Source organism: Nelumbo lutea, chromosome 6, assembly GCF_056320005.1.
Source record: "Nelumbo lutea isolate HS-2025 chromosome 6, American lotus-T2T, whole genome shotgun sequence".
Lineage (NCBI taxonomy): Eukaryota > Viridiplantae > Streptophyta > Magnoliopsida > Proteales > Nelumbonaceae > Nelumbo > Nelumbo lutea.
This window is the reverse complement of record NC_142689.1, coordinates 5112911-5184817: the sequence shown is the minus strand read 5'-3', so window position 1 is coordinate 5184817 and position 71907 is coordinate 5112911. Positions and strand designations below refer to the sequence as shown.

At 38.5% G+C, this 71907-nt stretch overlaps 3 protein-coding genes and 1 long non-coding RNA gene across 10 annotated transcripts; 2 read left to right on the top strand and 2 right to left on the bottom strand.

Moving 5' to 3' along the window:
- Positions 1-18073: 18073 nt before the first annotated feature.
- On the top strand, positions 18074-25751 carry LOC148846983 (inactive protein kinase SELMODRAFT_444075-like). Its single transcript, XM_088950384.1, has 9 exons — positions 18074-19926; positions 20546-20700; positions 20791-20885; positions 20995-22037; positions 22853-23013; positions 24357-24433; positions 24511-24658; positions 24817-24966; positions 25319-25751. The coding sequence occupies exons 1-9, from the start codon at positions 19746-19748 to the stop codon at positions 25556-25558; spliced, it is 2250 nt and encodes a 749-aa protein (XP_088806510.1). The 5' UTR covers positions 18074-19745; the 3' UTR covers positions 25559-25751.
- Positions 25752-33591: 7840 nt separating this feature from the next.
- LOC148846982 (transcription factor MYBS3-like) lies at positions 33592-35881 on the top strand. 2 transcript variants are annotated; one of them, XM_088950478.1, is made up of 3 exons: positions 33592-34199; positions 34873-35069; positions 35196-35881. In XM_088950478.1, exons 1-3 carry the CDS (start codon positions 33890-33892, stop codon positions 35616-35618), a joined length of 930 nt encoding a protein of 309 aa, XP_088806604.1. In that variant the 5' UTR covers positions 33592-33889; the 3' UTR covers positions 35619-35881. The 2 variants fall into 2 exon arrangements, with proteins under 2 accessions (XP_088806604.1, XP_088806603.1); XM_088950477.1 differs by having other exon boundaries at positions 33761-34199; positions 34855-35069.
- Positions 35882-38773: 2892 nt separating this feature from the next.
- LOC148846981 (uncharacterized) lies at positions 38774-44534 on the bottom strand. 5 transcript variants are annotated; one of them, XR_016100898.1, is made up of 4 exons: positions 43613-44534; positions 43056-43093; positions 39875-40224; positions 38774-39792 (listed from the first exon to the last, which is right to left on the bottom strand). It is a non-coding gene; the product is annotated as an uncharacterized LOC148846981 (long non-coding RNA). The 5 variants fall into 5 exon arrangements; XR_016100899.1 differs by having other exon boundaries at positions 38774-40224; positions 43613-43762; positions 43883-44534; XR_016100897.1 differs by having other exon boundaries at positions 38774-40224.
- Positions 44535-46235: 1701 nt separating this feature from the next.
- KEA4 (K+ efflux antiporter 4) lies at positions 46236-61681 on the bottom strand. 2 transcript variants are annotated; one of them, XM_088951519.1, is made up of 21 exons: positions 60926-61456; positions 59989-60032; positions 57851-57909; positions 57612-57690; positions 57449-57510; positions 57283-57358; positions 57039-57113; positions 56869-56931; positions 56690-56761; positions 56498-56581; positions 54824-54892; positions 52483-52560; positions 51944-52032; positions 50401-50497; positions 50236-50289; positions 49143-49238; positions 48180-48368; positions 47985-48062; positions 47802-47846; positions 46992-47084; positions 46236-46839 (listed from the first exon to the last, which is right to left on the bottom strand). In XM_088951519.1, exons 1-21 carry the CDS (start codon positions 61152-61154, stop codon positions 46759-46761), a joined length of 1812 nt encoding a protein of 603 aa, XP_088807645.1. In that variant the 5' UTR covers positions 61155-61456; the 3' UTR covers positions 46236-46758. The 2 variants fall into 2 exon arrangements, with proteins under 2 accessions (XP_088807645.1, XP_088807647.1); XM_088951521.1 differs by lacking the exon at positions 56869-56931 and having other exon boundaries at positions 60926-61681.
- Between the last annotated feature and the right edge of the window lie 10226 nt (positions 61682-71907).

The following is a 71907-nucleotide window of genomic DNA, read 5'->3' as shown; positions in this document are numbered from 1 at the left end:
CTTTTCTGCCGATTGACGGCACAAATAATTTATTTACAAGCCTCTAAAAGGTTGCCCCTGCGTTTTTCAACCCGAAGGGCATAACCTTGTAACAGTATAGGCCGAACTCCGTGATGAAGGCAGTCTTTTCTTCATCTGCCAGGTCCATCTTGATCTAGTTATAGCCCGAATAGGCATCCAAGAAACTTATCAACTCTTGCCCTGAGGTTGCATCCACTAGACGGTCAATTCGAGGGAGCGGGAAGCAGTCTTTTGGGCAAGCCCGGTTCAGGTCGGTGTAGTCGACGCACATGCACCACTTGCCGTTGGCCTTCTTTACCAAGACGGGGTTGGCTACCCAGCTTGGGTATTGGACTTCTCTTATGAAGTCCGCTGCGAGGAGCTTCTCGACTTCCTCGTCGACCGCTTTCCACCGTTCCGGAGCTAGGTTGCGTTTCTTTTGTCTAACGGGCCTAACTACAGGATCAATGTTCAGCTTGTGAGTTATAAGTCTGAGGTCTATACCGGGCATTTCTGCCATGGACCATGCAAAAATATCTAAATTTTGAAGTAAAAAACTTACTAGATCGGATCGTAAGGGCTCCTGGACGGAAGTGCCTATCTGGAGCATCTGAGCTAGGTCTGCTGTTGAGGTCGGGACCGCGACCGTTTCTTCCATGGACGCGGCTCTCTCTTCGCCTTGCTCCGTGGGTCGCTCCAATTCAAGGTCATCGGCTACCTTGGTTTTCCCCTTTAGGGCGGCAACGTAGCACTTACGGGACTCAAGCTGGTCGCCCCGCACTACTCCCACCACGAAGTCTATTGGGAACTTCATAGCCAAATGGTAAGTGGAGACCATCGCCTGTAGGACATGGGTGATCGGTCGACCTATTATGGCATTGTAGGGCGAGGGGGTCGCTGCCACCAGGAAGTTGTGCTCGAATCTGACCACACAAGGCCACGTGCCGACCTTTACAGGTACTGTTATTTTCCCAAGGGGCCAGACTTCTTCTCCGCTGAAGCCTACCAAAGGAGTGTCTACGGACTTCAGGTTGCTTCTCTGCAACTGGAGCTAGTCAAACGCAGCTTTGAAAAGTATGTCTGCCGAGCTGCCTGAGTCGACGAGTATGCGCCTGACATCGAAGTCGTTGATTCTCAGCTTTATCACGAGCGCGTCGTCATGGGGGTAATGGACCCCTCGCGCATCGTCTTCCATGAAGAAAATTGACTCTTCTGTTCTTGGCCGCTTTGAGGGGTTCTGCTCCTTCTGGGTGACCTCACGAACCGATGTCCGAGCTGCCGCTGAAGTGCAACCCGCAACGATTGAACCTCCCACTATCATGTGGATGGTCCCTCGAATTGGCCTCTCCTCTAGAGGCTACCTCTACGGTTGTTCGGTCATCCTGCTGCTGGACTCGAGAGCGTCTTTACCGTGCTCCCCTTGCCAACATGCTCTATTATTATTATTATTGTTGTTGTTGTTGTTGTTGTTGTTGTTGTTGTTGTTGTTATTATTACTATTATTATTTTGTACAAAGTTTCTCAAATATCTGCGACGGATGAGCTCCTCTATCTCATCGCGGAGATTTTTACAACTCTCGGTACTGTGATCGTGGTCTTTGTGAAAGCTGCAAACAGATTCTTATTTCTATCATTGGGATTCCCCCTCAGACAGGGTGGCCACTTCACGTACGGGGCATCCTTGATCGCCATCAGAATTTTGGCCCGCTTCACATTCAGTGGAGTGTAATCAGCTCGGTCCGGAGCAAGAGCTCGGAACAGCTGACCCGGCTTTGCACCTCGAGTTGTTTCCTTTTTTCTTCGGGTGTCCTCTTGACTGGAAGGTTCTCCTTCTCTCTTTCTTTTTTCGAGTGCTCCCTCACCCTTCTGGTTGATTTCCTCTTTGGTGGCTATGAACTTTCAGAAACTCGGTTATGGTCGCGGGTTGGTTGACGACCATGTGCCACTTGAACTCTTTGTGCTTCATGCCCTTCTTGGTTGTTGCAAGGCGTACGGCGGGATCCAGGCACGATATCTGCATACAAGCGTCATTGAACCGCTTGATATAGCTCCTTATGGACTCTCCCTCCCATTGTGCAACATTGAATATGCTTTCTTCTGTTCACGAGCACCGCTTGCTAGTGACAAAGTGGGACGTGAAGGCTTGTGCGAACTACGCCCAACTTCTTATCGACCCGGGTGCCAAGTTCTGGTACCATGTGCGGGCTACTCCCCTGAACGTAGTGGAGAAGGCCACGCACATGCACGACTCACTGGCTCGCGCCAAGTGCATCTATGACTGAAAGGCATCTACATGATCACTAGGGTTGAATGACCCGTCATACTTGTCAAGAGGGGGGAGCTTGAAATCCTTGGGCATCGGGACCGCCAGGAGTTCGGAAGACAAGGGGGACGGAACTGAGAGGAGAGGAGCTTTGGCTTCGGCCGAGCCTACCTCTTCTTTTCCCATGAGCTCGGGCAAATCGCGGGTGACAGATCAACGAGCTCGGCATCGGTGCCTCTGCTTCCTGACAGGCTCGGCGTTCGTGCTGCTCACCTCCGCGCTATCCAGAACGATTTGCGTCGGGGGTAGCCTGGTCTACTGGTGATGGCTACAGACAAAAGGGGCTTGCTTGGAGTCTGTTGCCAGGATCTTGAACCGGTTCTCAAGAATCGGGGTTCCAAACTTTGACTGTCGAGGCGACGTTGACCTGCCGAACCGGGGTCCTCCCGACTTGTCCACCCGCGGCGAGATCGGGGTAGCCGGTCTCTCCCACCTGCCGTGGGGGGAGGCTTGGTTTTTTGGGAGATTTTGGGGGGCCTCTCCTCGGCCAGAGTGTTCACTCTGGCGGCAGGACTTGGCTTGCTGTGAGGCCAGTGTAGCACGTGCTGTTGATAGAGCTAAAGTTGTTGGAACTGTTGCATTTGGGCCTGCATGGCTCTCATGCACTGCATCAGGTCCTCCAACTGGTTCGGGCTGGCCACTGGGGGCACGACCGAAGGTTCGGAGAACGTCGTTCCGACTGTAGTAGGGAGTGAGGCGATGACAGGTGCCATTATGAGAGGCACGTTCAAGCTGGGGATTCCGTCTGCTGAGAGGGTGACGGTGAACTGCCCGATACAGACAGTAGGAAGCTGGGGTTATTCCCTGGAGTTATCCATTTTCGTGCTTCGTTCGACATTGCTAGAGGAAGCCATGAATGTTGGATTGTTTCAAGGAAGAAGAAGGAACTGAAAGAGTTTAGAGAGAAAGGCCTTTTGAAGCGTTTCCCACAAACGGTGCCAAATGATGTAGCGCGATCCAGGCATCCTAGACCTGAGATGAAAGGAAAGATTCCCGGGGATTTATCCGGTGGGAATATTCCAATGCTTAAGTTAGTACTGTGTATGGGAAGTAAAGGGAAAAACGAAGGCTAAGAGTGGAGGTCGTGCTTTTTTCCTATACTCGAGAGATTGGAGGTCTCAAGAAGAACTTTCTCCTATACCCTGAGGGCTTTTATAGGGGCGCTCTTTGTGAGATTGGGCATAACCGCCACTGGACCCCCTGCCACAGCCGTTACCTGCCAGGGCTGCGCAGGTGATCGTTGTGACGTAATCCTTACCCGGGCGAGTGACACGTCCCCAAAGTGACAGGCACGCCTCCGCCTACTGAGAGACGTGGGCGCAGACTGTTGAAAGGACAGGGACTGCGCTGCCAGTAAGGGATATGGCGCAGTCTGATTGGTACGGCCTATCAGATAGAAGCTTCCTGTGGAATGCTCGTACGGTCCACTCGCGAGCTACTTTGCAGCGAGCTCGGAATACTTCAGGAGTACCCTTAGTAGAATTAGTCATTGGGATGACTTGTCTGCTTGGGAGCTCGGGCGAGCTGATTTTCTTAGCTTGCGAGCTGAAATTGCCTCAGAATGCTGAGCTGCTTTATGACGAGCTGCTTTATGGGCCCGTTACTTAGCTGTACTGGGCCGCAATGCTGAGCTGTCGCTTACATCAGGTCAGTATCCACGTGTCACCGTTTCATAGATCGGGTCAAATCATCCTTCATCACAGCTGATTTAATTGGTCTGGGCAAGTGCTCCACCTTAAGAAGTCGTATTGACAGCGACGCCAATATAGACTCCACATTTTATGGATTCCTAAAATCCACCTGTGATAAGGAAGGTGCTGACTTCTTCCATAATCTTGACATCACAACTGATACAACGTTCGATAATGCGTATTTCACCAACTTGTTGAACAACAAGGGTCTGCAGCACTCAGACCAAGAGCTCCCTCCCCTGGTTGTCCCTCACCAACAAACTGTAAAATCTTGGTGTTGTATCATGATGGATCTCTTGACTTGTTCTTTCAAGTAGTTAACATCGATGGGGTTCTTTAAGCCCAGCAAGCATTTGATCACCTGATCCATTCCTCGCCGCAGGAAAAACTGCCAAGCTTTGCAAAGGCAGTCTTATAGCCGGCCGTCGATTTTGATATTGTACGTTGATTGTTCATTTTGAAAAGTTTTGGGATTCATTTGATAAAGAAAATTAGATGAAAATTAAAGGGCATTTGTATCTTTTCCCATAATATTTAACGGTATATTTACACTAGGTATTAGATTATTGCAAAATGAAAATTTGGGTACTAGATTATCGCATTTTAAAGTTCGGATATTAAATTAATACTCAACCTAAAGTACAGAATACCGATGGCAAGTGATAAGACCACCTCTACCTAGGCCCTTTTTGAGTAGAATTGACCCATTTGTTCATCCCTAATGATGATAATTTATTTTGGTAGGGACTCAAACAATGATTATGATGATTCAACAAGGGAAAAACGTTTATAAAAGGGGCAGCCTTCACCCCCACCTATCCTTTCACTGCCCATGTCTGTTTTTATCCCTTTCCCTTTCCCTTTCTTTTTTTTTTTTTTGAAATTTTTATGACTGTGAAAATGTTAATTAATTTTGTATAATGAAAGCAAAACTGAAGTATATTATATTTGAGTTTGAAAAATGCTCGGACGAAACTATGTACTACACATTGCACATTACAGAGTAGGGTGCACTAAGGCCCAATGGCCATTACATGGAAAGTAGGGCTCAATGGGTTGGGTCCAACCCGACAGACCCGACATGCGGAGGAATGTAGTAACTAATTATGTGCCATGCCTCTTTCCTTCTGAAAAAAGCTTTGTAAGTTATGATGAGGTGGTTATAACATCCACCATAAATTAGACAGTTTTTCAATAGGAAAAATTTATGATGCGGGAAATACATGGTGTTAGATGGGTTTTTTTAATCAAAAGTTTAAAACTCATCCATGAATTTTGATAAATAATATATGATTAATTATCACGTTTATGATACCAGTTGGTTAAAGATTTTTCATATATCATATCTTTATGATGTCATATTCGAAACCCTTTCTAATAATGATAGTGAAAATACAGTTTTTTTTTTCTTACAACTTTGAGGTGTTTTAAACTCTAATAAAACCCAATGCAAGAATACTTTCACAATTTTGGGAAGATTATCATATGAGGCTCAACCCATTATGGAAAATATTTTGGCTGTCCACATTTGGACAGCCTGGAGTGTCAATAGGGCTCCTCCCTGGATCCAACACCGATAGGTCCGATACTGTTAAAAAGAGTTTTGTGTGAACTAATAAAGGAGGGGATCATATTGACAGCCCAAGCTGTTGAATGTAGATAGCCATTTTTTTTTCTCCTTACGGGGGGTTTTTCGCCCAACGCCTATTATCTTTCCTGATGTAGCATGATGTCATATTTGTATTTGTTTTCAAAAATGAAAGGAAAATGCTAGCATGTGGGAGTAATTTCATCTTATATGATATGAGAATGAGAATGAACTATGACTCCCAGTCTCATTTTGTAATTGCAGCTCCTATGAAATGAGAGAGAGATGAACAGTGCTCCGACATACTAGTATAATCCTAAAAGCTTTGGTTCCAACCTCATGATCGAAAACAGTCAAAAGCTTTGTTTCCAATGTGCACCATTGCTTTAAAAAAAAGGATCAATAATTTTACCATGTGAGTTCTCCATCAATCTATTTGGGCCTACCATAAAAAATGGGGTTTATTGAGGAGTTCGGCTTCCGTCAGAGTAACATTCATTCGAGTAACCTTTATAACTTTACATTGGAAATATCTCCATACTTATGTATTTTATTTTATGAAAAAATATTCTCAATATAAGATTGCAAGAGACTGTTGAGACGGTATGAACACGGGCTTTCCCTGACCGAAGCTGATCTCGGTGTTGAGTCTTTTTTCTGGACAGAACCTCAAACAAAATGAAGAGCTGGCAAAAAATTACAACACCAGTTCTGGTGGGATTTGGGTTTTAAAGACACATGCTTTCAATAGTGCCCTACTTGGCCTAGTTAGCTTTGACAGTTTATATTCAATAAGAATACCTATGACCCAAAGTCATCATCATGTAATAAGCCTTATCCCCCACTATATGCGCTGGGCTACATGAATCATGTTTCGCCATTCTACTATATTTTTAGTGCTATAACCATAGCTAAATTATTGGTACCTGTGGGCTACATGGATCTTGGGGTGGACAGTTGGGACAAAGTGGACATTTGGATGGATGCAAGAATCCATGATGGGTTCCAGGTTATGGACTCAAGCCCACATCCCCCTCATGAGCCTAAATGGGTTAAGGAGGTGGCAAATCAAGTCAGAAGATGAAGATGAAATTCAGCCATGATTGATGATCTCTTGCCAAAAACAGCTAGCTAGGATATGATATTCTTGTTTGGATATCCTAATTCCCAAGGGTTTCTTCAGGAAGGGCAGTGGATACTGGATAGAGAGCTATTGTCCCTAGTTAATATTAGAGAATTTCCTTGGTCCATTCCTGTTGATCCCTAGCTCCATTTGGAAATGCCCTTGTAATGCCATTGTAGTAATGAAAATCTATACAAAAAAAAGGTCCAAACTTCAAAGTCTCTTCCAAATATTCCTCCTAAGAATCAGGGAAAATTTTCCTCTAGCTCATGACAAGAGTGAGAGAGGGAGATTTGTCCCCACCTTCCAAAGGCTAATTCAACATTTGTCCTTTTCTCCAACTCTACTCTTCTCTCCTCAATTTCATTTTTTTTTTTTCATTTTTGAATGGTGGGGACAATGTTGTAGTGGACGGAGGATGCTTCTGTTTATATAGATGGCTGCCACTCTCACAAAAGCACATGTATATAAAGTCATGAACGTGCCTTCAAAAATTTTTGGACACAGATTTGTAATGTCAGAAATGACACAAACAGTATTTCAGTTTTTTTTTTTCTTTTTTTTCGTGTTTATTGGGTTTATGGGGCTATGGGCCAAAGCCCATCCTTCATATCCATAACTCCCTTAACCCTGGTGGCAGCGAGATTAGATCCCAAGTCTCTGCTAGAACAAGCCAGGGGCCCAATTAACAACTGAACCACCATTATTTCATAATAATTCAGGGTGTGGGGGTATTGCACAGTTTGATTGCACGTCGGTCAGGTTTGAGCTTGACCATCACCAACAAAGGTTTGGTCTGAATTTTGAATTGGCCGAGTTTCAACGACTCAGGTCAGTCACCGACATCGGTTTCTATTTCTATTGGAAGATGAAACCCCCACCTGGTTTGAAAAAGACGAACTCAAACCTATGAAGGGTTTTAAGAGAGCTAAGTTGGTTAATCATGCTTTTGTAAATTGGCCTGACAAGTGACAATTCTTATCATAGGAACGACATTCTTTATGGGCCCTTGTGTTGAGGTCTAAATATGGTAGAATCCGTTCAGGCCCAGACCAAGCTTTCACTTGTTATAAGGGCTATAGCAGTATAGCTTATAAATTTCTTTTGTATCATATATATTATAGTTATGATATTATAAATACAAATACAGCCTCATTGTATATTGTATTTCTAAATCTTGCATTTACACAGTATATACTAAGCCTAATGAACATGTCAATAGAGTTCCTTGCTTTTGAGATGAAATGACGTTATGGTGGGGCCACACCTATATATCAACGTCCCTGATTGTTGGTTGTTGCATCAAAAGTGAACTCCCCCTTCCACTATTCTGGATTCAAGTCCTTTTGTTGCCAATTTGGACTGTTCCTTATTGGGTTCGCTTTGTCAGAAACATTAAACATATGGGCTCTCGTTGGGCTAATTTTTAACAAATAGAAAACGTGTAGTCATCACTGATGTTTTTTTTTTTTTTCTAAAAAAAACACCCTCTACTCTCTTCCACCCCTTTTTCTTAAACCCTTTTGATACTTATTACTGTTAGGTGGGACCTCACCAAACAATTTCAAGATACAAGTTAGTTGGTGTTTGGGTGATTCCTTTTAAGTAGGGTGGCCATGAGCCAAGTTTTTCATGAGCTAATTGAGCTCAGCTCGTGAAAAGCTTGGTTCGGTTCGGTTTCAACTGAGCTTCAAACCAAGCACAAGCTTAATAAAGTTTGGCTCATGAGGCTTGCGAGCTGGTCCAAATAACTTCATACATGCATAAATAATAGAAATTAAAATATATAATAAAAATATTATATATTTTTATATATAATAAATAACTAATTATTATAATTCTTAACTTTTTAAATATCAAATAAAAAATATTATATATATATATATATATATATATATTTTTTTTATTTTTATAAAATATTTTTTCAAGTCGAGTTTGAGCCAAGCCAAGCTCAAACTTACAAGCTTTTGACTCGAGCTCAAGGTTCTAGCTCAGACCTTGTACTACCTTGACGAGCCGAGTTCAAATAGCTATTCGATTCTGCTCGGCTCAAAACCACCCCTACTTTTAAAAAAGGGCCCGTTTGGTTTGTACAAATAGAGGTGTGGATTTATAATTGAAATGACCCATTCTGATTCAAGTCATTTGGTAGGGCAGAATGGCATTCTAGCCTTTCCTTAGAAAGTTAGAATGAGAATCTCTTACAACAACAAGTGACTAAAAAACCCCTAAACCATATTTCTCTTTATTTAATGTCAACCCTGCTTGGGAGTCGTGCATATTTTATGAAATCAGATTTTAATTTTACTCTGAACCAAATAAGCAAGGGGAATAGATAAATAGGTGATTCCAATTTAGATTTTAACTGCAAACCAAACGTACCTTAAGAAAACATCTCCATTTACTCTCATACCTCATAACACAGATTCGCGTTTCTATTATTTGGCCTTATTTTAGCTTTTAGGGGGGAAAAATTGTTTGGCCTTATTTAATTGCAAAGACAAAGCACCTGGGCTTGTCTTTATCATGAATAATTGGGTTCCTTTATAACGAATCCAACTTAAATGCCATCTTGCCACTATAAAGAGGATACGTCTCAGTAGAGTCTTCCATGATCTTATTCATTGTTGGGTTCAACTTTGGATCAAGGTGGACCCTAATCCAGCTAAAGTTTTCTGTCTTGAGCCCAACTTGAATACTGAATGGGGAGTCAACATAAGTTTAATCTTCCCCCGTAAATCAGATATAGCATTTAAATTCGTTCATTTTTTAAAAAATTACTACCCAAATAAATGCACTTACTGAGATGGAATGAAATTCCCATTACGGCATTACCCTGATTCAGGGTCAACCCTGGTAAGTAAGTGGGCTGGAATAGAGGGAATTAGAAAACCAGTGAAGTTGGATCTCATGGTCATGGATCAGATGGGTTCCACGCTGAAGCATGTCTGTCCAAGTCCAAACCATCTGGGCGCTGACTAACTGACACTATTTGTTAAATCAGGCTTCAACAAATCAAAACCTAACCTTGGAGAACCAGGCTTGAAGAGGTGGGCCTGGTCAATAATTGTCATCCATTAAATAATAATCCTTCACCATGTGCGCCCGTTGTTTGGGTCCTCGTGAACTTCTTTTTTGCTTTTTTTCGTTTTTTTTATCCTTTTGTATATAGGGATGAAACTGTCAACTTTTTCTTTTTAATCCATCCACCTTTTACATCCAAATAAGCCAAACGACACTCCTAAAGTGCAACCCTGGATGTCCGTGGACCGTAGTCATGTTTCTCTTTTTCCCTTCAGTTTCACCTAACGTTCAAAATCCCTCTTTTGGGCTGAGGAGTGAGGGGCACGGTAGATCCACTGGATTCTTAAAACATTAGGCCCATTTTACAATTTTCTTTCATATTGAACTGATATGTCCGACATGGTCTAGAATACAGACCGATATGGTAAATATGTATTTAAAAATAAACATTATCTCAAATTTTAAATATTAGAATATGATATAAAAGTTATATGTCAATACTTGCAAAAATGTGTAAAATTGACCTTCTATTAGTAAAATTTACATGATTTCCCTTTTCTTTTCTGGACTGATAAATTGATAATACGAATTTACAGGGTGCACATGAGGCCCACGGACCATACCATGGGAGAACTGTATATTGAATCATCGATCCTTAGCGCTTTGAATACATGTATATTCAATGAGAGGAGTGTCAATTGATACCTAGACTATATAATAGGGATGAGAATTTCAATTAATGTTTTAAAAATCACCTTGACTAGGAATCGTTTTAGCCACCAGTTTTTGAGTTGACGGTTCGATTGTCCAGTTTGAATGAATGACCCATTTTAATAAAAAATTAAAAAATTAAAAAATTAAAAAAAATAATTAAAATAAAAAAATGGGCAAAAACTATTGAATGGATCGAAGGTTTGACTGCTCAGATCAATGGGTCATTGATCAATTCAACGTTTTTTTGCCGATGACTGAGTTTGGGGTAAAACAGAATTGGTTTTTGGCCGATGACCGTCCGGGTCAATGGTGACTAGAAAACATTGGTTTCAATCCTACCCAGCCCTATACTAGCCACAACAGGGCAGGGTTTTTTTTGGGCAGCAGGTATGAGTTTTGGGATTTTACAACCGTACAGGTACAGGTAGAGTTATTAGGCTAAACCCGACCCTCCTGACCCGCATATTATTTGAAGGCATATAAACTTATGTATTAGATGTTAAATTTAATAATATTTTAAATTTTATATGAAAGATAATTGATAAATCATATGTTTTCTACATATTTTAATCAGAAATTATGATATTAATTCATGTTATTTTCCTTATAAACCAAGAAATAGTAGAAAATGAAATGCGGGTTCTATACCCAACCTGCCAACCTAAAAAGCAGGGAGTTCATGCATGAGGGTATAACCCAATCCGGCCATTGCCATCCCTACTACTGCTGATGCTGATATTCACAAGTGTTTTAACTTTTCCATTGTATCCTAACTTTTGTCAAGCATATCATATCAAAATTGTCTTATTGGCGCTATTCAGGGCACTGAAACTTTAGAATTTAGATTGCATCCCAAACTATAAAAATACAAAAACCACGCACTTTTATGAGATTCTTTTTAAGCCTTGGGAAGACTAAGACCCAGTCGCCCTCGCCCAGAAGGCCCAGCTAGTACCAACATACAAAGTCCTTGTTGGCATTTTGCATGGTGGGTGATTCATGAGTCATGACTTTGTGGGGTGCACCATTCAGCAACAATGCTCCATGTAGTCCACACTGTGCCATTGATTATATTGAAGTCATCACAGGAATGCATCCCAATTTCAAAGTTAAGTTAGTAGCGAAATCTCTTCACAGTTGACACACTTCATAAAATAAGTAGTGTCCCCCGATCAGAGAACATGGCATTGGATTCCGGCCAACAATGAATGACTTTGTTGCCAACAATTCAATATTTTACATCTCCATCACTACCAGTTTCTTGAATTCGACTTCTTTTCTGTTTTCTCATACCCACTTAAGCTGTAAAGCATCATAATTCCTAATTCTTAAACTATGTCTCTCCTCATGAGCCGGGATTAGTTGAACTTATGGCTGGGGCTGCTGTGTAATCAATGATTATGCCCCACACCTACCCTCCCTCTTCATGGCTGACAGCCAGAAATATCTGCTATGCCCATTGGCGTAGCCTTGGGATAAAACTGTTAATCATAGCCCTTTGATCCTACCTTGAATTGGATCAAGACGAAAGTGGATTCCCAAAATACATCCAAAGGTCATGATTTTAGGCTTTAGTCCAAGGCTATCCCATCGGGATATTAAGTTCAGCTAATCCATGCTTAGACTTTAGGCAGCTATCAAATTAGAATTCAGATTAGCTCAACGCGATGGCTATTCAGCAGGTTGTGAAATTAATGATGACATTTCATTTCAATATTTAAATACATGGATGCTGAAAAGCCATTCCGTTCAGCCAAACCTTAGTTCAATCCGGATCTCCTGTACATTGATCTTGTAGATCTTCCTGTATATCAAATGAGAGAGTGTCATATCAACATCTCAATATGGGCAAAACTTGCATGTAGAAGTAACAATAATGGATGTTTCAAAACGTCCTTTCATCCTATTTTTAATATATTAAAATTTACATTAAATTTTAAATTAAATAAAAACAGGAGATAAAGGTTTAAAGGCTTTCACACCAAAAATATTACTGTAAGGCTTTGACTTTAGACTGAGTTTATTCTACTCCCTTTATTCCTGTTCAGGATGTGGAAGTTATGAAGGGGAGTGATTTAGGTTTTGTAATATAACTGAATCAACTCAAAAAATTGAGAGTTACAGCGAGTATAAACCAATTATTGTTGAACACTTTGCTATCAAGGTTTGAAAATTGTTTATAATATCAAAAGTTAAATCTGGAAAAAAAAAATGATGGGAATCTTGATAACATTAACTTGAGGAGCGGAGCAGGGCCCTTGAACTCCTCAAAGAAGACTTGTCTTACATGAACAATGACTCGTTGCAGAAGGACAAGAAGCCTAAGCTTTATCATGTACACATTCGGAATTGTATATTTAGTTTCTCTCTATAAGTCCATTCAATCAAAGAGTTGCTACTAAATTTCAACAACGTCAGCCTATGTATTCAATAGAAGACAAGGGAGGTTGGATTGCAGGCACACACATTGATTTTGAAGATACATTGACATACAAGGTTCTATCTATGGTAGCCATAACGGGCCTCATCATTTGAACAAATATTAAGAGCAGCATTTTTTGCTTCACGCTTCCGTCGGTGGTACGCAATGCTCAAGTATGCAGTTTTTCCATTGGTTCGCTTCCGTCGGTGGTACGCAATGCTCAAGTATGCTTTGTATGAAAGAAGTTTATTGGTGTATATTTCATATATCTCAAACATTTCATTCTAGATCAATGGTATGCCATGTTCAGGCATGCTGTTTTCCATTGATTTGTCTGATGCCCATTCGTTGAGAAAAAAGGCTTTCAGCAAAAGAGGAAGAGAAAAAAGTGGAATTACAGTCCCGTTAATTCCACTCGCATATGCAAAGTTCCATTTTTTTTTTTCAGTAAAAAAAAATGGAATGGGAGGACGTTTGGAACCGTTAATTCCACTCGCATATGCAAAGTTCGTCCATGTTACACTCCCGACATGGCATCCTTTTATTTGATTTACAGGAAAATGTACAGGGATCAATGTATAGGAGATCCAGACTCCATCAAATTCACCACCCTAATTACAGCCCTCTGTATCGAATTAGGATTAATGCTTTAGCTGTGGAATTAATGTTGAGGTTTTACACCAGTATTATTAATTTTATCAATGATTTCACAGCCCGCTTAACAGCAAAAGCGTTCAGCTAAACTTTCCTCACTCAGGCAGCCTTCACTTTGATTTGAGTTCTATCAAAAAGGGCAACATGAGAAAATTGTGCAGACACATGTCCTGGAGAGAACGATCTGTGCTATTTGTAGAATGGGTTTCATTGGGGTTGATGGAGACCCACAAAACAAGCATTTATCAATCAGAAGAAGATGATGGCGAGTTGGTTCTGGGACTTTCTTTAACACATGAACTGGACTTTGATTTACAGCCCCAAAAGTGATAAAGATCAAACTAGGCGGTTGGGTTTTGGTTGTGATGATTCTATGAAATGGTGGGTCCTCATCCTCTAATTTGTGTGTACAAACTACAGGGACGGTCTGTGAATGTGAACTCCAAAACTTGCAATGCCCTTGCTTTATTTACTTTCACTAGTTACATTCTCTCTACCTTAGAGTTTAAAGCGGACTCTTTCAATGATTCAAAATATCCTATTTATGAAAGGATGGCTGTCAAAAATCAAAATTATGCTACATGGATTGTGACGGTGTCCAGGATTTGCTCTTTCCCTATAGGTCAGTTATCGAGTTTGTAAGAGTTAAAAGTTAAAACTGTTTGATTTAGAGCTAGAGGAATTAGAATGGGAATCGAATTGGAATCAAAATCTTTTGAAATAAGAATCACAACAGTATATTCTTATAGTCTGCTTGATTTAGACAGGAATCCAAATGGGAATTAAAATCAGATAGAATGAGATTTCATTCTTGAGGGAGAGGAGAGAATGACCATTCCCTCTTTTAGGCTATGTCAGAGAATATCAACCTATTTAAAAACTTCATCTAACGGCTTAAACTTTTACGTTGGATGGTTCTTTGAGATGGTATCAGAGCTACTTTAACAAAGTGGTCTAAAGTCCAATTCTCATTACCCTATTAAATTATTAAGCACAAGGTATGTGTGAGTTTGTATTTGCTCACATTTCAAACCCAAAAGATTTTTTGTGTGAAAAGACGTGTTACAGAATATTAACCTATTCAAAGACCTTATCTAACAACTTAAGCTTTTAGGTTGATCATTAAAATGAAAAAGCCTGAGAAATTCCTGACAGATTATGTTAATTTAAGGGTATATATTGTTCTGACCACTGCATTTATTCGACAAGTATAGGCATTCATGTATAAAGGTCTAATTCCTAATTGCTTGAAAGGCCCCACCCAGTTTTGAATTTCCAAAACCATATATCCTCTAGTGGTTTAGAAGGATATTAGCTTGCCCGCCCTCCTTTATTTTTTATACTTATAATTTCGGCTCAAACACATTTAAATGTGGGTTGGTATGATTCAAACAAACTTTAAAGCAATAGAATATTTTGGTTTATATACATACCAAATACCAAATAGACAAATACTACCTATAGTAGTCCTATGGCCAGAGTCCAGATCTGGTCCCAAAACTAGGGTTTTGGTTCCAACAACCATAGAAGCTATAAAAAATATCTCTCCATCAAGAACAAAGGAGATGTTGCGAATGTACGGCTGTAATGGCTGTTGGGAACGTGTGTTGAGACCTGTATTGAGACCAGATCCAAATTCTATAGCCAGTCAGGGAAAATATTTTCTAGCATCTTTCACTCTATATAGATTAGACTAAGAGTTTTTTTTTTTTTTTTTATGGATAATAATAGATTAGACCAAGAATTTAGACCCTGTATTGCTAATGTACAATTATAATGCCTCAATTGTAATGTAGGTTATAAAAGTTAAATTTGATTTTATAATGTGAAAATAATACATTATATGTGTCTTTTCACGAAGATTTTATATTTTTATTTACCAATTAAAATAGTAAATATAAGAATAAGCTTCTCTATTAATACTAAAACATCTAAAAAGTGTAATTCTTCGACCCATTAACTTGGTATATTGGATTTGATCTTTTATCTCGTGATTTTTCTTATTCTCCAAATAAGTGACTTTGTAGGTAGAATTAACCAAAACTCTCCACTGACGTGATGTTTGTGGAAAAAAAGGAGACGGGGTTATAAATGCCCCTCTTCCATCTCAGTCCTTAATTTGCTCCGATCTGCCTCTAACAGAATATTCCCTATATGGACTTCACAGCTACACCCCGCCATGTATGAAAAACATCTTCTATGAATAATAATATACAAATATAAAAGATAGTCTCAATGTGTGTGACTGAAACATGCTGTGAGGTACGTTTGATGGAAGAGATCCCAATTCCTTCCATCCATGTGTCCTCCACCCTCGTGATGGACTGCTCACTTTTGCCAGGAGATGCTCCTCATCAGTTTTTCTGCAAGCTCTTGCCATGCAGTGGACCCCTTGGCCAAGAGTTCACTTTTGCTCTCACACATATCTTAGGACAGGGCTAAAAGCCTAAAACCGAGAATCATAGCCTTAGATATATTGCTATGACCCCACCAATACATTACTTTATATTGGTAGGGCCATAACAATATGTGAAAACTTTGATTTTGTTGTTTTAACACAGTACTATATAACAATGTGTCTTAGGCTCCATTTGAAAGGAGTATAAATATAGAATGCAAAACTTTATATTTTGTATTATTTTATATGTATTTATATTATATATATATTTACATTTAATTTGTATTTTCTTCAAATTAAGTTTTATAGTTAATTTAAAAAATATATAAATACAAATATATCCAAAATAATACAAAATGTTAGGTTTTACACTCTGTGTACTTTTCCCAAACTGAGCCATACGGTAAAAACAAAGCAGTAGTGTGCAAACATATTGAAAACACATCGTGCAGCCATACATAAAGAATATCTCTCCATATTAAAAATTGACCGGGAGAGATTTTCTTTTCATTAAATTGAAGATCAACTTATGTCAACGGAATTTGAGGAGGGCCTAGGAAATTGTCTTTTTATTGCTGAATGACATCAGGTTGCCTCTGAGTTCTGAGACTGAGCTGCTGCGCGTGCGCCACACGACGCAGGATCTAGTTAGAGCAGGGCTCGGACAGTCGGACGGTATCAGAATTCATTAAAGCTAGCTAATACCATGCAGTGCTGCAGGTAGGATCAATTGGGGTTAATTTTCCTCCCCTTTCTTTGCTTGACGTTCTGATGTGATTTGTTACATCATCATCGTCATCATTATCCTTCTGGATTTATCTCCATCCACCCTTTATCAAACAAGTTGTTTTGATGGCTACTCTTCGAACAAAAAAAGTTTCCTACGCTGAGAAATTTGGGTAAAGAACAAGGACAATTCTCGGCCGGTTCTGCAACATAATCATGCTTTTGGCCGGTTCCTACTGTTACCCACATGCATAGATGCTTTAGGACCGGTCCATCATTACTCCTACAACCAAATTAACACTAAACTCCCAATTCCACATCATACTCATCAAATCCATCCCACATCATACTACTACCTACACGTGCAAATGCAATCAACATCATCCAGTGAGTTTGCACATGCAATGCAATCCCAGCCACTCCCTTCAACGATCGGGCCCACCCTCATTCAATAGTCCATACCATTAATGTTGATTAATTAACCCATAAAATTCCGGGTCGTTGGATTATTAATCTATTACTTATTCAAAGAAACAGACAAAACAGCCTTTTCCGCGTGCATATATTGCATACTAATTAATTAATTAATTAATACGTGATAGTAGGTCATCGATGATGACTTGATAGTCTTGATTTCTCGTTAACGTAAATTCAAAGAGAGACAATCAATGTGTCTCACGCTATCTTATTGCGCCTCGAGACACATAATCAATTCTTTCGGAGCTTCGAACTCTTTGGGAGTGGGGACACGATCCGCGGATGGCGCCAAAAACCGGAAAGTGGAAACCTCAGCCGTCAAAGCTTCGCCGTTGAGTCACCGTCGCCGAGGCAGACCCACGCAGCTCGGATCAGGTGAATTGATTATGTTTACGCAACTTTACACATGGGGGGAGTTGCTCAGCTCAGGCCCGTCTCAGGGTGACGTCGCCGTTAGTGAACAGTCCGAAGACGTCCGTTGTCGTCTGGCTCTGAATATATGATAGCTTTGGCCCTTACGCTTACGTCTTACGCACTGGCTGCTGCTTTCCGTGGTTGTCAGCCGGTCAGCTAACTCGACGGAGATAGATAACGGCGAGAGGGCCCCGCCCTGGGCCTGGGGCTATAGCGGAATACGAGAGAGAGAGATGATAGCAGTAACTGCGGTCCACGGCTTGGGGGGGGGGGGGGGGACTTTGAATTGAATGGCCCTGCTAACCTGAGCAGGTGGTTAATGTCACGATTTTTATGGCTGGCAGTTCAAAAATCGAACAGGGAGCCAGAACCCACGGGAATATTAGCCCTCGGATTTACTTCTTATTTACGATGCTGACCTCCATCTCATCTGGAATCTAGATACCATAATATGAAACCAGACCCACTGGATTGGAATCTACTCACACTTTAATAATTCCAACCTGACTGTATCTACTTACCAGAATCAACCACACGTGAGGTTGTTTTGAATACTCGCGATGGCTGTTTCCTGTTTGCAGTAAATCCTTCAAGTTTCAGGCTGAGGCACGCAGATGACTGAGATGAGTTTCGCAGTTGCAGAGTCCTTTTTGAGTGTGGAGGAGGGAAGAGATTTTTACTTGTTTTCATCTTTTCTTTGATTTTTGTTTTCATTATTTCGTTGTATTACTATTTACCAGTAGTTTACCGATAGGTGAGGTAGTTGAACTCTCTCTCTCTCTCGCTCGCTCGCGTTTTTTCCCTCCATTTATCTCCGTATCTGTTGGCGTATTTGTGCTGTTTGATGTGAAAGGAGCGAGGAAGAAATCTCGATCATAACAAGTCTGGACTGAGCTGGCTTTTGATTTCTTTTTTGGATCAATTTCGCTTGTCTTCAAAGGTCTTGAAATCCAAGGCTTCTAGTTCAGATGCTTGCAGAGAAATGTGGTCTACTTCCGACTGATCTGATTTTTCCGATGGTTGTAGCGGATAGATTTGACTGACGTGGTGCGGTGCTTTCATTGCGAGAATCGAGCTCCTGCGCTGTTAGAGTTTCAGATTCGGAGATTTCAGGGTCCTTTCACTGTTGGAAATTTCTCCATTCTGCCAATTGGAAGGTCTTTCGTGGTTCTGATTCGAATGGTAAACTAAATAAGATTCTCAATTCAAGCTTCTTGCTCTGTCCAGATGGTGATGTTCAATTTGGAGGTTCTCGAGTGAATCTGTTTAAGGTTCTCGGACTGAAACGAGTTGTTTAGTTTTATAGTTAATTGGTCGTGAATCGTGACACTTCAGACGTTAGGCGTGTAGAGCGGTTTTTTCTATTAGAATCGCGGCTTACAAGTAAGCATGTTGAGCAAAGTATTTACCGCGTCGTTTCGATGGTTTTATCGTCTTGATTAGACATGATGATGCCAAGTTGAAATCCTGTAGATGAATACTGTGATCGTCGTTTCCTTATTTTTCTTTTCTATCGGAAACCAGCTCTTTTCTTCTACCACGCTATTGAAGCTCTGTTTGTTTCACGGGTTGACTCTGTGATTGAAGGTTCGAATGAGACGTAGCTACTGTGGTAGACAGTGAGATCTGCTTTAGCTGGTGTCGTTTCCACGTCCAGTACACGGTACATTTTTATGAGAAACAGTTGTTCTACTTCTGACGTCTTTTCATTTAGAGCTTCTGAGCTATTTACTCCATTGAAGTTGAGCAGGGATGGTTTAGCTGCAACTCTCTTGTTTTTCTGTTCAAAATCTTTGGTTTTATAAGGTCCTCAAGGGAAGATCCACTTAAGATCGTTGTTTCCATATCTGGAATATGCATGCAAGATTTTCTGAGGATCAATAAGGGAAAGGGAAGAGAAGAAAATAAAGATTGATTTAAAGTTTAAACTTTAAAGAGTTCAATCTGCTGACCTTTTTAGGGTTTCACAAAAGGGGTTATCAAAGGGAAGACTAGGGTGGAGGTCTTTCAATTTAGAGCTCGTTTCTGTAAAAGCATCTTGAGGCGCCGTTCGTCATTGCTTTTCTTGCCATTTTATCTGCTTAAGTTCAAAGCCTCTAGTCACCCGTGATTGGTATTATTGGAAAAGACATTGTAGATTGGTCTGATGGAGTGCATCTGCTGAACACAAGGATTGAAATTGCAACTTAGGATGAGTATACAACAGAAACATGGGAAGCAAGACAAGGGATCGGATGTTGCTGAGAAGGTTGTCGTTGCCGTCAAGGCATCCAAGGAAATCCCAAGGGGTGCGCTCGTTTGGGCCTTGACCCATGTTGTTCAACCTGGAGACTGTATAACGCTACTGGTGGTCGGCCCTGGTCATAGCTCGGGTACCATTCCTTATCTCTTGTTTTTTTCTTCTTCTTTCTCGAATCGTTCTTTCATCCCGCAATCTCTCCTCCGGATTCATCTACTGAGCAATTTTTTTAAGTAAAGGCTCGTTGCTAAAATGGGTATTTGAACTGGCTGATCTGCCACGAGTTGTTTTATTAACATCTTTTGTTCTTATCAATAGCCACGGACTTACAACTGTAATGACAGAAATTTCCAGAGTTTGTGCTCTGTTTCTGCCTTGGCGATTCGGAGTTTAGTTCTTTTGGTCAACTTTGAAATTGACTTTATTATGGGAATGTCAAACACTTGATACTACGCCACATCTGTGTAGGCATGACGATGTCGTCTTGGGTAATTTTGAAATCTTGGGCTCGGCCAAGAAGGTAACTCAACCACGTTTGGCCGAATTTTGAGTGCCAAGTCCAAGATCCTGACTTTCTCATAATGGATCATGGAACTCAAAAAGATCAGTTGTTCAGGAGGGCCTTTTTTTAAGCCCATATCTGATTTTCTATTAAAATTTTAATCTTTCTTTTTCTTCTATGTGCCCAACTTTATTAATATTCCAGAAAATGAAACGGATGGGCAATAGTATGCTTATATTCTGTTTTTCAGGTAGAAGACTATGGGGTTTTCCAAGATTTTCTGGAGATTGTGCCAATGGTCACCGGAAATCTCACTCAGGGACAAGTTCAGAGCAGAAGTCTGATATTACTGATTCCTGCTCTCAAATGATGCTTCAGCTCCACGATGTTTATGATCCAAACAACGTGAGTACCCAACTTTGTTCTCCTACATTATATGCTTTGCATGTTCTCTCTTGACTGTTGATTTGATTCCATCCTTCTTTCCTCTGCCAGATCAATGTAAAGATAAAGATCGTTTCTGGATCGCCATGTGGGGCAGTGGCTGCTGAAGCAAAGAGAGTTCAAGCAAACTGGGTTGTACTGGACAAGTAATAAATAACAACATAGTGCAAAACGGTGTTATTTATTTGGGTACATTGGTTTATGATATGATATGATGTGGTTTTATTGCCTCTTATTCAACCTTTCCATGTGCAGACAGCTGAAACATGAGGAGAAACGCTGCATGGAAGAGCTGCAATGCAACATTGTGGTCATGAAACGATCCCAGCCAAAAGTTCTTCGATTGAATTTGGTTGGCTCACCTAAGGAAGAAACTGAAACGCCATCCATGCTACCCCCTGGTTTAGAAGAGGCATCCAAAAAACATCCAAAAAACAACAGTGATCCTTTGAGTTCCATCCGAGGCCCAGTTGTGACTCCAACTAGTAGTCCAGAGCTAGGGACACCATTTACTGCAACTGAAGCCGGAACATCTTCTGTGTCAAGCTCAGACCCAGGAACTTCTCCATTTTTCATATCTGGAATAAATGGTGATTTGAAAAAAGAAGAATCCTTAATTACAAAGGAGCACCGAAATCCAGAAGACTCTAATTCTGACACAGACAATGAAAACCCAAGCTCTCCTTCAACAAGTTTAGTCTTCCATCCATGGATGGATGTACTTCTTACTTCTGGGCGCCAGTCCTCAAAACATAGCGAGGAAAACTCACAAAGATTGAATGATAAAGCTCAGTCTTCCACAACCAAAGCCTTATTGGAGAAATTCTCTAAACTTGATCGAGAAGCTGGAATTGGAATGCTGAATTATAGGCATGAATTGGACTTCAGTGGAAATGTTAGAGAGGCCATTTCATTACCCAGAAGTGCACCTCCAGGTCCACCTCCATTGTGTTCAATATGTCAGCACAAAGCACCAGTATTTGGAAAACCTCCGAGGTGGTTCAGCTATGCTGAGCTGGAACTTGCTACAGGTGGATTTTCACAAGCAAATTTCTTGGCTGAAGGTGGGTTTGGATCGGTTCACAGGGGGGTTCTACCAGATGGCCAGGCAGTGGCAGTCAAACAACACAAACTTGCTAGTTCTCAGGGGGATCTTGAATTTTGCTCAGAAGTAGAGGTTCTTAGCTGTGCACAGCATCGTAATGTTGTGATGTTAATTGGGTTCTGTGTTGAGGACAGAAGAAGGTTGCTGGTCTATGAATACATCTGCAATGGGTCTTTGGATTCTCATCTTTATGGTAATTATTCCCATGTGTTTCATTCTAAAATATTTTAAAACTAAGGCACATCTGCAATGGGTCTTTGAATTTGAGATTCAACATAACCTAATCGCATTGACTATTTGAATGTTTAGTTGAATTTGAATTCAAATATTGCTTGATTTGATTTGAATTTGATCCATTTACACTCCTATTGGACCTATTCTGCTTCTTCTTCTTCTACTTCCAAACAGAGCCCATTATCTAGGGGAACTACAAATATCATAATTGGCAGAATTAACTCCTTTGGTAGAAAGCAGATGATGACAAGGTGCTTTATATTTTCATTATTATATGAAGTTTGATATATTTAAAACATTATCATAACCTAAGCTTTGGCATTTTGGCACAAAGTGGGTATTCTCAGACTCAAACCCATGTTCTCATTTTTGACAGCCCAAGGTTTAACCATCGCAGCAAACAATGACCCCTAATTTGCTTACCAGAAAAAGTGTCTCCTATATTTAATATTCAGGGAATTAACAAAAATGACTTCTGTTACTTTCATCTTCCTTCAAGTTGTTATTTATGGCATTGACATCATTATCCAGCCCCTATCTGAACCATGTAGGTAGTGGTATATGTAGTGCTGGTCCTATTCTGTGCTGCCATTCTGATGATCAAACCTCTCTGCTATCCTTTAACTTTAAAATTGAAACATATAAAATTACAAATCTCTTTCCCATAGAACCTGGTAAGTATGTTTATGTATTAAGGATATTTTTGCATTTAAAAAGCTGTGCTTTTTACTGTATTCTAGAAAGTCATCAACAAGAGTTTTTGCAAATTTGCAGGACGTAATCGAGATCCATTAGAATGGTCTGCACGACAAAAAATTGCTGTGGGAGCTGCACGAGGATTGCGATACCTTCATGAAGAATGTAGAGTAGGTTGTATTGTCCATCGTGATATGCGGCCAAATAATATCCTAATCACCCATGATTTTGAGCCACTGGTATGACACAACTTCTTCATTGACTTATTTCGATGCATGAGTGTTCCTTGCAATTCTTTTATCACCCATTCTAAACTAACACATTGTCTTTTGAAAAATGTACTTGCTATTGTAAGTTTCTAAGACTACCCTGGATGTTGGACTGTATAGGACATACTTTTCTAGTGTGGAATAGAAAGATATCAAGTGGAAAATAAGTCTTTCTAAACCCTTCTCTCCATTCTTTTTTATCGGTTCCCCCTTCTCACCTCCTTTAAGAAGCTTATTTGACAAGAAGCTGGCAGGGTCTGGACTCAATGACTAGTTCATTGTAAATTCCCATCCCTCTCTTTCTTTTTATTTCTTTCCTTCTTTCTTTTTTTGATAAGCAGTGTGAAAAGTATTGTATTAATGATCAAAAGGAGGGCAAGGCGCCTTGAACTCGTGTACAAAAAGAGCCTGAAACTACCCACAGATCAAAAGGAGGGCAAGACGCCCTCTCTTTCTTAATTTGCCCCTTCATAATCAAGGATCAACATATCAATATGATAAGCCTAAGCATTAGTAGCTTTTTCTGATTATTTGTCAAAGTATCGGGTGTATAATGTGTGTATCAGTGCACCCAGATACACATGGATACACCAGTACAAACATATTTTAAAACTTTTAAAACCTTGGGATGATATAAGGCATCCCTATAATTGTTATAAAATAAAAAACAGTAACAAAAATGGAGAGTTTCAGTCATATCCGTACACACCGATGCCCAACTTTGGGTATCAGGTGTTTTGATATTTTGATCCGTGCTCATAACTTTCCACAAGCCTTTACTCAGAGAATCTGGACCCATCATTGGATGGATCTCACTTCACTTTTTTGAGAAGTAATCAGAATAAGTTACTAATGCATAAACTTGTGTTGTGTATAGAAATGTACAAAAAGGTCCACAAATGCCCTTAAACCCAATCCATCAATAAATTATTTACAGTCACATTAATACTCCATTGACTAAGATCAAGGTTTCATCCTCTTAATCAATTGGAGGTACATGAGTTTGTAGGATGCTCTTGGATGGTAAATTGTAAATGAAAAATCATCCAAACAGCACTTGATCCATTTCTCTTGGTGATCAACTTGATTGGTTAGTAAGATCTAAATATCAGAAGCATAGAATATAAATACTTGCAGGGGAATGAAAGCATATAGAGGTATATCAAAGCACGTTTTATTCTCAATGTTTTCCCACATTTACATTTGTTAGAACACATTGTTTTTCTTTTCTATGTTTGCTGGTTCATGAGGTGTTTTTTCTTGTACACCTGTAACAGTAGGATTTGATGTGACACAATCTTTTGTTTGTTCAGGTTGGAGATTTTGGCCTGGCTAGATGGCAGCCTGATGGAGACATGGGTGTGGAAACAAGAGTAATTGGAACATTCGGGTAACTTAAGAGGGATCAAGTTCTAAATTTTGCTGTTGATATATGGAGAAACTGAGTCACCTATTTTGCCTGTCTAGGTATTTGGCTCCAGAATATGCTCAAAGTGGTCAAATTACAGAAAAAGCTGATGTATATTCCTTTGGAGTAGTATTGATAGAGCTTGTCACAGGACGGAAAGCAGTTGATATCAACCGGCCTAAGGGCCAGCAGTGCCTTACTGAATGGGTACGATGCAGATACATCTAGTTTAACATGCACATTGATGGACTAAGAATTAGGATGGACTCAAGTAAAATGCACATAAGAGAAAACTCCCATTTCATCTTGTCCCTTGATGCAAATGATGATTTTTTATTGCTGCTCATGTTAAAAATTTGGAGCAGGCACGACCTTTACTGGAAGAATATGCAATTGATGAGTTGGTGGACCCACGCTTGGGAAACCGCTATTCAGAACAGGAGGTCTTGTGCATGCTGCATGCTGCATCCTTGTGCATCCGACGGGATCCCCATTCAAGGCCCCGTATGTCTCAGGTAAAAAAAGAGCAACTGGCTGTCATGTCATCCTTCAATGAGTTGGTATTTGCTGCAAATTTCATAGAACAGTGTCATCAATAATTATGCCCATTCTGCTCCATATTAATTAATCAGACCTCATCCAACTTGGCTAGTTTATTAAAGTTGAGAAGATTAAACCTCGTCCTCCGAAAATGAATGTATTTTCACATGGAGAAAGGTTGCAGCCAACAATTTTGCGGTTTTTCCTTGGGATATTTGCAATGGATATACTAGATCCTCATACCTTATGCCTTAATGCCATTTCTTAGATTGCTATTAACTGCAATTTAGCCAAAGCTTATATTTTTCTTGTGTGTCCTTCAAAAAGGTCCTTCGCATCTTGGAGGGTGACATGGTCATGGACTCCAATTACATGTCTACACCTGGGTATGATGTGGGAAGCCGGAGTGGAAGAATTTGGACGGAGCAGCAGCAACTCCACCAATCTTATAGTGGTCCAATGTCGAATGATGTATCAGAAGTGTCAGGTAAATTCTCCTACGATGCACTAAGGTCTGCTTACTGGGAGAGGGACAAGACAAGAACCTCATGCGAGGATGATATATAAGGCACAATGCTTGTATTTTGGTTTTTCATCTTCCTTTTATTGGGTCTTACTGCTTTTTACCTTATCCAATGCCTGTATAGTAGTAGGGAAATTGTAGTTTGTAATTCATTTGAGGTATCAAGGGAACTGTCACTAAATGCCAATGTTGGTTAAGGTTGATGTCATGTAAATCAAGAGCCAGTTTTTAGAGGGATGTTGCCGATCTTATCCCCCCAATATTATCAGTAGATTCTAGTTCTGTTTTCTTTTATAAAAGTCCGGGAGGGGAAAGATAAACAAAACAGGGGACCGACATAACTAAAATGTACAAGATCAACGATTAAAAATGGTTGACTGGGTTCTGATAGTTTTTTTTTTTTTTTTTTTGCTAGAATAGGGGACCGACATAAGCCAAACTGGGAGTCTGGGGAAGAGAACCAAATGAACCCCATGTTCATACAAAGGCGCCACTTGATCTCTTTTATCTCTTCATGGCTTCATCTTCACAAAGACCAGCAATTAGGTAGATTGGATGAACAAACATCCCAAGGATATAAAATTTTCTTAGTAACCATTTGAGTTGAGCATGAGTCATGACTAATGGGCTCTGACTAATGATGCTGGCAATTAAGAATTATTCACAAACCAAACTCAACCGTAAGATCCCAATATCTGTACTGCATAAAGAATTGATCAGATGGGCTTCAAGCAACTGTTCCCAAATCCCTACCTACAAGACAATACAGCGTGCATTGGGAACAATTCGTTTCATTCATGGGGGTAGGAATGTGATAAAACCATGTGGGTAGGAGATAGGGAGTTTCAGATGGTTAGTTGGCGTCTTTCTACAATAGAAGATACGGAATCATTCTACAATAGTTTTATATTTCCTGTAAATCAAAAGAAAATTTTAACTACATTAAATCTTTGTTTTTTGAAAGACTACATTAAATCTTTGTGAAGGTATTAACTAGATAAAAATGCAAGTCTTTTAGTTTTAGGGGCTGTTCGCCACATGAACAACTATGGATCTCAGTGATTTCTAAGATCAGAATCATTCAAAATCAGCAAAAAATCCTTTCTCCAAATTGCGAATATTCTGCCCCTTTTGGAATTGGCAAATCAAATTCACTCTGGATGCCATTATCACTCTTTTTCTGCTGACCTTTTATTTCCAGTTGGCAAATGCCCCCTCAAAAGGTCGTTTTAGTTGACATCAGGATGATTATAACAAGTATCCAAAGTATTGATGTGTGATGAGAGATGATCTGATAACGAGGAACAGAACACCCAGAGTCCTAGAGAGAAGATACAGCAACGTATCTGAGTAGAAATAAAAATACCTCCATTAAGATGTGGGGAACCTACGTGGAATGGTTTTATTTTTGAAAAACAAACAGTAAAAAACAACTGCCATATCAACAAAAACAATATAATTTTGCCGATGTAGCAGCTGTCTTTGTTTTCAAAAACAAAACCAACCATGTTGTCCACCACCCCCAAAATCTTAACAGCCATTTAGGCTCATTTTGGAAAGAGTATAAATGCATACAAAATATAAGGTTTTGCATTCTACATATTTGCATTTGTACTCCTTCCAAACTGAGCCTTAAGTTGATCAAGTGCTTAGAACAATTTATATTCCCAACCCAACATGAGAAACTGTCCCAGATCTTCCAGAGATAGGACTTAGGAGCATGAAATGATCTTGTATGACCACATCCAAGTTTTCTGAATCTGGGTGAGTGGCTCACCAACTCTAGTTCCATACAACTTCAAGTGATCTGGAGTCTGGACACTGCTGTGTAAGACTGGAGAGAGAGAGAGAGAGAGACCTTAGAAAACCGTTATAAGAAATCGCCCAATCTAAAATCCACTCAAGAGTACAGGTTGAATGCACAGGCCCAGTTGAATAGGATCACATGCGGGGGTCATCATGGGCCGGGCTGTGTTTGAATGCGGTATAATGGCAATGTCCTGACTATCTTCATAGGTTCACCAGTCAATGAACCGGGCTGGCCCATCATAGGGACATTGGAATTCAAAGGGGCATTTTAACTTTTAAGAGCAAAAAGGAGACAAGTCTTTAAAGTAAGGAATGCTAAATGCAGCCTAAGATCTAACGTTACATATTTTAGTATAATATAATATAATATATTGCATATGTATACATACCAGGCTTGGTCTACTAGGCCTTGAGATTTTGAAGCCCAGATTTGGACCCTCCATCGTATGTGTGGGCCTAGTACAGGGGTGTGGGCTGGCTGCCCCGATAAAGACCTACGCCTTGAATTATAAGCCCAGATCTGTGATTCTAAATCAGATGGTTGAATCTGGGTCCAATTTATGATACCCAATAACGATTGCGTCAGTACCAAATCTATCCCGAACTAGAATTTGGATAATATATTGGGTTTTATATAACATTCAACATTCACTAGTATGAAATTCATCATATTAGGTTGTATTTGGATGAGCTTTAGGATTTCAGAATTTGTACTTTTTTTTTTAAAGCCCCAATTTTAGGTTTTGGGGGCTTAAAAATATTTTGACTTTAAATTGTTATGTTTTTAAAAGAAATTCTTACAAAACACTCAAAAGTCAGAACACTTTTGGTTCGTTTTTAATTTTCCACAGCCCAAAGCTCAAAAGGAAAATTTCATCCAAACAGAGGTCCTAATGAGTTGGAACTGATTAATAGTGGTGTTGGTTTTGGACCTATTACCCCCACACCCTATAGGATGTGGGTGAATACTAGGTCTGTATAGCTTCTTATCGCCAAGTAAAATTTCCTTAAAGCTACCCTTCATTTGAAAGAGATTAAAAAAAAAAAGAAAAAGAAATGGAACTGTCTTACTACATGATGATTACTATATTTTCTTTAGCAGTTCTCCATGGGACAAGCACATTACAAGAACCAATTTTGCAAACACAAGATGACCATGGAAGTTTTGGTTTCTCTGGAAACAGCTTCCCAGCTTTTGTTTCTGAATTTGTCTAAGTTTTGATTGACCCCATCAAACCCAGAAAACTCCATTCATAACCTACATTCCTTTACTTGCCCAACAGATGCATATTAGAGTTGTTAGGATATCAATTCAATAAAGTGTACTTGGGTGCATTATATTATCTCAACTAGATTAGGATTTATATTAGTAGTTTAGATTGGGATCTTATCTTGATCAGATATGGTTAGGATATCTCTTCATTTATATCTTTTAAATCTGTTTTGTAACCACTATTGAAGTAGTGCAATCTCTCTATTTTCTAAGCTCTAAGAAGAGTCACAATATTTGACCAGAACTAGCTGATTGTGTTAGCATCTTCTGATTGGAACAGACAACAAAAAAATACTTTTTTTATGGCTTCATATAAAGAAGCCATTATCTTTATTAGTTTTTTCTTCTGGAAGAACGATCCAACAATCATCCAATTATCTTTCTTTTGTTATTGTCTGTTATTGGGTGCCTTGTGATTAAGGGACTTAAAGCTGACAACACAGTATCTGCAATACACTATTGCAAATTGTGTAGTGGGATGAGATTCAGCTTTTCATCTTTCTCCAGAAGATGGATGCACCTCCGTATTTGTTAGAATCATGAATTGTCTCATTCACTAGCTTAGGAGCAAAATACTGGCTCTTATTCTAAAACCCTTGGATTGAAATCTCTTGATAATCATGAGGATTTGATAAGATGGACTGAGGAAGCTCTAGAGCAATAATATTGTAGCTACTCCTGTGGACAAGATGATTCGGATACAGATTGGCTTTATTTATATATTCTAACTGTGAAGTTCGATGTACCCATGAAAATTCCACAGCTCAAAGTCTCCAAGTCAACATTTTTTAGTATTAGGAAATCAATCTACATTCTCCCCCTCAGCTATTTTGGCCCTTTGTTTTACTACATTGAGAGAATTGTAGTAAGAGAATGTGTTCTATAGACTATACTTGATAGAGTTGACACTATGGGGGCTATACTATAAAGAGAGAGAGAGAGAGAGAGAGAGAGAGTGAGTCAGTCTTAACTAAGTTAAACAGAAACTATGGTCTCTTTTGCTTGTCTGCTGCACAAAAGGAGAGGCTAAAATAAAGAGATAAATAAAACATTAAAATAAAATAAAAAAATCAAGTTTCATATACATCAATAGATGATCTGCAACATTCTTCTACCACCAAAGTAACAAAATAGGTTATGATGTAACTCTACTTGCGTGCTTGGACTCAGCTCTGGTGACATAATAATGTGCAAATTTACTAGTGGTTGAGGTTGTGGTTGTGGCTTTGCAAGAACGAACTTAATTGTCTGCCAATTCTCAACTTTACTTTAGTCTCAAAACTTCTATTGGGTTTCTGCTACCATGTCCAGACTTCAGCCCTACTTTTTAATGATTAATGGCATCTTCGTATATAGAATAAAGAAAACGAGATCAACAAACACTTGGAATTCACTAGCTAATACTGATTGCAATCTTCTGCCTTTTTCTGTGGATGCATTCAGGCTTTGAAATTGGCAAATTAAAAACAACACACTTAAACGGCCGGGTGGGAGGGGAATTAGGTAAAGTTTATGCAACTCTTGGGTTTCCTTCGCTCCACAGACATGGTGGGACTCCTCAAAAAACCTTGTCCTATGCTTTCTTTTCACGGGTCTCAGTACGTACTACTGTCTGGACTCTGGAGGGGAGCACCTTCGTTCTTTTTCTTTTTTTATCAAGAAAACAGAAAGAAAGAGAATGTTATTGGCGTTTGCAGAATCATTTCTTGCTGCATTGCCTCAATATTATTAAACTAATTATTTATTGTGTGGAGGACAGGACAATATTATATATTAATATATACATAGAAGAAAAAATCTCTTGTCCTTCACAGTTCCAACTCTCTACCAAATGGGCTTATATATTGGTGTAAGTAATTGTGAATATTTGGTAATTCTCTCTCTCTCTCTTTATGCGTATAATCCATGGAAGACTTGGACGCTTTGTATAGTGGGTTCCACCTGGCCTACGAATTGGTGGTTTTCAACAGTTTAAGGCACGTACCTGGTAAGATTGTCGGTTTTAGCTAGAAGGATGAATGGATGATCCATCAAAATGTTTAGGTAGAGTAGTATTTATTGGTGACGTATACGCTTTACACGTGGCATATGGAGTGCTGATTTGGATTGTCCAAATGTTTGTGAATAATTAATGGATGCATGCTTTCAACTCTCATCTGGGTTCAATGCATGCTTTCAACTCTCATCTGGGTTCAGATTGTTTAATTGGTATGCAAAACTGCAAGCCACCAAGCCCCAGCAGCCTGGCCTGGTTAGGCCTACCCAACTCACAACTCACAAGCAGTGCCAACGCCATGGGTATACAGGGATGCTGCACCCAACAGTGATGATACACCATGCCCCAGTATAACGAGTAGAATTGTAGAAGATTCGAGATATTCACCATAAAAGAACTCTTTTATGCAACAGAAACATCTAACTATAATGGGTTCATATAAAGTGGATATTTGCTTTGATTGTGTTAAATCATATAATTAGTATCATAGATGTATTTACGCTAATACAATATAAAGTGGATATTGAGGGGTAGCTCGGCTGACATATTAGCTGGTTTGTTCCTGTTCCCTCAAAGATCGGGATTCCAGTCCCATTACCCTCTTATGGAGGCTTATATAAAGTGGATACTTGCCTTGATTTCTATCCCTGTAATAAAAGTTAAATCCAAATACCATGTCATATGTGTCAATAATAAATTGCACATGTGCATAGTAGATGCTTTTACTCAATACTTTACTAGTACAAAGTCGTTGTTGTACTTCAAAGAAGTTAGAACGAGACGTCGGATCAACCGGATCCCTCAAAGTATTAGTTTCCTCCTTGTAAGAGCACTGATGTAATGGAAGAAAAAGAAAAATCCCTAGTGGCCCTTACTTTTCCATCAAAGTTGAAGCCCCAAATCAGAGGGTAGGAAATGGGAAAACTTTCATTAACTTTAGAAAAGCCTTTTGTTGAGTTAATTCTGTGAAGGGTCATTAGATAATCTCTTAAATAATTCTCTTCAATATAATGAACATGAAGAGTAAACGGCCATTTGGGTAGAATCCATATTTTCTCTGATTTTGTTCCTGAAGATAGAGAATTGCATGGCTTGAAAAGGGAAACCCCAACTTGTGTTAATGATTGCTACCAAAAAAAAAAACTTTTAAGTAGTAGAAGGCACTTACATATGAAGTAATTAAAAATCAAGTCAAACAAGTGTAGAAGATCTCTTCAGATACCATGATCCTTTCTTTTTTTTTTCTTTGTTTAGGAAAGATTCCACTCCATAAAATTACCAAATAGGTAATGATGCAGTAGGCAAACAGTGTTTTCATATTATTTTTTATAGTACAAATAGTGAGTGGCAGTTGATAAAATATTCCCAACTTGTCTTTCAAATGCATTGGATTAGGAAATCACAAACTAATATTACTTAACAAGGTGGAGACAGCAGGTACAATGATATCATTAAGTAATCCAAAGCAAGTAGGGAAATTAAGATACACCTATCTGAAAAGGAATTTTTATTTATACTAATATTATTATATAAATATATAACTTTTTTAATAATCAGAAGGACTAAGGAAAGAAGTCTCAGACAGATCTTCTGCCCTCCTTGGATGGGTTATATATATTATATTGTATTGGGTTATTTCAATCACCATCTGTCTGTTGGTTTATATTATAAAAGCTTATTTTGATGGGAAAACAATATCCTTTCCTGCTCCCTAATTATTCTATCTCAGTATTAATTAATGATCATGGAAGTAAGCCAAGGTCATTGGCTTACATAAAGAGAAATAAAAGAAACGTCAAAATGTAACTTATTTGGTTGCATTGTCTCACACTCATTTCACAAGATTAAAAATGGAGGGGTGGATGGATAAGGTGATGAGGCTTTAATTAGCCTACTTTATTAATTAGTAGATGTTATAGTCAGCCATGAGCCATTATGCCACCATTTTAGAATGCTAAATTCACGGGTGGGCCCTAGCTAGATCCCAAGCTGCACCAATATTTCAATGAAAAATTTTCAAATCGAGATTCCATAGCTAGACCATTTTAGCCTAAGAGCTTTCAAACAAAAAGGGGACTGGGGATTTCTCTAACTACTGGTCAAAATCAAGCATTTCACGGTTTTCACCCGAAGGTCCAACGACTGTGCATTCACTAATATCATTGTTTAGATTTCACATTTCACAAGGTATATTATATTTGACATTAAAGACTTTAACAACATTAAAAGATGTTTGGCTGTGATTTATCGTTTCATCACTAAGTTTACATTTTTTGATTGATGCACCAATAAGTACTTTCACCTTAAATTAATTGGTTTGGATAGTAGTAGTAGTAGTTGGTGGTTTATGACAGTTTGGATTAAAGAAAGAAAGAGACGATAGGAATTTTGTGAAAGTTCAATAAGTTAATAGAATCATAGATGAGAATTCATCACTTGCTTACGACTTTGTCGCATAATGATCTAGAAACTTGGACAACTAGAAAATTACTAATAAGTTAGTCGGACTGTTTTAACAATTTTCTTATGTCAGTCCTGCAAATATTGACGTATTATTACAACATTTCCTATTAAAGTGGTGTTGGTTGATCAGCCTAGATCCCAGAAGTGTTTTCTTCCCCCCCCCCCCCCCTTTCTAAGTCATTCAGCTACCCACTTCCAATCTATTGGTGGATCTTCTCTTCTTCCAACAACTCTCTCACTTCCAAGTTATTGGTGGATCTTCTCCTCCAACATCTCTCTCTCTCTCTCTCTCTGTTCAGGGTATAAAACCTTTGAAATGCTCATCAATTGGGAAACCCAACTATTTGATTGGTCATCTCTTGTTTGATTAAAAGATACTCCCAAATCTAAATAAGGAAAGCACTCAAAGCACATAGTCTGATACTCATGATTCACCAATGAAGATAAATCACAACTTCACAAGGTCCCCACCTGCAACATTTAGTGGCCATCTATGGTAACCCGTATAGGATAAACTACTGATACACATACGCAGAGAGAGAGAGAGAGAGAGAGAATACGGTAGGTTGTAATTCGTTTAGTTACAAAAAGCCAAGATGGGAAAATATCCAACAGAAACTATGTCCATCCAATAAACTGCTTCCTTGGTTTGCGTTCTTACTCAACTCCACCCCACACACCATCATATATATCATCAGTAACTGACTAATTATTAATGCAGACCTCTCTTTCTCTCTACTGTATATATGTATGCGTGTATGTGTTTGGAGTTTGCGTTTTGAGGGTGTGTGTGTCGGTGGTTGGTCTTTGAAGTTGAATTCTGTCTGAGCGGAAATGGGCAGAAAATGTTCACATTGCGGAAACATGGGTCACAATTCAAGAACTTGCACCAATTACAGAGCAAGTGCCGTTGGTAGTGGTCTGAAACTCTTCGGTGTGCAACTTGACTTGTCTTCATCTTCTTCCCTTGCCTTGAAGAAAAGTTTTAGCATGGATTGCTTGCCATCGACTTCATCAGCATCATCTTCTTCTTCTTCTTCCTTGTCGTCTTCGTCTCGGGTTGTCGCAGATGAGAATTCAGATAAAATCTCCAATGGGTATCTGTCTGATGGTCTCATTGGTAGAACCCAAGAGAGAAAGAAGGGTGAGCACATTTTTGTTCTTCTTCTTTTCTCCTTCGTTCCTTTAATATCGATCTGTCATTATTATATAATTCTATCTAGGCGCTGTTTCACATTTTTGTTCAGTTAAAGTAGTTTTGGTTCTGGTAGAAGGATCCTTTACTGTTTCTTCTCTATATTTTTGCTTTCCATCCCCCAATTATGAGTTGATTTTCCTGCCTGAAAATTTTCCCTCCAAGTTTTTTTCTGTTTCTTTCCTGGTCATGCTTTAATTTTGGGCTTCATTCGTCTTTTCCCACAGGATTTCCTGTAAATTGTAAATGGGACTAGTGAATTTCTCGCTATTCAGTTTTTCTCTCATAACAGCCTTTTGGTGATGGTGTTGCTGGTGTGATGATGGTTTCTTAGCCAAGTTTTTAGAATTCGTCAAGAACTATAATTATTGCTCATGGATCCTCAGTAATAGTTGAGGATTCCCTTTTTTATTTTTACAGGCTTTTCTCATTGTATTTAAGTTCTTACTCAGAATCTCTCATCTTTATGACGTACTGTTCGAATTTAATTAGCTAGCTTCTGCTAACATTAGTAATCAAAGTTTTCTTTAAATTATCGATTTTTTTCCCTTCCTTAGTTGTTCGTTATTTTGGGTGAGATGAGATGTGATATGAGTGTTTATAGTTGTATGTGGATGGTTAGGAGTCCCATGGACAGAGGAAGAGCACAGGACATTTCTAGCTGGGCTCGAGAAGCTTGGAAAGGGTGACTGGAGAGGAATCTCTAGGAACTTCGTGACTACAAGAACTCCAACCCAGGTGGCCAGCCACGCCCAGAAGTACTTCCTCCGGCAGGCAAACCTCAATAAGAAGAAGCGTCGTTCCAGCCTTTTTGACATGGTCTATATATCCACCATTCCCCCACTCCTCTTCATTCTTACCATTCAATCCAATCCTCTGTCATAAATTAATGATGAAACAGACAGCTTAATTGCTCTGTCTCTCTTCTGCTTCTTCCTTTGGCAGGTCGGAAGCAGCAACGTAACGGATCAACACGTTAACTCTACCAGTTTTAAGTCCAGGGATCCATCGGTTGCATGTGGACTGTTGCCCGTTCTATCACCAGCTCTGAACATTGCAACTGCTTCTTACAGTGAAGTTCATCACCAGGACGCCACGCTGCCTCTGCTAGACCTTAATGCGTTAGAACAACGTACAGAAGTCGGTTGTGAAGACACCAATTTCTCCAAGTTACCTTCATGCTTTCATCTAACGCCAGTTGGTCCAAATGAATCGCTTGATTCCGAGCCTAGAGCTGCCACTGTAACGAACGCCGGTGTTCAAAATGCTTCACCCGATCTAGAGCTCACACTTGCTGTCCAAAGTCCAATGGATCAAAGTAAATCATCTCCAGCTCCAATCCTAATTGGACCCATTAGTGTGGTCTAGCGACTACCCTACCCGGAGTGGAGCCATATATCGTCATTGCCACTGTTAACCCCCCTTTTTTTTCTGAATTCAGACGGAGGAAGACTGGAAGAGATGATGATCAACTGGGTCCTAACACATTTTAGTGTCATTGCACTCAGAAGTGAGAAGGCGTAACTGTTTGTACTATGAGAATGCTCCAAAAGAAAATAGTTTTCTTGTCTGAATGAACAGAAATGTCTATGACACCATTAATGGAGGTAGCTTTTATCTTATCAAACAAATATGGGTATGGTATAATCTTGTTTGCATACCATAAGAACCAGGATTAATAATGATCTCTATCTCATTCACCTTATGGTTCTGGCCTTTGAGAGTTGAAGATACCACCTTGGTTATTGCTACAGTATCCTTCACCTTCTGACCTAATTAGTTTTCCTGCCCCAGAAAGAATAAACCCCCGATCAGTATGAGGTTGGCCATGTCTCAATAATGAGCTTGTTTTGATATCGTAGTTTCTTGAAGCCATATGCATGTCATTTATTCTTCCGGAGGTGATCCTCTGATCCTCTCTTTTTCTTGCTATCTTCATCGGCATTCTGTACCCTCCTACGAGTATGCCCTTTCTTCTGGCCATTTTCCTTCTAGCCATTAAGATTGGGTTTTTCTGCATTTTTGGGTCCAATTTAGCATTTGTTACTTATGAAAGGTGGCATCCTTCCGCTACAAATTAAAGAAACCAGCAGCAGAAGAGACGTACATGGATGGCAAAAGGGTTGGTTACAAACTGTAATTTGGCCCATTTCTCAATCTACTTGCAGAGTCGTCTCTTGATTATTTGGTGAGGAGGTAACCCAACAAATTAAGCTCAAGAAATGCTCCATCTTGGCTTAACAATACCCGTGGACTTGACCAAACCACCCAACTCACGGAAAGGAACCTGAAAAGAGAAATATATATTGATAAATGCACGTCTACCTCAATTTTGAATGATTCTATGTTCCTTTTTTTTTTATATTTAATACAACAAACTACAACTTGCCAACTTGGTTCAAGTGATAACATGGCTGTGTATGTACCATGCTAACAGATTGAACCACGGGTGGAGCCCATTTGAGGCATGAAACCAACCTCAACCTCAGAGTAAAACATTTATAGAACATATACCTAGGACATGCGAAAATTGGGGAAATGGGAAAGCTCATAAGCTTGTAAAAGTGGCTTAGAACCTTTTTTTTCCCTTCTAATTACTTTTGGGTTTAATTGCAGAAGCAAAAAATAAATAAATAAGTGAACAATTAATAACCAAACATTCAATGTGTCATTACAAGGCAAAAACAATGTTTCATTGGCCTTTAATAGGAAGACCTAGTGAAGTCTACTCTCTATATGAATTTAAATGATAAAATGAAAATGAAAAGTGAGAGAAAGACACTCACACATCACTCTGATCCAACATTTGTAACAAATATCATGTGGATAAGGAGAGAGAAAGAAGAAATTATGTCCACAAGTTGTCAAAGAGAATACACCATAACATTTTGGGCCCTTTCTGCCCAGTATTGTCACTCTGTTCCTTTTTTCTTTTACTTGCTTAGGAAAGCATTGAAGTTCAGGAGAGGGGGACCTCTTGTTAATTGGATTTCTTGGTGGGCACAAAACTTTTTTGTTTTTTTGGTGATGGGGAATCATAAAGTCCACATACTCTTTTTCCTCTTCCACTTGATTTTGATTTTTGACTATTGGGTTTAATTTGTAACTAACTTTAAAAACCAATGAAGGGTAAGAAGCATCTTTGTGCAGATTTGAAGTGATTAATTAAAGATCCTTCTTTATGTAAGACTAAAAACAAAAACAAATAAAGCATCAAAATTCCAAAGTAACTCACAGAGGAAAAAATAACTTGTTTCTCCGATGTATCTATCTTATTCACTCTCTCTCTCATGGGTTGATGGGTTCATGGGCACCAATTTGTCACATTCAATTATCACTTTTAAAAAATAGCGACGTGTGAACTACCAAGCATGTCTTCTTTATTACCCGTACCTGTCGGCTGTCACTGAGGTGTCAAATTTCACATATACCATTATCCTTTCTTATCGAATCCTCCCATTATTCCAAATTTTCATATTCACATGTTTCATTAGGATTAAATTTTGAAACCAAGCATGGAAAGACGATCACATCCACAACCAGACAAGATGGGGCGGCCTTGGTTGGTTCTACTGCTACATTGTACAAGTTGGAGCCAATGAATTTAACCGAAAGAAAGGGCGACCCCTCGGATTTGTTCAGAAGTCATCTCTGCTTCAGTGCTTGACATATCCAAGTGGTTTTTTCTTTTTTTTTTTTTATTTATGGATCGTTTAGTTGCCGAGAAGGGATGGGATGAAAAAGGAATTTTTTTTTTTATCAATTAGGGTGTCTGTGTTTGTTTGCCAAGACCTATTATCCCATAGAATTTGCCTTTCAGTGTTTGACTGATGTAAAAATTTTGCAGTCTTTGATTTAAGTGAAAATGATATCCAATTCCTATTTACAGGATGACATGGCCTAATATTGTTTGTGTCTTGCCATGTGACAAGCTGACATGGATGTATTAAAAACATGTGTATTTTTAATATAGCATACCCGTACTATCAAAAGTAACTCCCAAGATCATTTCAAAGCAAGCAAATACCTATGGCATCATTTAAGTACATATAAAACTGTCATAACCACCAAACTTACTATCAAAACAAAAGCAACTATTGATTGTGAATGGGGTTCTTTCAACGCCTCCACCTCCATGCCAGAATCCTCTACGTAGGTCCTAGAGGTGTTACCAATTGTAGGTTGTTTGGGTGGTAGATGCATACTACTTTGGTATCGCTGCAGTTGATATACGACCTATTCATATGTGATGTACGAACAAAACAATGCTCCATTAAATTTGTGTACTTGGGCATTGCACTCTACCCATGTGAAATAAATTCCTGGTTGGTGCCCTTTGAACACAACATAAGATTTTGCCATTTTAGACCTATAACCACGTAAGCTCATATTCCATCAAACCCTATATTATTAACCTGTAATTGAATGATTGATAATCATTCAATCAAATAGTCGAGCAACCTATTTAAGTTCATAAACTCAAGTAATAAACCTCTTTAATGTCATCAATTCAACGAAATCAATTATCTACATGGGAACCTCTAAATCCCTTTATTGAGTTAAAACCTATCAATCAAAGAGTCGGAATATACATTCATCTTAAGTTGGAAACCCTTGTACAAATTCATCAACCCAATTATGCCAAATCAACATTCCCATGGGATCTTGTGAATCCCATATATTGAGTGAAGACCTGTATTTAACAAATAGATTAACACATTCAAACTAAATATTCAACCATCAGTATCTTCATTTAATCATCCACTTGAGTAATGTTCAAGTCTTCCACAAAAAAAGGATTGTTTCTATCGACTGGTCAAGACAAAGCTAGTTAAGACATGTTTGAATCATATGTCAATCTAAATAATGTTCAAGTTTTCCAAAACATAAATATGTAGCCAAGAAACAACCCATAAAGCATAACAAAAAAAGTGGGGTGTTAGTAAACCATATTCATTAGTGTCTCCAAAAAAGGAGTATTACCAAAGTAACTTCAATTAAGTGGGTCCAACTTCAAATCTAATCACGCCTTCCTCAATTCCAGAGCCAAGGCATAAAATGCTATTGCCCGATTTTCAAACTTAGTCAGATAATCGACGGCCCTTATGAGGAAGGAGGGGTTGTAATCCCCTAAGCTCATCACATCATCATAAATCTTTTCCTTCTTCAGCAACCCGATTCCCTTCTCAACTGCATAAGCCAATGACTTAATGCTAGATACAATCTCATGTACTTGTTCAGCAACTGCAGCTGCATACGACTTTCTCTTCCCAAGGCCCCTTCACTCAGCTGAGCTGCCCTCCTCAGGTGGCCTAGCCTGAAGAATTGAGTCACCAACATTGTCTCCTTCAACCTCATAAAATACAAGCTCCTGCATTGTCGGCATGCTAGTGGTTTCATTCATTGATGCTGCCTCATGCCTGCTTAGTTCCCTAGCAATGAATGCACCAGTGCTAGTTACTTGATCATTTCCACATACTATAGCCAATTGGTCATAGTTGTGGATGGATTTTCCCCTAAATTGCTTTGCTTCTGGGTGTCCCTATTCAGTTGTAATGGATCAATTGCTACAAGTTTATCTTGTGTATTGTAATATTTAGGATGAATATCATATTGAAGTTTACCTAGATGTATTCATTCCACATATGGGGCTCTGCATCGGTGGTTTTAGTCATGTCATTCCAGGAAAAACCACAAGAATTGATGATGTTCGTTATCGTGGAGAAATTCTTCTTTATTGTCTTCATTCGATTCCTAATGTGGTTCTGTGTGCACTCCACTTCATATTTCAGACTTATGGCTCTTGCAACTGTAGTATATGCCAGAGCCTTAAAGCTCTTGTCAACCTTGTGTCCAAGGGTGACTTGCTCCACCAGAGTTTCAATCAGTGTGTTATCCATCTCACTTGTCCAGCTCATGTTCACCTCATTAGATCTACTATCGGTTTCGTTGGACTGAGTATCCATATCTAACTCTAACCAAGCAACAATAAGTCAAAGTTACACAGTGAACATAATAAAATTCATACATCTAGCATGCCACCCCAATTAATTCATATCAGTATTTCAACCAGTATCAACCAAATTTACACCAAGTTTCACCATTCCAATCATCCATAATAATAAAACACACACACACACACATGGTACAACTAAAAACAATAATGTCCAACACAAGATAGTTGTGTTCTTAACATAAACCAGTCAAAGGAAAGATAATAAAAAATGCTAATAGTTACATAAGAAGTACATGTACATTGTGAAGTCAAACAGAGAAATACATGTGAAGATTAATCAAAGAAATTTAACGTTGATGCCTGGACCGAGCCAACTGATAGTCTGCCCACATTTGATTTGCTATCTCCTTTCTAAGACGGTGTCCTCTGACAGACTAATTTCTACTAATGTGTTGAGATGGTTGAGATACTTGAGTATCATCAACCACATCATCTACCACTTCCCCGTCATCTGCATCAATCTCTGCACCTTCAGCAACATCGTGGTCGTATTCAGACATGATTCAGTCATATAGATCCACACCCATGACATGATTATGTAATATGCAACATGCAGAGACAATCTTGATTTGTGTTTTGAATGGGTAATGCTACTCAAAAACCAATAGTGGAAACCGCTTCTTGAGAACCCCATAAATTCGCTCAACTACATTTCGCAGTGAAGCATGACGGAGGTTGAATAACTCTTTAGGGTTCTCAGGTTGATGTGCACCCCATTCCTTCAAATGGTATCTTGTGCTCCGATACGGTGTTAAGAAGTCAGACTTTAGAGCAAACTTAGCATCTACCAAGTAATATTTACCTATTTTAACATACGAGAAAATGGTTAGATACCAAATTCCACATTTACACCTGATATGACCTATATGGATATGTATTAGCACCTTGTGGGACATGTAGTTTGTGTTCCCTTTCCATTGCACTACTTAACATGTGGGAGTCCGATGTAGCACACTCCTAACCAGGTAATACGTAGGTGAAAATCAAGTTGAAAGAACATGCAGCAAGGATATTTTGTGTTGGGAGGACTTATGACCGTGAAATCTAGCTACATCTGCTAGCGGAACCTTCACAGGTATGTGTGTCCCGTCAATTGCCCCAACACAATCATGCCAAGCAAAGCATATTGATTGTACTATGTGATTCACTGCCTAAATCAATATAGATAATTGACATATGTAATATTGACACTTTCCTTACTTGAAAATATGGCCAAAAGTCATGTCGGTTTCTAATCTCTGGTGATGTGTCAGGACTACTTGGTTGGATCAGGAATCTATCTTCTAAACTCAAAGCTGCATCTAAGTTGAAGTGGCGGTTAACAGTCTCTCCAGGTCTACTGAAATGAAATCTCATTGTCCTATTCCTAACATTATGTGCTAAAATGTGTAGGAATCTAGCAACTTGTTCTTCTACACTAGTTCTCAATGCATCATGGAGTCGTCCGGTCTCCCGTAGAATTTTACACAACCTGTAGAAGGATTCCTTCCCCATTCTTATCTAGTTGTAACAATCAACCCATCGTCCCTCATACAATCGAACCAATAGATCTTGTCTTTGTAAGTCTCGATTGACAGAAGGTTCCCTATCAACATAGTCCAACCATTCTCGTACAAGGGTCAATGCAACTGCAACTCCACTAGTTGCAGCTCCAGCAATTGCAATCAACATCTCATTGTCCATCTGTGTTTATATAGAATAATTTATCTAGCCTTGCTTTGTATTTATGTTTTAAATGAGAGAGCAGTTTAATCAAACGGGGGAAATTAACAATAATCAACTATCACAGAGTGTATTTGAGAAAATAGCAGTAACAAATATAATTTGAAGATTCAGTGGGTACTATGGCCCATCTAGCCTACTCTCTCTCTCTCTCACACACACACCACTTTATGTAGTACTCAAATATTTAGGTGCTACTTGTTGATGGCTGAAATGGCTTAAAAGAAAAACATTTTTCTGGTCATGGATTGACCAGGACCAAGCTGCTCAGAACTTCAGGTGGGTGAATTTGGTTCGGCTTGAACCAGAACCTAGCTTGACTATTGTGAAAGGATGAAAGCCTATGGTCTTATATTGGTTTTCCTAAATCTAGGTTGGCAATTTCTGTAAACATTCTTTACTTCTTATAAATTAACTTGCTTTCTTTTATATTTAGTTTGTTTGTATATTTGTTTTTGATAATAAATGTGATCTATAAGCAATAGTTCCATTTAAATTATCACACTATGGAAAGGAATGATAAATCTACTTTGGTTGATCAATTTCAGCATTAAACGGAACAACATCAATGTGTGCATATGAGACAAAAAGTGCAAATTTCATTTTACTTGTTATTGCAGGTTCAGCAGGTTCAGCATACTTACGCAATCTGTAGACTCTTTTTTCTACCTTGCTTGTTGCATGCAATGCAGAAAATAATTTGTGGAATATATGTGAAGCACGGAGAATGAAAAAAAAAAGAAAATTACAAAAATAGATAGAACAGAGAAAAAAATAAATAGAAACAAACCCTTTGCAACTTGGGTAGAAGGAAATTTGTAAATTTAGACTGAAAGAAGGCCTGATCAGGGCTGGTCCAACAAACAAATATATAAGAGTTTATAAGAAAAAGGGGTTGAAATTCAAGGGTTCAAATGAGGCAGTGGAGAAGAAGGGTGCTGAGTCTAAAATTTCAGTAGGGGCGGTGAAGCACTGAACATGGAAAAGCATGCGACTTCACAGATCCAAAATACATAGCCATCCATCGATCAACAATATATAGAAAAATGAAAGAGAGAATGTGTTACCTCAAGCCAAAATACAATATTTTGTTGTTTCAGATAACCTGAAGCAAAAAAAAAAAAAAAAAAAAATCAACAAAAAACAATAGATCTGAAATCAATAGAACAAAAAAATGGTTTGAGATGACCTGAAGCAAAAAATAAAAAATATCAACAAAAAAATAGTAGATCTGAGATCAATAGAACAAAAAGAACGACCTGAAGAAAATAAAAATAAAAAATATCAAAAAACAACAGTAGATCTGAGATCAATAGAACAAAAAAATGGTTTGAACATCATATCTGGGTTCGTGTTAATGTCCGGTGAACGAACAAATGCCAGATCTGAGTTCATATTCATGTTGATGTGCAGATCTGGAACAAATAAATGCCATATCTGAGCTATGGCGAATGAACTAGCAATGAGCAAGGAACTGGCAAACTCAAATACCAAAAGCTAGATAGACGACCAAGTATAGACGGAAATGGCGATAAGATTTGGAGGGGAACCCATCCAATGGAACAAGTCAAAAATGGTATAGAAATGAATTGAAATGACGAGAGAATGCCAGATCGAAACTTACCTTATGACGAAAATGCCGGAGACGGTGCCGGAGATGTTATCGTTGGCCGGCTAGAAGGAAGGAGACGAAGTCTGGTGGGTCCCTCTCGACAATATTTTTTCGCGTTTTGCCTTTCTCAGCGGGGTCTCCCCATCATTATTTTTCTAGTTTCTGTCGGGAAGAGGACATAATTAACTTAACCAAACTCCATTATTGTGATTTTCTTGGCTATTCCACTCCAAATAAGTGATAACTAATTTTAAATCTTAGTTGGGTGGGTCACTGACTCACTTCTACAGCAGTACATTGTGAAAGAGTCCGTTTCTTCTGTAACCATCAATTAATCCACAGAAGCTGAAGCCAATCCTTACCAAGCAAAAGTTTCACGTAAGGACAAGGTAGACACTACCAGGTTCAGGTAGCTGTTGATTCCTCAACATGCTTTCATGGAAAGGCGGGGTTAAATCAAGATGCTCGTTTATCGGGATGGGGCCTTCGGAGTTTGGACGTGGCTCTTCAGGAGTGTAGGTGGGGGAGGTGCCACCATGGCATCATTAGAGATGATAGTGATGGTCATTTGCTGGAGTTTGGCGGCTTCCGTCAGGCAACACCCGTCCCAACAGCCTTGAATTGGGAATGTTTCCCTACTAGAGATACTTTATTTAAGGTCGAAAGAGGCTGTTAGGATGGTATGAGCATGGATTTGCCCTGAGCAAAGCCGATCTCCCTTCTATCCTATGATTCATAAGTGCATCATAGAAGACAAAATGAGAGTGCCATGGATCGAGCAAAATGGGTAAATTAACTCCTCTTTATTTTATGTTTTTGATAAGTGAAAGGCTAGAGAGATTCAGGGAGAGACTTTTGTTCAATGGGTTTGTAAATTTCAATCTTATTGTTGACATTGATTAATAAAATTTTAAGGTTTCACCCCTCTACCTGGAATAAATTTTGGGCTAAAAAATAGATACTTGTTTAATTGGCTAAGGGTAGGATCAGAAGTCAGATCTAAATGTGGATGGCTGTATCATCTTAAACAAAATGTCTCTTCTATCACTTCATTTCTTCCTCATTTTCTAATTTGTAAGTTGGGCAAATCCAGAAATAATTGAGTTTTGTTCTTTATTTTATTTATTTCTGGTAACTGGTAAAGAGGGTTTAGAAGGAAATTTTCAAATCTCACCATTAATTTGTCTAGTAAAAGACAAATATTAGGAAGCATGGACCCCGTAGTCGTATGAACAGAGATAAAAGGATCAAGTGACCATATTATTATCATCATTGACTCAAAAACCATCTACTTACTTACTGCCTGGTCTCTGTCTGAGACTGTTCTCATTTAACACTGTTTTGTATCTTTCCCAAAGATAAAGCCATAAAGGTCTGGTGTTCACATTTGAAAATTCAAACACGAACTAATAAAAAAAGAGAAGAAGAAGAAGAAGAGAGAAAAAATTCATTAATCTATAATTAACATGTGAGGGGCTCAATTTTGGCATGGTAGGATGTGCCTGTGAGGTCAGTGTGAGGAGTAGATCCGGTCTCCCAGTTTTGTCGATTTGAATATGTTCTCAGAATCTCCAAACCCAACTTTTGTTTCCAGTAGTTGAATTCAAGGTTCTTGTAGATTCCTTGGTTGAAAACATTTTCTTCTTTTTTCTTTATTTCTCCTGAAGTGGATGGAGGAAGCGAAGTGGGTCAGAAGTTGTTGCAGCCCCACCAAGCGAAGTAGGTCAGAAGTTTTCCAGGGCCTTCAAAGGGATTGTTTGGTACTGTGGCTCAATGAAATGTGGAGTGTTTGAATCCACATTGTAGCAATCATACCACACCCTCTGAATGCATTTTATATTGTTCTGTGGATAGTAACAATGTTTTTGTCAAACAAATATTTTTTTATAAGATATATTGGTATTTATAGTAAGACCTTAGAAAAATAACTGCATCTACTATGGTGCAAATTGGTCCACGTAGAGGATAAATTGTAAGATGACCCAATTTAATCCAAACTGAACTACATCTTAAACAATTGCTTTTTTTTTTCATTGTGACATGAATCGAAATGAACCAAGGCACAATATTTTCAAATGAACCACATACCAAGTAACCCCTTGGGTTCCATTTTCAACAAGGCAAGGCTTCATAAGTCAGCTCATAAGCTGCAGGTAATAGAAAGCATGGTTCAAAATATGAAGACGCAGGATACATAAATAATTAAATACACGGCATATCGATCAATTCAAAGAAACAATACTGATGGTTACAAATTGTTTCAGGTTTTGAGATTTGAACCAGGCCATCTCTAGGAATTGAAAATGGCATTCCCTTGTAACCAGTAAGCCCTAATATTTGGCGTTTCGGTGGATTCACAAAACGATACATATCACTCGAAAAGCACCAATATGTGGTTACATTTTGAACCTTGATGGAAAGAATATATTTATTATACCATATCTTTGTAGCCCATTTCCTTTTTGAAGAGCTACTGGCAACGAGCTGATATCTGTCAACTGTCAACTCTTGAGCACTACCTAGCTATATTGACAAATTCTCGGTTCCCTCACCAAAACATTGTATTAGGTCTTGAGTTGAAATTGGAAGTTGTCGCCGTGTCCCATCAACGTACCAAAGAAACCAAAACAAGAACTTGAATTCAACATTTTCAACGATGATGGCATTTTCAACATTTCAGTTCCCTTACCAATTGGTAGTACCCACTTCGGCACTTCCTATTATCAAAGGAACCAAAACATCAACTGTTACATTCCACATTTTCAACGATGATGGCATTTTTCAATATTGAACAAGCCCATCAAATTAGGAAAAGAAATACAAAATCAATTGAATTACATTACACCAGTGGAAAATATTTTACACAAAATTGATCACATGGAATGGCTGTGTGACGACGACTCGAATGAACCAAGGTCCCAGGTTTGGACGCTCTCCGAGTTACTTGACATTGGGACTTCCTGTTAGTATTCCCACTTCTCCGATTCGGTTTGATTCACTTGGTCAGATACGTGATAGAGAACATCAAGAAGAGCTTTTTATATGACAGTACTTTGTGACTCACTCAGTCACTCTACCTTCTTTTGCACTCTGTCCTCCAGAGCATTAAGACCAACCAGGTAAGGCATGAAATTTCATTTCTGCTTTTCTTTCTAAAATCATGAATTTCGAGAGCCTTGGACCATCAGAGTAATACGTTTACTACTGTCTGAACGATGTCCATCTGCTTTAAACCCAATCTGGAAGTCCAAATCATATTCAAAATATCTTAAACCACATTATTCATCAAAAAAAAATATACATATCTTAAATCACATACTATGACAAGGATAAGACCACCAAACTGCAACCAAACCATGAGAGGTGACAGATGTCATGGCAGAAAAATTACCTCACTTTGACCACTATCGGGGGAGAACCACCGCAATAGCACTCCAAGATGTACAACGGCAGGTATCAACTTGAAAAGCAATGGAGTGGTCACCTGCATTACTGAAGTCTAAGTGATCCACACAAACTCTTAAAGTCAGAATAAACTAACTATAGGAAGAAATTGCTCTTGCAAAGACAAAAACTATGCCCAAGCAAATATATTGCTTCATGGATTCTAAGTCCGTTCAACCCATATTACACCAAATTGTCTAGTGACTCTAATCTGGCAGAGCAACCCTCATTAGCAAAAATATGATTTATTGAAATCTGCATGTGTGATCCCATGACCATATTCCTACCCCATAGTGGATGTGATATGTTTTACTGCCGCTACCTTTCTAATTCCAGAATTGCTTGGCAACTGTTTCAGTGGTATCATATTAATATGAATGATTGTTACCTTCTCTCTCTTTTTCAGGAGGTTAAGTCTCCCTCAAAGAGACTTCTGAGGTGATGGTTCCACCAATGATGCAGAACAAAGAACTTGTGAACCTTTTGCAGTAATTTCCTAATCAATTAAACAGATCAAGCCAACATGAAAAATCAATGATCCTGGCATGCTATTCAATTGGCTCATGGCAGAGATCATGTAGAAAACCGATTGGATGATCCTTGCCATACTACTGTGCCTTCTTTGTCATCCAAATATTTGTCTCTAAATTGGATTAGTTTAGGTTATATGTAAAATGTATATCCCCATGTGCTTCGATTCCCAAGAACTGAAATGCAAATATTAGTTGCAACATGATTCCAAAGCCACACCACATACCAGACTAAGAGCTGTTGTGCCAAGAAGCAGCAGGTACAGTTTTCCCTGTAAAGATGAATAAACTTGGAGTTGGCAAGAGGAGGCTTAATACTCTTATTGTGCACTTGTTAAACTCGAGCAAAGGGATATTAATCTGATATAAGACCACTCTGAAAAGTAATGAAAAAATGGGAAAATACCAACCTCAACCAAATGAAGATTTGATGCACGACTGAGGAGAACAAAAGCAAATTCCCCAATTTGTGCCAAAGACATCCCAACCTACAAATAAAGAAGAACCCAAGTTTCATCATCAAATGCAATATACATGGTTCAACGGTACAAAATATCTGATTTCAGAAGGCACAAAATATCCATGTAAGCCAAATAAAATCTTACAAGAATTGAAGTCTTGTTGTTGTAGCCAAATCCCTTAACGACTGTGGCTATCACAAATGTTTTTATAATGATCACCAAAATAACAGCTGCAAGTAAAATATCGACATGGTTCCAAAGGAAATGGACATGGATAAGCATTCCAATGCTGGCAAGAAAAAGAGCAGCAAAGAAGTTGCGAATGGGTTCGACCTGCAAAACAGAACAAACCAAGAATTAGCCCATGCATCAAGTCACTTTAACTGCTAAAGCCACTAAGTGTTGATATACAACTATATATCTGGCATGATGCTTAAGAATTTATTCAACTCCATTAAATTCATATAAATTTACCCACAACATCAGAGAAATGGTTAGCCCATCCCAGGAAACCACTTAACTGACTAAAATAGGTAAAGAAAATAAGTACAATCCTGGAACAGATGCCAAAGCCTGATAATTAAAATGTCAAGAAAATGTCTTGCCTCTACATAAATTATGTTTCAATTGTTCACAACTTACTTGTAATTATAAAGAAAAGTTCAATGATTCCTGTTATTCAGAAATTTGAAATGCAATGTACAGGAACAGTGTATTGCAGACCAATACCAGTTTCCTAGTTATACTTTTACAAGGTCCCCCCCTGCCTAGGTGATCCCCATAAAAGAAATTCTCTTGAAACCTGCAGTCGTGCTAAGAAATCTACAAGCTACTGCCTGGATGTGAATTACATTTTAGTCATCCCTATCAGAAGATTTTGCTCCATTTGTTTGAGGCATATAACACAAATCGCTTCCTTAGTTTGTAAGAAGAAAATAGTATAGTGTCGCATAAACTTCTTATCATTCATGAAATAAGAAAATAAACAAATAAAATCATCTAAAGAATAAAGAAGCCCCCACTCAAAATGCTGAAAATTACAGGCAGAAAATCAATAACTAAATTCAAGCACCTCTAATGAGAGAACAAAATAAAAAACAGACTTGCCTGTTCAAGTGTATGTTGTGCAAGATCAGTGGTTGATATCATCACACCCGCAGCGAAGGAACCTAATTCAAGGCTTAGACCAAGCTTATCACTACACTGAAATGGTAAAATTAAAAAAGAACAAAAAAGAGAGTTAGAAAACATGAAGATGAAATATAAGCATTCTAGTAACAAAGTTGTACAGGTACCATAGAGAAAGAAAGGGGACAAAGACCAATGTGAGAACCATGTTAGGAAGGACAAGAGGCTAACAATGTGCCCTAATTACTACAATGTGATCACCCTTTAATAGCATATCTATCATTTCTATTAATAGAATGAAAGTAAAAAAGCTACACCAATTTTGGAGGAAGAAAACTAACACAGTGAGTTCAAAAGCTCCAAAGGAAAAGAAAAGAACAAAGAATTTCCATCCTTGCTGTCTTTGTAGTCAAGAGGAGGTATCTGTATCACAAATGTTGGCTCACTGCAGTTTACTTGTAGCAGTTGGACACACTTTTACAGTTACTTGGAAAGCATTGGGTGATCCCAAGGGACATAAATACCCGTATCTCATCTTAGCCTTCAAATGGATTTATCACTTCTCTAATCAATGGAAATGGATCATATGGGACAACAGCAAACTGGCAAAGGAGGAAGCTCTTGAGAGAGTTTAAGAACTCCAACTGGCCTAAGACTGTGGCTGGCTGAGCAACCAAGGCCATGCACTAATAAGCACCATATGTATTTTATAGTAACAGACTGTCTGCACAATTACCAAATGAAGACTTAAGGTTATCTTTAAAGATTTAAGACTGTGGAGGGTACAAATAATTTCTACTTTCTAAGGTCTTAACTGCTATGGAGCCACGGAGGTTATTGCAACAATTATGATTACAAAGTGGTTCTTTGTATTTTTCCACCACTACTTATCATAGGTTATTTTGATTGGTTCATTGTAGTTTTCTACAATTTCCTTTCATTAATAAAGTTACAGTTATCTATTACCAATCAAATAAAAAGAAAATATGATCACAAAGTGAAGATAAAACAAACACATCAAAGCTAACACAAGAAATGCAAACAAGTCCAAGTCCTGAGAAGAGAGACAAACCCAAGCAACAAGTAAACAAAACGCAACTGAAGCCAGCTGATAAAGTTCATTTGTCTGCACGGATAAGACCAGTCAAAATCATGATAAGATGTAAGCACTTCAGCATAATAGAATATAAGACTGAAATCATTTTCTAGTAGCTCTGTCATTTAATAGAAGCCACACCTGCGATGATAGACTTATCATCAGCTTAAGGAACCAAGGTACACACGCACGAGACAATATTGACAAAATGGCCAAAAATGAAATCAACAGAACCAACCTGATAGAGGGAAAGTTCGGTATCAACTAATAGCCATTGTTCAACACAAAATAACACAATTAAGAATATCTCAAGAGTGAAGTTCATAATCACCTTGGAACAAAGATAATATATTCAAATTATTAATTCAATTCATAAAAAAAAAAAAAGAAGAAATATCAGTACATATGTTGGGGAGTTGGAATTGGGGATTTGCTTCAAATGTAACATTGATGTACCCATGGAAAGCTATTGAGGAAATCCTGCCTCTTTCCCTAAAGAACATCAGGTAATGACCCCCTTTTTTATAAATGGTAAATGGTATTGGAATTTATGTAAAATTAAGGAGGAAGAGGTTTCCTCAAAACTGTACAAGGAACTATATTCTATAGAGAGATAAATAAAAAGGGATAAGACAGTCAACTAGCATAGCTTATGGATACAAGTCATCAAAAAAAAAAAGAAATATCAGTACATATGTTGGGGAGTTGGAATTGGGGATTTGCTTCAAATGTAACATTGATGTACCCATGGAAAGCTATTGAGGACATCCTGCCTCTTTCCCCAAAGAACATCAGGTAACGACCCCCTTTTTTATAAATGGTAAATGGTATTTGAATTTATATAAAATAAAGGAGGAAGAGGTTTCCTCAAAACTGTACAAGGAGCTATATTCTATAGAGAGATAAATACAAAGGGATAAGACAGTCAACTGGCATAGCTTAGGTTGGATACAATTTGCACCCAATTGTCTGTAGCTTGAATGTAGGATGTGCCTCTCAATTCCTTTTAGAATAGAAGGCCATTGAATAAGGAGTCTCTCAGCATTGGCTATGATTTTGTCTCTTGGATTTATTTCCCTATCAAATATTCTGCCATTACCTCTCCACCCAAATAGACTAACAAAAAGGATACAATTTCCAGAGGATGTTACCCTTCCTGCTTAGCTTCAAGGTAGACCAAACTGAGACTAGCTTTGCTAAACTCCTGGGAATCACTCAAACTCTACAAAATAGCTGAAAAAAGTGCATCCAAATACTGATAACCAGAGGGCAGTGCAGGAAGAAGGATAAGAGAAAATGAGTTGCATTAGGCTGATATAGCTGATCAGAAGGAAATGATTCTCTGAAGGTAAGTATGGAAACTGTGTGAAACAGACTAGGGATGATGTCCTTTGCTTTTCTACTTTTTCTCTCCCATTGTATTATACATTCTTTCTCTTAACTTTTGAAGTACTAAGCCTGCTTGATCTGTTACCAATTTTTATTTGAAAAAATTAAGAATCACGTAAAGGCCATTCCCCCATTTTCTTGTTTTTCCTTTCAATACATTTTATTTCCATCCAAATCACTTCATACATAGAAATGAATTTCTATCCATCTGCAATACTAGTTAATAATTTCATCAAAAGTAAAAGGAAAAGGAACCACTAAAAAGGGGAAGGGAATTTGCAGGCTCTTTACTTACGACTTAGTCATGGATATTACTCCTTGAAGAACACCAGAAGTACCACCTAGAACGGGAAGCAGTGCAAACAGTAAACCCACAGCACAATCCTGGTACATGAAGAAAACTTAGAGTTCAACCACGAGTCTGCTTATATAAAGAAATCAGAGAATATTTAAAGAAAAAAGCAGTTCTGTGGAAGAAATCACTAGGAGAACAATTGGGTCTGTACATTAATGGGTGGCTGTGACAGATTTATTTAAGCACATCTCCCACCAAATTTTTTTTTGAGTCTACTACTTTCTTTTTGTGATACTTGCTAGAAAGTTTTGAGCCTACCTACATTTTTTGTATAGTTTCTCACTTTAGATGGTAACAGCTAAAAAAGTAATACAATACTTTTTCTCAAAAAATACACAAATGTTCAAATTGACTAATGTGGCAATAAAAAAATACTTTTGTTCAGTGGTTGAATTCCCAGTAAGTAGTCAGTTCATGATATGTATTAAAAGTTAATTAAAATGGCATTCATAAATGGAATATGAGAAGATGTTCCATACCTGGAGAATAAGGGTCCCAATTGTGACCTGGCCATGTAGAGCATTTATACTATTTCTTTCCATCAAAAACTTCAAAACCTAGGGTGCAGACAAGTTGAAACACGTATCAATATCTTTTTATTTTCTTTCCTTTTTTTATATTGGTAAAAGGGATTCCAACAACAAGATAAAAACACTACAAAGAGAACAGGAAAAGAATAGACTACATAATGTGATTAAGAGAAAATTCACAAGGCATGGAACCTCAGCACCCATTCTGAGCCTGTCTAGGCATCAAAGAGAAAGATACATCTAAAAAGTTAACTAATCACCTCTTCTTTCATGCATGTTTATGTGGTCATGTAGTGTAGGACCCCTTGCTTGAGTCAGCCAATAAACCAAAAAATTAAGTGGGTTGACTGGGCGATCCATCCCCTATTCTTCCTTTCTTTACAGGAGGGAGGTCCCATATGGATCCCAACCCAAATAAAAAGAGAACACGATAGGGGATTAACAAAAGCTGCTGCACCCCTGAGGTTGGTGCCCCCCACACGATCTCTGGTCTCCCAACCTGCCTGTGGCTAATAGATCAGTTAGTAAAACCTTCATACCTCTAGACTCTTAGAACAACCCTCCGTATATCAAATAGTAAAACCTCCACACCTCTAGGCTCTAAGAACAACCCTCCAGAAGTGCCAAAATATATTTTAAGGAACCTCCCATTTTTATTGAGATACAAACAGCCATCTAGTTACTTGGAAGATAGGGTACACCCCGCAACCTAACCCCAATTTCATACATTCAACTTACATATAACTTTCATGGGGGATGAACCCCCCCCCAGTAGAAACCCGCTGACCCCTTGCATAGTTAATGCATCTGCTAAGCTGTTACCTGACCTTTGGATGTTGCCTGCAATTCCCAAACCAACTTTAGAGTTTCTCTTACTGTAAGCCCATATCTTCAAGAACCATTGTTGTTATTGCTAACATCCCACAAGTACAATTGAGTCCACTTCCAAGGCTGTTTCAATCCATGCTCTTTTTGCCCTGCCCCTAACTCTTCAACTTTTTTTTTATCAGTAAGAGAGATTTTATTATAAATTTAGAAAGATTACAGAAATGAGTAGCCTCGGCTACCCCACTAGAATTTAGAGTTTGCCAACTATCAACTTTTAATTATCCAGACTTACAACTGAGCCCAGAAACAATGTTCCCTGTTAACCCCTTGTTTTGCTAGCTGATCTGCAAAGCCATTTGCCGCTCTTGGAGTCCACTGTATTAACTGCATGTCCTTGGAAAAGCATTTAAACTTCTTAATTTCATTTCTATGGAGCCAGGGAGGCTTTTCATTTTGCTTTAACCAGCATTTAACTCTTCAACTTGCAACTGTCAACATCTTTTTACTGGTGTTGTAGGTGATCATTAATCTTTAATCTTGAAAGAGTCATACACCTGTGATTTTAATGTAGTCCAAGCATCACCAGTGATTTAAAGGCGCGCCTTAGGCGCACAGGCGAGGCGCATTTTAAGGTACACACCTCGCCTAGGTCATTGGCGCAGCCCTTTCAAAAGGTGCATACCTGGTGCGTCTGATGCGCCTTGCGCCTCAGCCCAGGCATGCACCTTTTGAAAATTTTGACGCTTTTTTGCTTTTTTTGAACCTAGCAGCTAGGCCAGGGGTGTGGCACAAATGTGGCTCGTAGAATCGGGAATGTAATATGTTTTACATCACATTAGCTACTTGAAGTAATGCAGTTGAGGAAAAAAAGAGATTGTGGGTTTTACATGCTTGAAAATGTTTTATATGTTTGATTTTATTTTTAAATTCTCATTAGAATATGCTTTACATGTTATGTTTATGTATTTTAATTTTAGATAATAGAGCTTTTACTTTTTTAAAACATTTCTTTTAAAACCCATTAGAGGTGTCCAAGACTGCTTCAAAATCTTACTGCCCTAAAATATGAGGGCAATGCAACTGTAACACTTTTGAGTCCAAGAAGAAGTGGAAAGAAGAACATCATACTGGTTACCCCTGAACCAGATATATTCTGGTTCTCCTCTGTTTAGTTTCTTTTTAAATTGATAATACAACACATAAGAAGTTAAGAATGCACACCACCATAGATCAGATAAAGAAAGAAAAGGTAGATCTAATCAAGAATAGCAGTATGTTAAAGAAAGAACACCATTTGATTTTGCACTAGGAGACATATCTGCCTAGTGCCTGCAAGACTTTAAAATATACATAAGAAAGATAATAGGTAACTAACCACAGGCAACACAATATACAAGTAAATCCATTCAATTATAGTACACAAATTTTCCACTGTAAAACAAAACAAGTATCAGAGAGATACCACTGCTGTTGAAGACATTGACAAGAATGCACCCACAAAGATCCCCTCTGAAGCTTTACCGCCACATAACTGTAGAAACATGCAGTTGCATATATCAGAACTGTAGGAAAGAGAGAAGGAAAAGATAGTGCAATATAGATGTTTATAATTTCTAAAAACTCTTCTGCAAGCCAAAGTTCAGCATCATGTTCATATATTAAGCAGGAGGAAATTTTAATATTTTATGAAATAAGGACTGAGATAAAGATACAGGATCACAGCCTTTAGACTACTGAACCAAATTTGGGGCATGCCCTGTGGAACAACAGGACAAGGAAATAGTTGAATAATGCAATTCTCAAATGAAGTTTTCATTCTCGGGAAACAAACAATAGAAATATGAAAACAGGTTATATGCAGCACGGACAAACTGTAGCCAAATAAGATGGGACCGCAAATCATGGGGAAATACAAATTCATAATTCAAATCATGAATCCCAAGGGTTTCAATTAAAACAAAATTGATTGAAATTACGCTTTTATTTGTGTTTTTAATTAAAAATTGATTGCAGTTACTCTTTTACCAGACACCCATGCTAACATGTCATGCACATGAAGCTTCAAGACAGCCCAGGCTGTTTTTTCCAAACAGCCAAACTTATCCAAGGTCGATGAGACCAGCATTGGGTCAGTCACTCTTTTGCCTTTTAAGCTTTTGCCAATTGGCCTTTTTGTTAAAACCCTTACAAAAATAAGACATGTTTAGGTCAAAATTATTGTTTTTGCACATTATTGGCACAGACATGTCAGTGTCATGGAAAAAATCACCCCCAATTCACAAAGCTATTTCCCAAATATTAGAGCATCACGCAAAATCATGAAAATCAGGTCTAACCAATTTCTTAAATGATTTTAAGGAATCAGTCTTACCAAATGGGTTTTTCACACTGATTTGGGGAATCATCTGCTGTGGCAAATTTAAAAATCGGAATTCGCTATCCCATTGCCATCAGGGTTTGGGGGAGTTAAGGGAATGGGGATGGGCTACCCCCTTGTGTATCCTCAAGAATACACTAGTACACAAAAAACCACATTTACTTCTCAAAAAAAAAAATATCTGAATTGGCAACTCAATTCCTCCAACCAAACATCCCAATAAATGGCCACACACTAGCATATTTGAGTTATGTAAGAACCCTTTTCGGTTTATGTTTCATTATAGTCAAACTTGTGTTTATAATCTTACATTTATTGTATAATTACTTATACACTGGAGGTGAATAGAAAATGCAATAAAAATAATTTTGTTATTTATTTAATCTTTAGAATAAACATATATTCATAACTTGATTTTACTCAACCATCTATACAATTTACAGCATGATTTCAATTTCAATGAACGCTAGAGCAATCTCACAAGGAACTAAATTGTCAGATTGTCATTTGTCAACTGGCAAAATCAATTCTGGTTTCACCAATTAAAAAAAAAAAAAGTTCTTGTTTAAAATTGTGAAAATGTTCTGCAAGTTTACAGAAAAAGACAATATGCCATATTTTTAGTTGGGCTGATGCCTAGAAAAGCACTTGCAGGTTACTGGTATCTTGGCTTTTGTAAAGCTACACCCATGGCAGGAAATATGGTCCAAAATTACTAAATATTGTTCCTTAAAATAGTCAAGAGACAATTAGACATACTGAGGCAGTTATGCCACACAAGCACATAAATAGGAAAATCTGGAGCAGACCACCTAGAACAGCAACTGCTCGAACAACACGGAGCTGCAAATTGTTAGGGAAAGACAACAATGGTAAGGAAGGGATGAAAGAAGAGATCTGAATCAGAACCAGAGTAGAAAAGAGCATGCATTAAGGTTTATGTGAGCCAACCTTTGTTACTGAGAATTCCAAGCCCAAAGCAAAAAGCAGGAAAATTACACCGAACTGTGCTACTGTCTCAACCTACACATGGAAATATTGGTCAGAAAATGAATAGTGATATGAAAATAAACTGAAGACAAATAAACCACGCATCTGCCTGAGACATGAAACCCAAATCTGAAGTGTACCATGACATAGGATGGAGATTCTCCCTTATTCAAAATTACAGATTGCAGCAAAATTTGTCTTATCTTAAATCAACATATAGTGATATAAAGCATTAGTATCACCATCAGTTAAAAGCGCTAGTCAACATTAAAGGGGATATAACTGAAAAAAAAAAATAACAACAACATACTTGCACCAATTCACTAACGAAGCTGAAGCCTCCAGGTCCAATAACAGATCCAGCCAGTAAATATCCAGTAATAACCTGCAAGAAATTCAAAGTGGATAAAATGCACACTTTTAGAGGATATTATAGAGATTTTGGAAGTAAATTCCAGAGAATTTGTGTCAAAGCCATAAGTGCAACAACATACAATTTACCAAGAATTGCAGTTAATTATAAACAAAGCTTAGAGCAAAGATAGTTTTCAGACCGGTTGTCCAGCACATGCAAAGGCAATTCCACCACAAGTAGCAGATACAATGACAACTACCAAATCTGATATTAACCTGCAAATAAGGTAAATCTAAAAGTTTGGTAAAGTGTACAGGCTAACTTTAGTCATGATTTCATGGCAGGAAAGAAACAAGTTAGCCCACCTTAAGTCCAATTGTAGAATAGGATATTTTGATTTTGGATTTGATATAATGAAGACGTTGTCCTGAAAGTTCCAATTATTATATCAGGATATGTTGACCAACAATGTCGCCCAGACTACAGAAGTTCCAACCTGGAAAATTTTTCTATTTATACAAAATGTACCCGTCGATCTATTAATGTTGGTGTATCTTCAGCTCGATTCTCATTATCTAAATTGAACACATCATGAAGTTGAAATGACCTAAAACAAGATATTCAAAAAGGTGAGCAGAAGTTGAAATTAAGATAGCAAGGTAGAAGTTTAATGGAGTGTACATTCTCCTTGTACTGATAAAGAAAACTTCCTAATGGACCACAAATTATGAAAATCATTTATTTATTCACATGATAGAAGTATATACTTCTCCTCCTTGGTGTCATTTTTCTTGGGCTTAACTCTAGCTACAGTTTCCAGAACCGCCTGGGAAACAAAAACACATAGAAATATTCAGCAAAAAAGTATGCCAAGTTCCATTATCCTAAAGAACCAAGTAAGAAAAGTAAAATAAGACCAAGATTTAACATAGCATTAACCTCTACCACAGTATGATGAACTTTCTTGATAAGCATATGAATTGCAACTTTCAAGTTTATGCAAAAAACTTCAATTTCAGATAAACAAGCATATACAATGCATACATAGTTTCTGAACAAATTTGCCTTGACCAATTAAAAGAAAAGGAAAGACCAAGAAGTAAACAACTAACTTGATTTAATCTGAGAATGAATATAGGGCATTCAACCAGAACCAGAGCCAGAGTTGCAAAACTCCAACAAACATATTTACTAGGAACTACAATCTACAATAGAACCAAGACCAGATTCCACCCAACCAAAAGGGATGGCATCAGCAACAATTAAAAATATGAAGCCATCCCAGTGGCAGGCATGGTGTGATTATTTAAACATGTAAATGCATGTGTATACATCCTAGTATTGATTAAAAAAAATAAAATAAAGTACAACACTAGCAGACACCCTTGTGATGGTAGGTTAGATGTCATGAAGGTCACCGGGTTCTATTGCCACAGTGTAATGTTATAAATGCGTCTTCAGAGTGGATTTTTGTGGTTGAAAAGAATGTCATGATTTTCTTATTATTATTATTATTATTAATCTTTCTAGCCCCTCCACTACCAACACCACTCCACATTATAACAATTCAACATAAGTGGCATGTGAGAAGATCACACCACACATTTTTTTTCCTTTTTGACACTATATCTATATTCTATCAATGGCCTCCACTGAATTAACAAAAGACAGAATGTCGGGTATTAGGGGGTGTTAAATAGTAAAAAGAGATGCACTCACCAATGCAATTAATTCTTGTTTTCGCATCTTTCCCTCATCTTTTTTCTTCTTGAATTTCCTTTTTTACCATTAAGTGGTCAATATCTGATTATTTATGATATGATTCATGATTCAATTGTGAATCAAAAGGATTCCTATCAAATCTCACCACTCTATTCTATTTTCAGAATGTTAACCCAATATTATAATATGATCTAATTAATAAATCTTATGACTTAGCATATTTGTGAAACTCAAATTAAATTGACTAGGACCCAATTCCATACCTTGTCATTTCATTTTCTTTATTAATCCTTAAAAGGATTTTGTTTTAGAACATTGACTAGACTAAAGACGTATTTAGGTCATTCAAAATCTGTATAGGAACCTTTTTTGCTTTATTTCCTATTAAACTTGGGTGATGTGACCATTATATGTGGATTAATTGATATTATTATATCATATATTCATATATAGCTTAGTTTTTCAACAACTTTCTCAAAAACTGGAATTATTGTCAAGACTTACAATATGATTCATGATCCAATCCTACCAAATCTACACCCAATTAGGAGGTTCTTTACATACAGATAAATAAATATTCACTCTCAATTCTCAAAGTCATAAAACAACTTAGATTATAGAAACAAATTATAAGAAAATAACTTGGTCATATCCCACCTCAATCTGACCTAGTTTATAAGAAAACTATGCTCATTGCACTCAGACTATTTTCTAAGTTCATTGATCTGTAGACATGTGGTTGACAAAAAAAATGACCATTAAGCTCTTGTTGTTTGGCTTGAGAATGTTGATTGGGTATGCAACATAGGTACCGGTCCAAACTCCAAACTACAGACCAGTTTGGTGTGGCATCTTAAGACCTCAGATTGGGAAAGAATTCCAACCAACCAGTTGTTGCACAAGACGAAAGCATTACAAAATGAATGCATGAAGTACAGCATGTCAAACGGTTTTTGCACAGAATGGTATCAGGTGATTATTTGTTGACTGCTTGAACTGAAATTAAATGTCACTAGAACTACATTTACCTAACATAATTTGATTACAATTCATGCAAGGATGCAACACAGAAGATGGTCAACAATTCATGCAAGCATTACAAAATGTCACATTAATTCATCAAGATAACCCCATATCATCCTTTAAGAGTCAAGAATGATTTATGATGAACACAATTACCAACCTGTTGTCCAGCAACACTGTTGTTGAAGCTACCAGCATCAGCTTCTGCAAAAATAAATCATAAAGCCAGGGTAACTCAAGACTTGAGTACCACATTCTTTAAGAATTGAGGAAAAAAGAAAATAAAAAATAAGAATTATTTAATTAAGGGCTTCAATCTCTGTGGTGTACTATTACTAGGGGCGTTCAATTTGTGAAGATCCATATATCATACTTTCTTTAACAGTATTTATGTGCTGCCTCTATTAAACTAAAGTCAATCCAAATCAAGTAGTAGCTATGTTATTTACCAGCAGAACATTATGACTCAAGCCGGAAACATTACAGTTACTCCAAACGAAATGTCAAACACATTATTATGGTAAACTGGAAAATCTCCATCCTCATTATTGCTTACTGATCCGTCTCCCGTATTAATTCGGTCAGAAGGAAGAGAAACGAACTACTTTCAGGAAACGATGAGCAATATTTCAACTCACACAGGGGACACACGATTTTCATATATACATCAATTTAAAACACGGTAATAGGAGATAAAATAAATAAATAAATAAAAAGATACAAGGAGCAAAACACTATTATGCTAACGATAATAGAAATTCAATTCTAAGCCGAGCACATTAAAAAGCAAAAATGGTAGGAAGTAGAAACCACGTTTCCTGAAAATGAACTAAATAAAACTGAAGAGCAAAGCTAAAAAGAAAAATGAAAAAAAAAAAATTATTGGATCACGCTCACATTTGTCCTCAGGCCACATCCAACTGATCGGCAAATACGAACTTCAAAATATCTGCTATTCGTACCAAGTTGACAACACCAAATTCGACACTGATTTGGAATAAAGGAAATCTCTAACCAAAACCCTAGCTCATCCTCCACGCTTAACGAATAAAAAATAAGTATATAAAAGAAGGAACAGAGAGCTCAGATCCACACACCTTCGGTCTGTTCATTTTCCGTGAATTCCTTCTCTAGAGCCCGATCGATAATATCAGCGAAGCTGTCCTCTCTCGATCTCGGGCGTGAACCATTGGATTCAGTGGCATTGATCTCTACAGAGAGATCCGACTTGGTCTCGAGGAGAGAGAACGATAGAGAAGGAAGATACACGAAGCAGACGAGAACAGATACGATGAACAATAAAAGAAACTCAGAAGAACTCCTCATTGCAGAGTCCCAGGAACGAGAACAGCGGGTGCGCAGGATACGCAGGTTAAGAGTGACTGCGTGGAAAGAAGAGTGTCGGATCGGCTGCTCGTTTCACAAATAGAGAGAGAGAGAGAGAGAGAGAGAGAGAGAGAGAGTCTCAACGAGAGAGAAATATGTGAAAGTAACCACGGTTGAGGTTAACTAACCGTCATCGATCCTCTCTCTCTCTCTCTCGTTCGAGGAATTATAATTCGCAACGAATGCATGCAACTCTTGAAATCTTCGCCCTACAGACATGGTTGGAGCTATGAAAATTGGATAATGGAAATGTGTGAATGGGTCCCACCAGCCTTTATCTTAGGGCGAGGAAATGCAAGAGTTGCATACACACACGTTGTTTACTGGCATTCATCCACTTTACGGCTTCCGGAAACCGTTGCGAGGAAACGGACACCCGGCACCGTCCTCGTGCCCGAGCCTCTCTAGTGCCCTGATGACCTGTTGTCTCTAGACTCTCTACTGTATTTTCTCTCTCTCTCTCTCTCTCTCTCTCTCTCTCTCTCTCTCTCTCTATAGCTTGCAACCTCCAAGCACAAATAGACAGTTAATGAACGAAATCGACGGTCTATAAATGTTCATCCACCCACTTGATTGACCGTGAAGCCGTCCTTTACAACCCTTGGATTGAGATCTTCTAACCTCAGACGGATTAATATATGATGCCTTGAGGCTTGAGCAGAAAAAATGGGCCATAAGCCCAAATATGAGTCATGTCCATACTGTGCCAGGGGTCCCAGAAGCCACAACATTTTTTACTTTTTATTGTTTGAGAGCTGTTAACAGTTATGGGGGGGTGCCTTGCGCCTAGTTGCCTGCACTGAAAAAGCTTCGAAGCAACAATTTGCTTGTAAGTCCTATAATAGGGACAAGTTGATCTGCCAGACGCTTGCTTGGCCCATAAGAGAACCCCCATGGGCCTTACCATGTTGTAGGCCGCCACCAAATGGGAGCAAAGAGTGAGCCAATTTTGCCTTAACTACTAATCACTTAACACCCAGACCCATAGTCATTGGCATCATCGTTGCCGTCCTTATTGGTACAACCAATGCTTGCAAATGTTTGAAATTTTGAAACAAATGAAAGACTGAGAGAGAGAGTGAAATTAGATTATGGGCCAAAATGAAATTTTTGGTGAAAGAAAGGAAAATTGAGAGTTGTTTCCATACCACTAGATATGAGTGCAGCTTGGTTAATTATTTATCCTCTTAGGGGTGGGTTTGAATTAGTAAGTAGTAACCCATGTTAACTCTAAACATAACAAATAATTGTGTTACTATAATTGATTATTGTTTGTCACAATGTATTGCCAGACTGTATGACCCCAGTTTGGAGTCATACGGTACCTTATTATCGATTTGGACATTCGATGAATATACCATGGGTTTAATGAGGTTGAGTTAAATTAAATACATGTCTAAGAAGCTTTTTTATCTTTATTATATAATGCCAATACCTTGCCTTCACGTCATATCTAGACACCCATCAAATTTTTTAATTCATTTATTTATTTTTCCCTCTCCACCTCTACACAAACGTTTCTCTATATTTAATACATTTATAAAAACATTCTTAAAGTTTACAACAACATGGGATGGGAGGAAGAAGTGTAAGTCTTAATATTATAGTAAAAATCTTAATAATTGGGTGGTGCCTCAAACTCCCCCCAAACAGGTGAGACGTGAGAGTGTGGCGGGATGTGGTCATAGGGAGTTCAGCTTCAGTCAGGGCAAAGCCCATTTGAGCAGTTTTTACTGTCTTACATTGAGAATATCACCGTACTTGTATGTTTTATTTAATGGTAAGATATTCCCAATGCAAGGTTGAAAAATGCTGTTAAAATGGAGTGGGCACAGATTTGCCCTGATAGAAGCCGATCTTGGTCATAGGACATTAGAGAGAGTGAATGCCTTATGTGACACCTGAGTGGACTAGTAAACTTATAAAACAAGGCAACAACACAAATGAAGGCAATAAATTGGCACACAGAACAGTAAAATATACTTTATATCACAATTCATCTGTCATATGTTTAACCTTTAGTCCTTTACATTTTAATTCCTTTCTAATTATTCACCTCCCTTTCAAGCAAATGTTAAACTTTTTGGAGATTTAATATAAAGATATCAAAATGTATATAATGTCCAAAACATATAAATTAATAATTAGTTGGCATGTTGATGGTGCGGTTGATGAAATCGATTTGTGACAAAGTGGTAGATGATGAGGGCGGATTTGGCCCTCCAATGACATTATGACACCCGGTACCTCATGCCAACTAAGTGCTAACTACACTAAGCAGCTCGTCAGCTCGCCACTTACAGGCAGCTCGTCACAGGCAACTCGCCACAAGCAGCTCGCCATCCAAACAGCGCGGCACTTCACAGGCAAACCGACCACCGCATGATAATTCCAAGGAGCTCACCACCGTACCCCGCATTTTACGGGATTGTGGCTTGTAACGGCTATATTAGCTCACCCACTCCCCGATTTAGGTGGAAATGGGCCACCTTACCGATTGGTGGCTTTATCCTCACCTAACATGAAAATAGGTCCCATCATAGCGGGAATCCAGGAACTGCTCCACCAAACCCACAAGGACTCCAGTATATAAAGACCTCACCCCCCAAGGAAAAAAGGGGGGACAAAAGAGAGGAAAAAGAATTGTAACCCCTGCTCTCTAGCTCTCTCATTCTCAACTCACCATTAAGTGTCAATTTAGCCATCGGAGTGTCCCTGCCGGGTAAGCCACCCGAGGTCTCTGATTCAGTTCTTGTAGGCAACCAGTTCCCGTCGTCTATAAAGATGAATAGATCATCTCCTGCAGGGAACAGCCGGGTTGCACTACACCAGGGAGCTCCGCTTCAGCCTCTGAGTCATCGGCCACCTGGGAGCAGATGGGATGACGAGGTACTTAGCCCAAAAAAAATGATACCTGACCGGAAACAGGTACATCAATTGGCGTCGTCTATGGGAATACGCTACAAAAAGCTAAGTTATCATTCTACAAAAGCTATGTTCTCATCCTACAAAAAGCCAAGTCCTCTTCTCCTAGAAAATAAAACATCACCAATCCTCTTCGCGAGGTCCCCTCTACAAAGATGAACTCTTCATGGCTTCCACAGAAGTTGGTGGCCAACAGACTACATGGGCACCATTGCTGGTCGAGCCTTCCAAGGCTCCCGTGCGAGCTGGCGACCTAAAGTCAGTAGTGCTGCCCCCGTTGGTCGAGCTCCTAGTAGCTTCTTGTAGAAGTGGGTGACCGGCACCACGAAGCTGATGCAATGCAATCATAGCTCTAAGGCGCCCACCCAGCGACCTACGCGCAGCCTGGCAGCCTGCGTGTAGCCTGGTACAGGCACCAACCTAGCAACCTGGCCTAGGCACGACCTGGCGACCTGGCACATGCGCCGACCTGGCGACTTGCAAGATGCACTCACCGACGAATTCGGCATACATATCCAAACACTCCCACAATCCTTGGAAGTTGGCCCACGTATCGAGCAATCTGGAGGGTGGTCAATGTGCATGGCGGTTACCTCCAAGAATCTCGAACCACTTAGACGACCACGTAGAGATCTCAGATATGATGCGTGAAGCCCACGCCAAACAATGTCTGTATAAAGGAACCAACCCCAGAAGCAAGTAAGAAAATTCTAGCTCTCATATTGTGTGATTTTAGCTCGTAGTCTACTATGAGAGTACTGACTTAAGCCACGGAGCGACCTCACCGGGTTAGCCACCCCGGGTCCTCTGACATTTAGTTCCTTGCAGGTCTCTAAAGAGCAATGAAGTTCATCAATCCAGCTCGGCACCTTGTCAGCTCGACACTTCATAAGACCCAGTTGCCTCTTCGGTATGGGCAAAGTCCAGGAGTGGACTACGAGTCTCTCCCAAACCCCAAGGGCCACAACACTGCTCAAGATCCAGTCGCCTCTTCGGCATGGGCAAAGTCCAGGAGTGGACTATGAGTCATTGAAGGAAAAAAGTAGGGAAAGGGGTAACCATTTCTCTTGAGATTCCAAGAGGAACCAAGATCACTTCCGCTCCATGTTCTTCCATTTAGATATGTTACCAAAGGGTATAAGTGTCTTTTCATGTAAATTATAATTTTATATATAAAGGAGAACGGTTGCAGATAACCCTGTCCTTTTTTTTATCCTTTTTCTTTTCATCTTTTAAGTTTCTCTCTTCATCTTCCTCTTCCTTTATAGTAACATATATTAAATTAAACAAATCAAATCTAACAAGACAATAAGGTGGGAGAATGAAGACAACAATCTTCATTCCATTCTCCATTTAAGTGGCACATATCCAGCATAGGATCTTGGTCCCACATGGGATATATCCTTGCCTTTTTTTTTTTAATTTCTATTTCTTTTGTAGAGGCGGGGAGAATGGGGGAGGAAATCAACTGGGTTCTTCTACCCTGGGGACTTCTTTCATGCAGTTGATAAATCCTATCAGATGGTTGCATTTCATCTGCCAATATCACTTTCTTGATCTTTTCATGATGGGAATGATTGGATACTGTAAAAATATATGGAAGCAGAAATGACAACTTCTTTCCATGCTTTGAGCCTGGCAGCTGTCTTGAATGTACAATAACAAGAGAAAAGAATAATTTAATCAGTTTCCCTAGATAAAGCAGGCACAGTGTAGTGGTCACAGTCACAAATCAAGTTTGGCTTCATCCCTGTAATCAAAGTTGATATTACTTGGTTATTATTTCGTTATATATGGTACTACTTCCTTGACATGAATTCTTTAATTTTCTAAAGAGAAATTAGGAAGCCGTAAATATACTTTTAAGCAAAATGAGTTACTTTAACTGCAGGTGGCTCTAGAAGACCCAAGAAGGTTTCGCATAGAGATGACATTGAGCTGTGGTGTAGATTTAATCCCTATGGAGGAAATACTTCTAACTTCTTTCATTAAGTGAAGGATAAAAGGTGTTGCTTGAAGGAATGAGAGGAAATAGATTATGAAAACATGGTAATGACCCCTCCCACAAATTCCTTTAGGTTGTGAGACACTCAAATTCAATACAAAATGAGTCCCGAAAATGTAAAAAAAAAAAAAAGAAAAAGATGAAAACTAAAAAAGTGGAGAGTTCAAATTTAATGAATGAAAAGAAAAGGAATTATATTCAATTTATATAATAATAATTGGAGCTGTTCTGAAGCTGAAGATTGCATATGGCCTTGCCCTGCACAAATATGATTCACACATGATATATTATACATGTGTGAACATATACATGCATATCAGAAAACGGGTGGATATGGTCAAATGGTAAATTTTTTCTTTTATGCAAAATTTTCTCTTGTGGTACACATGTGAGCCAAATTATCATGGACCACCTCTTCAAAATGTCTGACCATGTCAAAGAGTTCCAATATCTGAAACTTCTATCTTGTCGTTAATGCTGCATTCTTTGGTCATCCATGTTTTGGTTATAAATTCAAAGGTTAGACCAACAAGTGAAACTTATTTTTCGGGGGAGCATTATCCAAGATTCACCCACCTATCAAAGGGTATTTATGAGTTGGTTAATGACTTTTACTCAAAGAGGATGGCATTCTAGGTCTCATGTTTTCTGTAAAAGTAGCAAGTATGGTTTGACAAGCTAATTGACTATGATTGTGTGATAGACTAAAACGATGTTTGGAATTAGATGAATGGTGTTTAGCAAGAGCAAGAGAAGAGAGGAGGAAGAGAGGAAGAGAAGAGAGGACTGAAAGCCCCAAAAAAGTACTGCATGCGTGTGTAGTAGTTATTACTTATACTAGTCTGGTGGTACAACCTAAAATATGAGAAATCACAACAGTACCCTTGCAGTACTAAACCGGTGTACAGTAACATCTGTCAACACTCCCCATCAAGTTGGAGTATAGATATCAATCTTGCCCAACTTGTCATAGAGATCATGATGTCTGGAATGGTTTAACCCTTTTGCAATGATGTCGACAAGTTGGTTATCAGAGCTGACATAGGGAGTACATACTTTTTTCTGTGATGACTTTATCTTTGATAAAATGCTTGTCAACTTCGATGTGTTTTGTTCTATCATGTGGCACTGGGTTGGTAGCAATGCTTATAGTTGTTTTGTTATCATAGAATAGAGTCATATGTTTACCCATTGGGAAACCCAACTCACTCAACAGATTCTTTATCCACATACCTTCAGTTACTCCATGGGCCATAGTACGATATTCAGCTTCAGCATTGGATCTATTCCAAGAAGGTTCTGAAGTTGTTGACTAAGCCTCACTGAAAACCAGAAAATTCTTGTGGCAAAAGGAATAGTCATTAACTCAGATCCATCAAAAGTTGTAGGGCCCCAAATGCTTGGTCAATGATGGCATGAGGTTATGGTTATTGTCCCAATATTGCCAGAACAGCTACTTGTTCATCCATATGGCTCAGTTAGAATTGGAACAGCTGTTGGGGCGAATATTACTTGGCTATCTTAATATGTAAGTTATAGAAATTTGAGTATAACTTCTTCAATGAGTTTTTATGTTATAGTTAGGATATTTATTTTAACCGGTTAAATGTTTTTGTTTGTAGTTTAAACTAGTACAACGTTGAGGATTTAAATGATGAAAAAAAGTTTTTTTTTAATTTCTTATTTATATAGTTTTTGTTTAATTTTTCTTTACATGCTTTTCATATTTTCCAAGACAAGTTGCAATGGATTTTATATTTTCTCAATTTAGTTTGTTTGTTCAATAGATAATTTGATTTTCTCAAGCACGTAGTGAAGAAGTTGCAGAGTGGTGTCATTTCCCTATCCAGACGTGAAGACAAGATTGGAGATGTGAAGGAGGGGCATTTTGCAGTGTTCACAACAGGTGATGCCGAGCCAAAGGAGTTCCTTATTGCATTGAACTATCTTGACAATCCTGAATTCTTTAAGCTTCTGGAAGAAGCGGAACGAGAGTTTGGATTTGATCGGAAAGGTGTTCTAGCAGTTGTACCTTTCCAAGCAAGTGAGCTCCACAGGATCCTATTGTTATTCTTTATAAGATAACCTAACGATGCTTGTGGCAGGCAGTTCAAGAGACCACATGCAACAAAGCTATCTAATTTTGGCTGTTTAATTGTGTTGGCCCTTGGAGTCATTCTTCTTCAAGAAACAGGTGGAGTAAATGGAACTTCTGGATCACATTAATAATATCCCTCCAATGTTCCTTGACGAAAAAAAAGTCCTACAATTCTCTTATCCTACAATTTCCTTCTTTATTTAGTTAGTCATTGAACCGACCCGATATAGTTGGGATAAAGCTTGGATGATGATGATGATTCAGTTGGTCATTGGCCTGGAACTTTGAAGCATGAGAGTTTCTATATTGAGTAACTTGAACAAGAAGACTCTCTTTACAATATTTATTTTCTTCTATCAGATATCAGCCTAATATATAACAACATCCGTGGTCAAGGAACAATCAAGCTCTATGTGGTGTACAATGTATCAGAGGTCAGCCAGCAGATCAAGTGATTATGTCAATTTGGATGCACATTGCATGCTTATTGAAATTGAACGTTATAATGCTTGGATTGAAAATCTATTTTAACTGATCCTTCAAACTGTGACAGATATTTGATAAACTATGCCAAAATTTTGGCGGGGATGTGTTGCCAACTCTGTTAAGTTCTTCAGAGGGGTTTGCAAATTCTTCACCAGAAAATATGAGATTTTGGCTGTGGAGATATATTTCCGACCAAGCATTAGCTATTGTGTTATCTAATATCCTTTTTTGTTTTAGATTTTTGGTAGCTTGGTCATGGCAATCACTTTGTCTACGTGTATTGTTGCCCACAATAATGCACTGCTTTCTTTGTTGGTATCAAATAATTTTGCTGAGATTAAGAGCAATGTGTTTAAACGCTTTAGCAATGACAACATTCACAGTGTGGTGTACCATGGTGAGTTTTTGTTCTACCTTTGTTCTTGTTTGGTGGATTGGTGATCCACTACCACTGTCTGCCTTTCCACCCATTGAATGTGATCTGTGTTTCTGATGCTCAGACTTGTTAATAACTATGAATATCCTAAATGGTCCTGGTTCCTGCTATAATTGCATGCCATGGAGCCAATTGATAGTTCCTATGATTTATCTTGAAAGGGCAGTCTTGGTCTAGCTGCTATCTTTCCAAAACTTTCCACATTTCCTTTTTAATTCTATAAAATTTTCCAGTTTGTATGTAGGATTGAAACATGACAGAGCAATGCTCCAATGTTGATTGCTGGTCATAGTCAAGTGTCATTCTCTCCACAATTTAATGATGGATATGGCATTGAACAGAATGGAATGGCAAAACAGGATTCAGGTATCTGAACCCATATAGTTGGGACAAGGCTTAGATGATGAAGATGAGACTAGCACCATTCTCTCTGAAACTTAAAACTGAAGTAGAAGTTCTTGTATAGAGCCTACTTGTCTCCAGAATAGCACCGGTGTTCTCAAGGTCTTAAGAGAAAAGGTGTAGGGATTTCCAGTAAGGACTGATTTGGACCATGAAATGCTGAGTTGGTTGCAATTATAGAAACTTAAAGTTGCCACCTACCATGATTTTTTTTTTGATAGCAAAAGAAAAATCTTTATCACTTACAATGTGCAAAGACAACACCTTCACTCAAACATAACACCAACCAAGAAAGCAAACACTCACTGACCATTACACCTCTTCAAAAGAAATAGGTTCTCCACCTCTCTCACACCTTCATAGCTAGCAAAAAGAAAACAAGAATCCCCTTCATCAAAGCAACAACTTCAGACTCCCCACTCTCTGCCTGAGCCACTGCCTCTAAACCTCCCAATCAAATATTTCCTCCTACCTGACCATTGCACCCACTGCCTGAGCCACTGCCTTTTGTCTGTTCCTTGTAAGTTATAATTAGGTACATGCTCATGCTTACATTATTTCCTTTGAGATAAAGATGCTGGCCATGATGATGCATTTCAAATTTCTATTTAGGTAATTTTTTCTTCTTTTGTTTGTTGTTAACCAGAATTTGGCAAGAAGAGAGAGAGAGAGAGAGGGAGAGAGAGAGAGAGAGAGAGCTACAACAAAATGCACAAGATGTTGCATCCAGAAAGCAAAGAAGATGCTAACACATTCCTTGGGAAAAAATTAGAGAGAGAGAATACACAGCAATATCCATGGGTCTACATGGACTCCAAGAAGTCGTGCTATCAAGACAAATCTGCAAAATGATGTCATTCCTAGACTATTTTATCCCCAGGCACTGGAATCTTCTTTTTTTCCCCTTTTTGTAGGTGGACTAATTTGGCTTTCCTCAATGTCATGCTATCAAGACAATATGAGTTTTACTTGCAACTTTCAACCCGGAATTAACAATTTCAACAAACAGATCATCCGTAGGCTCCAAATCTCCAATAGTAATAACATCTGTGAATAAACCCTAGTTGATTCTAGGTCAAAGTAGAGAAGAAGAAAGAAGAAAGGAAACAGAAAGAAGAAGAAGAAGAAAAGGAGAAAAGTATTCAGCCAGACTAGAAGAGAGTGTTAAAAAATCACTTTCCTAGCCAACCCACTTGACTTTTATTCATAAAACTTGAGTTACAAGAAAGACAATTTTGTCCCTCATAGAAGATGGGACACATAACTTAAACTCAGATACAATAGACCTTTCACTTTCAAGAAGATACACTAGAATGACCAAAATACCCCTGACTCGAGCATTCTAACACTCCCCCTCAAGATGGAAAGTATATATCATATAGTCCCAGCTTGTTACAAATGTAATCTATTCTTCCCCGAGACAATCCTTTTGTGAAGAGATCTGCCCACTGATTTCCTGAGCTCACATGAGATGTGTTATTACCTCAATATGTTTAGTTTTTTCATGGAAGACATGATTGGATGAGATGTGAACAACAACTTAGTTATCACAGTATAGTTTCATGGGTTTGTCAATTGAGAAACTCATCTCCTGTAGTAAGTTCTTCAGCCATACTAGTTCACATGTGGTATGTGAAGGGATGGGATATCCATCACATGGTCGCCCAAGTCTTGCAGAATGGACTGGGCGAATTTCAAAAATTTTCTCCCATCTTTGTAGGGAATCGAATTCCCTGTTTTAGAAAAACATATTTTTCAATGATCAATCTTGAACCATGAACCAAACCAGATCTGAACCAAAAGGAGTAGGAGGGAGGGTGTACCTGATACGGAGAAACAGTATCTCCCAATGGAGGTGTTCACGCCCAAGGAATGATCGAAAATCTGCTCCCACTGAATATGGCGCAGTGCAGGATGGAGCAGAATCAACAATGTTATTCCAAAAGAACTTGATCATTCGCAAGAATCGATAGGATGGCTTGTGATTACAACTCCAATCAATCTTTTCCCCAAAAGATTGGTATCAAGATCAAATCTTGATTACTCCTGTAGAGAGTAGAAGGTTGAACTAATGGAGGTGGCGACTGCAGGAAGGAGGCGGCAAGATAGTATTTGCATGGTGCAGAATTCTCTCTTCTTGTGATTTTAGCTCTGAAGAGAATTGAACATCAATCAATCAAAGTTGCCGCCCCTTTCTCCTTTCATAATCTTAAAGGGATCAGCTCCTAATCCCATTAGGAGTTGCTGATCCAAATCATATTTGGATTAGAAGTCCCTTTAAGTTATAAGGGATAACCCTTATCTTATCTGCAGATCAAATCAATCATCTCCTAATCTAATT

What these genes read in the sequence shown, in the direction of transcription:
- LOC148846983 (XM_088950384.1), top strand. Translation starts at nt 19,746, where the DNA reads ATGAGTATACAACAGAAACATGGGAAGCAAGACAAGGGATCGGATGTT. An exon ending in TTTGGATTCTCATCTTTATG is followed by an intron (nt 22,038 to 22,852) that starts GTAATTATTCCC and finishes GCAAATTTGCAG; the next exon opens with GACGTAATCGAGATCCATTA. An exon ending in CAAGGCCCCGTATGTCTCAG is followed by an intron (nt 24,967 to 25,318) that starts GTAAAAAAAGAG and finishes TCCTTCAAAAAG; the next exon opens with GTCCTTCGCATCTTGGAGGG.
- LOC148846982 (XM_088950477.1), top strand. Translation starts at nt 33,890, where the DNA reads ATGGGCAGAAAATGTTCACATTGCGGAAACATGGGTCACAATTCAAGA. An exon ending in AACCCAAGAGAGAAAGAAGG is followed by an intron (nt 34,200 to 34,854) that starts GTGAGCACATTT and finishes GAGTGTTTATAG; the next exon opens with TTGTATGTGGATGGTTAGGA. An exon ending in GTTCCAGCCTTTTTGACATG is followed by an intron (nt 35,070 to 35,195) that starts GTCTATATATCC and finishes TTCCTTTGGCAG; the next exon opens with GTCGGAAGCAGCAACGTAAC.
- KEA4 (XM_088951519.1), bottom strand. Translation starts at nt 61,154, where the DNA reads ATGAGGAGTTCTTCTGAGTTTCTTTTATTGTTCATCGTATCTGTTCTC. An exon ending in AATGACACCAAGGAGGAGAA is followed by an intron (nt 57,691 to 57,850) that starts GTATATACTTCT and finishes ATCTTGTTTTAG; the next exon opens with GTCATTTCAACTTCATGATG. An exon ending in TGATAAGTCTATCATCGCAG is followed by an intron (nt 50,290 to 50,400) that starts GTGTGGCTTCTA and finishes TTATCCGTGCAG; the next exon opens with ACAAATGAACTTTATCAGCT.